Below are 72,089 nucleotides of genomic sequence, written 5' to 3'. Positions count from 1 at the left end.
GTCGTTCCAGGATCCGCGATCTGCAGTCACGTCGATGGCCGGAGTGTCATCTGGACCCACGGTCAGCTTATCGATCATCACCATGGCCTTTTCTGGTGTCGTCTTCAGTGTCCATCCTGTGGTAAACTTTCTCACACACGCAAGGACTAAAGCCTTGATTAGTACACAACAGACCACGATTCCAAGGACTATTGCCAAGGCGGTCAATATCCACTTTACTATCGTACCTGTCCATCCTTTGAACCAGTCAGTAAGCCACTGGTGGGAGGTTTCCCGATCCATTCGATCCTTTGTCAATATATGAGCACTTTCTCTTAACCTTATAATAGCAGCACTGACCCCTTGTGAAGGACCAGGAATAAAAGTACAACATCTACCCTTAATTATCCCACATACCCCTCCTCGTTCTGCCAGTAGCATATCTAACGCAACCCTATTTTGCATAACCATTGTACGCAGGTGGACAACCGTGTCCAACATTTCGTCATGTGCTGTAGCGGTGTCGTTGGCCACCCTTTCTAAGATTAACGCAATTTTGTCAATGCGGTAACTGTTCATGACTGTCCCAGCCCATGGGAAGAAGAAACTAACGGCTTTCTCCCAATCAGCGCCGTGTAAGGTGGTGGTGTCGTCGTCATGCCAATAGGTGCTTCGTTGTGTCCTTATGAGTGCAGGGGTATTATGCAAGTGTTGTCGCATTTCCATTTCTGGAAAAACTGATCCTAAATAGCAAATTCCTCCCCAATTATCAGGTAAATACGGGTAAGCTTTGTTCCCGCATACAAACATGGTCCCGTGCGGGGCCACTAAATGGGTGGTCATGCAAGTGCGAAGGCCTGGGATAGTGTTTGTCCCGTTTTCCCCTTCCCATGCCAACTGGAGGTGTGTGAGGTTATGTAAGGGCGAACTTGTAACATTCACTAACAGCCTGTGTTTCCCTTCCCTAGGGTCCGCGGGGAGGGTATCTCTACACACGGATTTGCCTACCATTACTTGGCCCTTTCCTTCTAAGCAGAGGGCCCCCCTCACCGGCTTGACCCAAACCGGCGCCGGACGTTCCTCAAAGTGTCGGGACTGGATGGGGGGGGGGGGGAGTACTGAAAAACTCGTTTACACGCGGTTCCGTCAGAACCTTGGCTTGTCAGGGTTGTACTAATGCATTTGGTGTCTAGTGGCTTCGAGCACAAATCATTGAGTGATAGGGGTAACACTACCATTGGTATTCCTGCTGTGCTGGTGCGGGGAAGGTGCATACACATCCAACACCGTGACCTATTCTGTACTGTGGCCATATGCCGTGCGACCTTCCAGTATGTGTTCTCCTCTGGCTTCCTTCTTACTTCCTGGGCAGGCGGGGTTTTAATGACGTAGGCGGCACAACTAGGTCGGAAGTAGGGTTCAGTTCCATTTGGGATTAGCGTGCGAGGGGGCCATATTCCACATTCAAGTATCATTGTTGTATCCGGGCCAATGGGGGTATAATGCAATAAGAGGGTAGTATTCTCGATGCCCTTGCCCCATCGATATCCTGGGGCATATCGACTGCTTATGTCCCCAGAGTATGTTCCATTTTCCACTTTCCTAACCTTAGTCAGGACTAGGCGTGGTCTTGTCATGCGTGCCTGTGGTGTCTTATTGTGTACCACTATAGCTTCCACCCATCTTACAGATAACCACTTAAAGCGTGTTTCCAAGTTACAGCAATTCACCGCTACTTTGTCTCCCCAGCGAGCCGTTATATACTTGACGGGGTAGAGGGGAAATGCTGGATAGGTGTCGTGTCCTGGGTACTTGGGGAGGTCCTTTCTCGATAGCTCAAAGTGCAAGAGCCTATCTTTGGCAGGGGGTTTGAGGCAGCTACCCAGAATTCCCATCACCATGACCGTCATCGCCGCCCTTAGGAGACTGTAGTGCCCTAGACGGTGCATTGTCTTCAGCAGTGTGAGGTGCGGTGTCTTGTGTGGCTTGTGGTGCGGGAATGGACAACTTACAATGGGTGGCGTGGATCCACGAAGGTTTACCCTCGCAGAAGACTGCCGTCGGTGTGACCAGTAGCACCTGGAATGGTCCCTTCCACCGTGGCTCCAATGCAGTTTTGCGGGTGAAGTGCTTTACGAGCACCCAGTCGCCGGCTTGGAAGTCGTGGATGGCGTGGCCTATTGGTTCAGGCAGCGCCTCTCGTACTCGAGCATGGATGCTGCGTGCCACATTGGACAAGCCTATGCAAAATCTCAAAAGCATGTCATCCATTACCGGCAAAGCAAGGGTGGACATGTCCGTTGGTGCTGAAACGGGCAAGCTCATAGGTCGTCCCATTAATATTTTGTGGGGGGAAAGGCCCGTAGTGCGACCCGGGGTGGAACGGATGCTCATCAATGCAAGTGGGAGAGCCTCCGGCCACCTCAAGCCTGTGTCTGCGCAAAGTTTCGCTAGTTTATTCTTTAAAGTCTTATTCGTTCGTTCCACAAGTCCTGATGACTGTGGGTGGTAAACGCAATGGAAGGACTGTTTAATGCCCAACGCCTTCAGGATGCCCTTGACCACCTGCGCCGTGAAATGGCCCCCTTGATCTGACGAAATTATCTGGGGGATGCCAAATCTGCACATAAAATCCCGCACGAGGCGCTTCGCTACTGTCGGGGCATCGGACTTGACGCATGGGTAGGCTTCGACCCATTTGGTGAACGTATCTACGATTACCAACACATAGCGAAACGACATGCTTGGTTCCAATTCTGTAAAATCGAACTCGATAGTTGCGAACGGCCCACTTGGCGGGGGCCGTCCCCCGTCATGTGCATGTCTCGGCGGCGCCCCTCTATTGTGTTGCTGGCAGACCACGCACGATCGGCACACTTCGGATACAATCCGTGACAGTCCTGGCGCTGCCCAAGTGTAGTTTATCTGTCCCATCACCCCCCTCTGGCACACATGACCATTTTGATGTGCCATGCGTGCCAGCCAAGGCAGTAAGGCCTGGGGTGCTATAGGTTTCTCGTCAAGGGTCCATATTTCTCCTGGCCCAAGGCATATCGCCCCTCATTTGAGCCAGTCCTCGTGTTCGGCCGTTGGTGCAGCGTTCTGCAAGTTTATGATATCGTCCTTAGTTGGTGTGGCGGGTGGTCCCACAGTCGGTATGTCAGCAATCTGTGCAGATATCGCCTTTGCTCGTTTCACCATCGGCATGTTGCGTTCTATCTGTTGGTTGGCGGCCTTTCCTGCCGCCTCGTCCGCCCTTGCATTGCCCCGGGCAACGTCGGTGTCCGCCCTTTGGTGGCCACGACATTTAATTACCGCGATAGCGCGGGGAAGTAAAATACTTCGGAGGAGCCCTTCTACCAACGCGCCATTCTTTATCACTGAACCGGCAGATGTGAGAAAACCTCTCATCTTCCAGATGGCCCCTTTATCGTGGACTACGCCGTGAGCGTAGGCCGAATCAGTGTAAATGTTGACGGCAAGGCCTTCCGCTAAGCTGCATGCTCTGGTCAAGGCGCACAGCTCCGCCTGCTGTGCGGAAAATGTAGGTGGAAGACGCCCGCTTATTACCGTCTCGCTATCCGAGCACACGGCGTACCCGGACAACAGGGACCCGTCCCATGCGCGCCTAGCTGATCCATCGACATAATATGTACAGTCGGGGTATTCTAGGGGATTGTCCTTTAAATCCGATCGCACCGTGGAGACTAGCTGTACAACGTCGGCGCACACGTGGGGTTCGCCCTCCTCAGGGGTGGGCATCAGTGAGGCTGGGTTGAGTGTCGTGCAACGTTCAATCGTGATGTTGGCTGCAGTGATCAGTGCAGATTCGTATTGCATTAATCTAGTGTTAGACAAATGCTGTGTGCTTCGCTGTAACAACAGCGAAGTGACGCAATGCGGTACCCGTAGCGTTACTGGGTGTCCCATAACGATGTCCGCTGTTCTTTCTACTGCGTACCTGGCCGCTGCCACGGCTTGCAGGCACACCGGAAACCCTCGTTCGACCGGGTCTAACTTTTTACTAAAGTAGGCCACCGGCCGCTCCTTATCCCCATGGGTCTGTGTCAAAACTGACTGGGCGAAACCTCCCACGGCGTGAGTGTAAAGGGTAAATGGTTTCGCATAATCCGGGAGTCCTAATGACGGTGCCGTGACCAACGCCTTTTTCAGCCCTACGAAACATCGCTTCAATTCATCCGTCCATACCAAGTCGTCCGGGGCGTTTGATTTGGTCGCCTCGTACAGTGGCTTAGCCAGCAGCGCAAAATCAAGTATCCAAGTGCGGCAGTATCCCGTCATACCTAGGAAGCGCAGCATTTGCCGTTGCGAGCGTGGGCGAGGCATCTCCATGATAGCGGTCACCCGTCCAGCATCCAATTCTCGTTTCCCGTGCGAAATGGCATGTCCCAAGTAAGTTACAACCTTCCGCACAAATTGAAGTTTTGGTCTGCCTACTTTGTGGCCTTTGGCCGCCAAGGCCTTTAATAGGGCCATGGAATCCATTTCGCACGCCTCCTTAGAAGGGGAGCAAATCAACAAATCGTCAACGTATTGCAACAACACTGACCCTCCCGTCAATTCCACATCCGCCAGGTCGCGGTGCAGCACCCGGGAAAACAGAGTGGGGCTATCTGAAAACCCCTGAGGTAGTACTGTCCAAGTATACTGGCGCCCCCTATGGGTGAAAGCGAACAAGTATTGTGACTCAGCCGCGATGGGCACAGAGAAAAACGCAGAACAAAGGTCGATAACTGTGAAGTATGTTGCGTCCGGCGGGATTGACATCATAAGGGTTTCTCCATTTGGAACTAGTGGGTGTATGCCCTGTATCACCTTGTTCGTTCACCTCCCTTAAATCCTGTACAAACCTCCATTTGTCTTTCGTCGGCTTTTTTACTGGCAAAATTGGTGTATTACATGGGCTGTTAGTTTCCACGATAATTTTCTGTTCCACCAGGGATTGAATTACTGGTGCTATGCCTACGTCGGCCTCGGGTCGTAGCTTATACTGTTTTACGTTTGGCAAGCGCATCCCCGGCTGCACTGATATCACTAGAGGTTCGGCGTCTCGCATCCGTCCAACCTCATCATCGCTCTGAGGCCATAAATTGTCTGGCACCTCCGCTAGGAGGTAATCTGACTCACCCGGGTCCGTTAGCACTGCCCTCATGGCATAGGTGCCCTTAGGGGGCAACTCTGCTTCTTCGAACACTCCATCCCTCCGTTGTGTCTTAATGTCAATTGAGAACCCTTCACCATTTTTGAGCCGTTTCACAGTCCAGCGGCCCCTTTTACACTGATAACCTTGTAAGGGAACTTCTCGTAACCGCCCCACCATCCAACCTACACTTTCCGGTGGCCACCCCTTGGCAGTATTGAGGGTAACATGGGCGGCCGCTCCTTCGGGGTATTGGGTCAACGCACGCTGACTCGAGGTTAGGATTACCTCGATACCTATCCCCTCACGGCCGATCCATATCCGTGATAAGTGTAGAGGCGTGCGCTCGCCCAGCTTTTCCTTAACCTTCTCTCGATAATTCTCGTCCTCGCCCTTTGCATCGTAATACGCCGTGCAATGGGGTGGATTATCCCTTAAGTGTTTTATCGAAATTTGGTGCAGTTGTAGCCAATCTCGCAGAACTGGACTGTCCAAACACACATTATCTATGATATGCGTCCAAGTAGCCAGAGCCCCTTTATCCAAGCGCCACCAATACGCGGTGGGGCCGGGCCGAGACAATGCCATCATCAACGAGTCGTGTTTAGATTCCGCGACATCTACGAAAACTCCCTGCTCTGTACATGAGATTTGACAGCCCAATCGGCACAGTAAGTCCCGTCCCAACAAATTTGTTGGGGCGGTAGTGGTCATCAAGAAAGCATGTTTAGCCTCCAGCGGGCCGCATGTTACTCGCACTTCCTCCGAAATAGGAAGCGCTTGGGGTAAGCCCGAAACGCCCATTATTTGAACGTTCCTCGCCGTGGGGCGCAAAGATGGCAATTGCCCCTTGTTAATTGTACTGCGAGTCGCGCCTGTATCGACAAGAAACTCTAATTGTCGTCCCTCCACGTCCAACGTCAAGGTCGGTTCCTCTGCCGGTGTCATGGTCAAAAGAGGACACTCCTTGGGCGACCCGCCAGCGTCCCGTCAATAGGCCCCTCTATTGTGTTGGGGCGGAAACCCCTTACGAGCACTTGGGCAATCACGTCTCCAGTGTCCCATTTGCTTGCAATAAAAGCACGGTTCCTGCGGAACCGGTGGTGCGGAGGGCATAGGTCGTCCCTCTACAGCGCCCCTTCCGCCCAGCCGTCGGTCTGGCGGCCCCCACTGTGACTGGTTTACTGGTTGCCATTGCGGCAGACCCCGAGGCGGGGCCCAGTTCCCCCTTGGTCCATTCTGCATCCCACTATTGGGGGGTGGTCCAGGGGTTTTGAGAAGGGGTCTTGGTGGGTACCAAATTTGGGGAGGGGGCCCTGGTACGGTCCAAGTTTGAGGGTTTTGAGGAGGAGGGGGAAGAGGGGGTGGTATCGTCCATTGTTGTCTTATCTCGTCCATATTAATTCGTCCAAGGTCTTGGTCAGTACAACCTTCGCAGTCGTTGCCTTCGTGGTGGATCCACTCTCCGTTGGGGAATTGGCCCCTATAGAAAGGCCAACTCCCCCTCCCGTGGTCCTCATAACCCCGGACAGGCCCCCACTTCTGGCACTGATCGCGTATGTGGCTCTGACTCTGATCCCCCTTTTTATTTTGATTAAGTTGAGCCCGTTTCTCCTGGACAAACATTTGCAATACTTCCTCCTTAATATCCTTCTTCTCCTCTAAGGAGGAGCCCGGGGTTTGTTCCAGCTTGTCGCATAACTCGTTGGTTGTCATTCCTTTCCAGCCGAAGAGGACGGACTGTACCTGTTTCTTTAATGCCGGCCGAAGCCCCTCGATTAGATATTGGTTTACCAATGGTTGGGGTAGCCCTATCAGCTGCATCGGACCCAGTCCTCCCCAGCGTGCGATGGCCTTTTCCAACCTTTCCCGGTAATCTCCAATTGATTCTCCTGTCTTTTGTTTTATGGCCCCGATTTTTCCCCAGTCCGGACCTCCTGCTGGCAACAGCGCCAGCTCGATGGCATCTAGCAGCCGGACCTTCAGGTCCTCCCATTGTACTTGTGTTATCTGGCCCGCTCCTGCTGCCCTTGGATCGTCCATCGGCCACTGTGCTCTTTGTCTAGCCCTTTCCCATACCATGGGTGGGAGCACGGATACTCCCATATGGGTTATGTCTCGATAGTCGCACTCACCAACTAAAAACCAATTCGACATGGTTGGCACTATCTGTCGTGGGTCCTCGATAAGCAAATGTTGAATCCTTTCCCGCATTACTGTTAAAGCGGATTCTTTCCATGGTACCCTTTCTCGAACCCCCTGACCTTGAGCATTAACTCCAATAACTTGTAAGGGGCACAATGTTTTCCTTCCTGTTATTTCCTGACATTCCAATGGGGTAGTTTGTGAGGTCTCTTTCCCATTACAGCCTACCAGTGAGGGGTATAACCCATCCTGTCCTATCGGTAGTGGGAACCCTGCGATGTCGGTCCCGTTATCTATCCCGTTAGCTCCAAGCTGTGCAAACAGATTTCCCTGGCTCGGATGGTTCTGGGGGGTAACGACCTTCGTGCCATGGGGTATCGGCCCCTGGGGTAACTGGGGCGCGATGGTAGCGGGGTTGCAGGGAGGTGGTGGCGGGAGCGCAGAAAGGATAGGTGGTGCCTGAAACCCCGGGACAGGGCTTAGGTCTGGGGCTGGGGAGGGTAGATTGGTTACTACCTCCCCTACCGCGGGGTCTGGTTTTTCAACGAGCGGCATCAGTCGCGCGTTGGCCTGCCTCTCTAATTCTTTAACCGCTTCATCCTGCATTTTATTCGCCTGTTTCCTCAGGCCCTTGAGTTTTGATACCTCACCGGCCAAACTGGCCTGTATCGACCTTGCGTGTCGCTTCATCGCTTCTTCCTTCCACCAACCAAAGACTTTCCAATAGTCAGGCGGGAAGTGTTTCGTGTCCTGTTCTAACTTTTCTAATGCCCCATACAACGCGTCCAATTTTTCCAGCGCAAAAGACCCTCCTTCGGGCCACGGTTCACCTAGATCCTTAGTCAGCGCAACCCATGACTTCCCTGGTCTCGCAGCGTCATAGCCATACCTCCGAAACATAAAAAATGCTGGGGTATTTCTGAGAGGTTCACCTGCCTTTACAGTCTTATTACCCATCCTAGGAAAATTTAGTTTACCGACGTAGCCTTGTACCCGTGAGGTTCGCCCGCCTCGCGAGGTACGGCCGTCTACCTAACTCTTGAGAGGCTCGTAGCCTTGTACCCATGAGGTTCGCCCGCCTCGCGAGGTACGGCCGTCTACCTACTCTCCTGAGAGGCTCGCCCGCCTACACAGCTGTCTAACCTACCCTTACTGTACTCTCCTGGCGTCCTACGCCCTTATAATACTTCTAACCTTACTTATAATTCCAATGTCTCCCGGGTAGGCCTCGGATTGGGACGCCGCCCTTATCCTTACCCTCACAACCCAGAGATCTATTACTCCTTATCCTCAGGCGCCCAACATGGGGCACTTCCCCTTACCTAACGTTACCCTGACGAGTCCATAAACAGTCAGTTGCTCCGGGACCCAAGCGGTCCGTATTTAAATTTAGGTTCGTGGATCAGGTTCGAGCAGGGAATGGAACAAATGGCACCCGAGCAAGAGAGTGGGTTACAATTTGGACTGACCCCCAGGCTATAAAGGAAAAAACAAAAGAAAACCCACAGCTCACCTGACCCGGATCAATTGCCAGCTGGTCTCACCACTCACTTGCCTGGGACCGCGTCCCAGACTGCACAGACTGATCCCACCACTGCCACCATTTGTCGGAATGGGACTTAGAACTTGGGACTCAGAAGACTCAGAGAAAGGAGCAACGGATATATTTATTAGAACTCGTTTACACAAGCTTGTGGAAAACAGGATGTCGCAGGAAGCTCACACAAAATGACCAACACTACAACAAGGTGCTCTGAAATAATTCGATTTAAACTTGCTTTATATAAAGAATATAGGGTGTGGCTTTAGCTCACAAGATACAGAGAAAGAATGGGCTCATTGGTCCTCCCACCATTAGTCCCATCCTGTTGTTCAGTTAGTTAAAGGAAGTTCATCCAAGGCCACTCATGGGTTAGCTCAGATAAGGAGATGGTCAGCAATATGTGGCAACATGTTTACAACTTTCTGTATAGAGACCTGGGTTGGGGAAGTACAAAGGGAGTGGACACTCATAAATGTGTCAGCCTACAGGATATTGGCAAAGTCATGTGGGAGGCTGAGAGATAGCAGCTGCAAACAAGGCCAAAAGGGGAACAAGGGATTATGCCAACACGGGGCAAGAGCTCACAAGCACAGAACTCCTTATTAGGGTATTACACATCCTCAATGCACAAGAAAGGACTAAGTATTTTAAAAGAATACAGCAATCAGTCAAAACAAAACATATAATTGGTTATACTTGGTAATTGGTAGAGCAGCAAGAATTAACAAAGGGGGAGGGGAATAACAGCTCTCCACATATATATATATATATATATATATATACAGACGGCATTTAATATGGATTTTTTTTTTTTCTTGACTTGGGTTTACTTTCTGAACTCAGTTTATCAATCTGGTGAGTTTCTTTTACACGTCGGTGATTTCTTTGTTAAAAGAACCATGTCACTGATTGTCTGTCACAGCAAGAAGTCAATAACAGGATTATATCACATGTTGCGTGACAAAATGTACGGACAGGTACATTTGACGATTGGCTTCACAATAGGGTATATAAGGGTTGTTGCGTTCTGTATTAGTGGAAAACAACTGCTGCATGTCTACAAAAGTTATTGCCGCTTCCTCTGGAGATGGTCCGTCAACTCGACAATGCTGTTTGTCATGGAGTGGTGGCTTTACGAAATTCCGGCATGAAACAGCATGCTATTGTTCGGCAGTATGGCATCACTCAAGTTCAGGTTTCAAAGATCCTGAAACGAAATGCTCAGAGGGGTGTCCCTACTCCAATACCGAGGTCAGGACGTCCCCACAGAATCACAGGGAGGGATGATCGCCAGCTGCACTGGTTAGTCCGCAATGGCCGTACCAAGTCAGCTAATCGGCTTAGGGCTGAGTGGCAGTAACTGACAAATGTGCCTGTACCCAGAAGGCTAATCAACCAATGACTGCTTCAAGCAGGCTATCAGGCCAAGTGTACCCGGAGAAAGCCACGCCTGACCAGACAACACCGCCAGCGCCAATTGCAGTGGGCCAGAGAGCACCGTCAATGGCAGCCAGGACACTGGAATCACGTGGTCTTCAGTGACGAGTCTAGATTTCTGGTCTATTGTCAAGATGGCCGCATCCGAGTTCGCAGACAAGTGCATGAAGCCTACAATGAAGATTGTATAGTGCCAAGAGTCCAAGCTGGAGGTGGTTGGGTGACCGTTTGGGCTGCTTTTCATGCAGGTGGCATAACTGACCTGGTTGTTCTGAATGGAAACCTGAACCAGTTCAAATACAGGGCCATTCTGGAAGAAACATTGCTTCCATTTGCTTGTGCAGCCTTTCGAGGAAACTTTGTCTTCCAAGATGACAATGCACGGCCTCATCGTGCTCGCATGATCCAACACTTTCTTGCTGACCGTGGTGTAGAGCATATGGAGTGGCCTGCCATGTCCCCGGATATGAATCCGATAGAGAACTTGTGGGCAGAATTAATGCGTCAAATCGACAACTTGGACCAGCAGCCCACCTCTGTGCGTGAATTACAGCAGGCTATTGTCACTGCATGGCAAGCGATTCCTGTCCAAACCTTGGCAATTCTTGTGAACAGCATGCCTCAACGTGTACGTGCTCTCCTGAATGCTCGTGGGGGTTACACGAAGTACTGAACTGTCATTTTACTGTCCGTAATCCCAGTCGTAATTTAACTTTTGTTTTTGTTTAAAAAAATTTTTGGCTAATGTGCAAAATAAAGAGATACTTCTGGAAAACGTACAGAAGTTTAACACAGTACTGTCCGTGAATTGATTTTGATATCAGTTTGCATCACTTTCAAGGATCAATTTATTTGCTTCGAAATGTCAAATGTGGTTTTTGTTTCTTTTAAAGGTCACATTAACAAAATCGAGAATAATTTCAACATAATTCCAATGAACTTTTGGTTCTAAGTCATCTTGAAAAGTAAGTTCACCCCTACAAAGAAAATATTCCATATTAAATGCCAAGTCTGTATATATAATTATCTGTGCAGTGTCTGTGTTATGTTGTCACTGAACTACTCCCTCAAACTTTTGTGAAATCATACCAAACTTCTGGTATGCACCAATCTCTCCCGTTGGTATGTCCTAAGGGTATTTTTTTTGAAAAAATTCCCAAATGTTTTTTTTTTCGAGGGGAATTTTTTTGGAAAATTGTTTTGTTTTTTTTAACTTAAGTGTCCAACTTCAATAATTGTTTATAAAATGTAACAAGTCAGGAGACTACGAAGGTTCACGAGCGAGCGGTATTCAATGACAAAGGACGGACTGTAAACGAAACAGGCCCGGACAGGCCAGACCCGGAAATGTCAAAACGAAAGTTACTAACCTTAAAATGAGATAGAAAATAATGTATAATCAGTTATGAGGTTAGTTAGCTACACAATACCGAAAATTCGGTCTAAAATGAAAAGAAAGAAAAAAAGAAAATAATGAAAAAAAAAATGAAAATGAAAAATCGAGCTCCGTGGGGCTAGACACATGACATTGGCCAAACCAAATATCGAAACCCCTGTCAGATTCTACCAAACCCCTCGGAGAAGATGTAGCTTGAACTCGATTACCCCCTAAAAACACATCTTTTTCGGGTGTGGCTCCGCCAACAATGGGCGCAATTCTCCCTCTCGTGGCAGGACACAACTAGATCATGATATCAACCTCCCACTCAAGTTTCATCAAGATCGGATGATATCATCGGGTAGTTATGCTGCGGACAGACCGACACACAGACACACACACACAGACAGACGCACACACATGACGAATATAGTGGTCACTTGATAACTCGTGAACCAATATCATGTATGAAATAAATACATTCGTGAAAAATAATTGTTTGTATTATGATTGGTGTAAACCATGACAAAACAGCAACTCAGTTACAGTCATCTATCAAAATATATGCCTATCTGGGCAGTGTCTGTGTTGTCACCGAACTACTTACTCCCTCAAACTTTTGTTTCCGTGGTTGTGAAGTGTTTTTAATAACGTGGTGGTGAGGTGTTTTGAATCACGTGGTGCTGAGGTGTTTTGAATAACGTGGTGGTGAGGTGTTTTGAATTACGTGGTGGTGAGGTGTTTTGAATGATGTGGTGGTGAGGTGTTTTGAATTACGTGGTGGTGAGGTGTTTTGAATTATGTGGTGGTGAGGTGTTTTTCATTATGTGGTGGTGAGCTGTTTTTCATTACGTGGTGGTGAGGTGTTTTTCATTACGTGGTGGTGAGGTGTAATCATCCCAAACTTCCAGGCTGCACCTACCCCTCCCATATGTATGTGCTGACGGGTTATTTTTTGAATTGTTTTTTTTTTTCAACCTAAATCTTCAACGTAAATTGCTTATAAAAATGTAATATCACAAACACGACAAATAATTTTGTGCAAAATAATTGTTTGTATTATGATTGTTGTAAATCATGACAACAAAGCAACTCAAGTACAGTCATTATTCTCAGCTAAAATAAGCCCGTTCCTCAGTAACGACGCTTGGTGAGGCGAGCACAGCGAGCCGAGCCAATATATTGTTATGGTTTTTAGAACCTTCACTTTGTAAATTTAGCATTAAAATTTCCTATGTACATTTCCCCTTTAATTGGCTGTTAATTGAAATGAGTGCACCGTAGCTAGTCCATGTACAAGCACGTAGGCCACCATAGAACCTTTCTATAGTTATTTCCTTATTCTATGTAGTTTAAGGCTCTGTTTCCCACTAGTTGACCCTGCATTGCACCAAATGACATAAGATAGATCCCTCCGACACCCCCATGCCATCTTCGAAGTGCCAGTAACTTTGGGTGGGATTATTGGCACCACCTTCACCCCAAGACTCCATTACGCACGCGGTCAAGCCCACGAACAAGGGCGTTGCCTGCCCCTCGTCATCGGAAGGTGGAGCCAGCGAGCCCCCACCAGCCAATCAGGGCTGGTGAGATACCATCACGGGCGTGGCACGGATTGATCTCGGAGCGCGTTATAAAAGCGCCCGAGATGAGTCAGATGCAGGAGATGCGGGAGATGCGGCAGATGAAACACACATGAGCTTTGAGACCACCGCAGCTTTGAGACCACCGCAGCTTTGAGACCACCGCAGCTTTGAGACCACTGCAGCTTTGAGTCCACCGCAGCTTTGAGCTTTGACGGCAGTTGCGGCCGCGAAGCAACGCCGCCGTGCGAACACGCTTGAGGAGGGTCGGCGGCTGCTCACCTCGAGCCGCGCGATCACACCAACCAGACCCGCATCCTTCCCGCCCTGTGATCCCACCTCCTCGTCCGTCCAGCCATCCACCTCCTGCCATTCATTCCTGCTTCATTCCCCATGTAAGTCTGATTGTCGTCTGTCCTTTATGTTGTCCCTGGGAATAAGTAAGACTGTATAGGTAAGCTAGAAATTGCTCTGTGTCCTTCTGATCCTTCCATTTCCCTGTAAATTGCATTTCATTTCTTTTCTGCTTTGGTTGTGTGTAAATAATTAATAAATCCTGTTCTTCCTTACTCTGCCTTCTTTCCTTCACATCCGTTCGTCCTTGTCTTTTCCATCATTGAATACCTGTGGCACGATTTGGCCAACGACTAAGGATCGGGTCTAGTTCTTGTTAATGGTTCGAGCCACGGCTGCTAATCCGCTCGGCAAATTAACATCTTGTCCGCGGTCTCGAACGAGGTTGCTCACCACCCTCTCTGGAGGGAGCTGGGCAGCTTCAGGACTCACGTGGGTCAGTCACAGACAAGGGGATTAATCCCCCCTTGGTAAGGGGAAAAAGGGCTGACAGTGAGATCCGCAACAATTGGTAGTCAGGAGTTGGGATTCGAACCTGGGACTAAATTTATTTAGCCCAAATTTTGGACACCAATTGTGCTATTGGCCGCGACAATTGGTGCCAGGAGTGACATTCGGACCTGAAGTGCACTTAGCGCACTCAAATTACGAGTGGTAAAAATTTTTATTAAAACATCCAAATTTTAAAAATCGTGCCATGGATAGTCAAGGCGACCGGATGCCGGTGGGTGAGTTAGAAGGGGGGGGGGGGGGTAGAGTCGACCCAGGACCCCAGGGAAATGTATATGGGGGAGAGGGGAGGAGGATAGCAATGAGGATGTGGTTGCAGGGGTATCAGGTGCACAAGATGGCGCCCTCACGCACGAGGTTTCAGGTGCACAAAATGGCGGCGCTTCGCACGTGGTCGCGGCAGCCGAGCCTGAGATGCCGGAGTACATGAGAGTATTTATGATGCAAATAATGGCCAAATTAGACACCCAAAAAGAAGAGATGAGGGCTCAGGGTGAGCAATTGGGAGGCCAAATGGGGGCAATGAGGGACGAAGCAAGGGGTACTAGTGCCCAAATTGGGGAATTGAGGAATGACATGGGAAACCAAATTGTAGGATTGGAAAACAGAATGGGGGAGCGATTAGAAAACCAAATCGGGGATTGAGAGATGGGTTAAGTAATATGGGAAATCAAATCAGGGGGCTAGAAGCCAAATTTGAGGGTTTAGACAGTAAATTTGAGGGTTTAGACAACAAATTTGAGGGGTTAGACAATGGGATGAAAGGGGTGAAGAATGGGTTAACGGGGTTAGAAAACACAATGGAAGGCAAATTGAGGGAAATAGGGGAGCAATCCGCCCGGGAAATTAAACAAATGGGAGATCAGATAGAGGAGGTGAAAATCGGGTTGGAAACTAAATTGGATGCCCAGAGGAATGATTTGGAACAGACGAGGGCAGCATCTACCAAGGAGATGGGAGAAATGGGGGAGGAGATCAGACGAGGTGTGGGCGAGGAGGGGGCGGGGGTATGCGAAGAGGTAAAGCGAGGTGAGGAGCGTATGGAGAAAGAGGTGAGAAATAGTACGGCTAGGTTACAGGGGGGAATAGAGGATCTGACGAGGGGAGTAGAGCAGCTGACGGTGGGACAAAAGGAATTAGGGGAGCAAGTGGAGAAGAACACTGCGGTATTCGTGGGGTTGAAGGCGACACAGAAAGAGATAAAAAAAAGAACTCGTAGCGACGAAGAGGGAATGTCAGATGGTACATGAGGGGTTGACAAAGAGGTTGGACGAGGTGACAGAGGCAATGGAGACGAAAGAACGGGAAGTAAGGACGCACATAGAAACAACCAAGGTGGCATTGGAGGAAGAAATTGAGGGAGCGCACCGGGAAATGAAAGAGGTAAAACAAAAATTAGAGGAAGTGGAAGAGGGGGTGAGTGAAATTAAGAAGAGACGGAGGGAAACTAAGAGGGAGATAAAGGAGGAGGTGATGGAGTATGTACAAGGTCTGTGCTCAAATCGTGATGATGTTCTTACTGACCAAATAAAGAGTTTGCAGGTGGCGGAGGAGGAGCAAAGACGAGGTGCCGAGGTGAGTGGCGATATACTCGGAAATGTATATGGTGTGAGGGGAGATTCCGTCAGCTTGGGTGTTGGTGTAGACCCGGGTGTTCGTGAGAGGCCGCTGGTGAAGTGTGCGACAGGTACAGAGTGTGAAGGAGGAGGTGTGCGAGGCTGTCCAACTATGGGGTGTGTGAGGAAAAAGTGCACGCCGAGGAGTGAGTGTGCTGTCGAGAGTAAGTTGGTCGTGGCGCAGGTGCGAGAGGGCACATGGACGCGCGTGATGGGGAGTGTTACAGGGGATGTAACGGAAGAGTGCACACCTGTGGTGAGTGTTACGGAGGGCGTAACTGGAGAGTGTGCGCAAGAGGATGCATGAGAAAGGTGTGTAACAGAGGAGTGCATGATTACAGAGTGCGCTGTCGAGAGTAAGGGTGAATGCGCGACCGAGTGTGGTGGTGAGAGTAGTGAGAGTGACACGGAGCACGAGTTGGTTGTGGCAGGTGAGGGAGAATGTACACCTGGAATGAAAGGATGCACACCTGGAATGGTCGTGTGCGTGTGGGAATGCACACTTGAGTTGGTAGTGAAGCACGTGATTGGGTGTGCAGATGAGTGCACACTGCACACCCGTGGTTGTCACAGAGGATGTGACCAAGGAGTGGGCGCGAAGAGATGTGTTGATGAGGTGTGCGAACGACGAGTGTGTGCCAAGGTGTGTGGTGGTCAGGTGTGTGACGAAGTCTGTGAGCGTAATGAGTGTACCTGGGGTGTGTGTAAGAGAAGGTGCAATGACGGAGTGTATGCAGACACCTGGATGTGTGAATAAGGGGCGGAACCCATGGTGTGAGCATGCAAGTGAAGCATCGACGTTAAACGGAGCAGCGGTTAGGTCGACTTTTAGCCGAAGCGAGCCCTCGGTTCGTGCCGGGCTTTGTGTGCAGCGGGAACCAGCGGGGATCATAACCACGGCGGTTTCGAAAGAACCGCCATGCGCGATCCACGCCTCGCCTCGCTCTGAACGGTCGCGTCCCTGCTCCACTAAGCGGAGCGGGCGGCCCGGTTCAAGGGCCGGTAGGAAGGGTCGGCACGGCGACCCCTTGTGGTTGAGGCGTTCTGGCAGGGCGAGATCGGGCCATCGGGCGGGAGACCGGACGGCTCTGCACCGAGGTGGACCTTGGGATCTCGGCCGGAGCAAACCTCCTTCCCTGAAACGAGTGCCGGATGGATCCAACTGCCGGCAACGAACCACCCGCATTCATTGCTCGGCTTTGCGAAGCCGAGCTTTGGAAATGAATTGACGCACCGAGAGGCTCAAGTGAGTAGACGTGTGAGGGTGGTAGCAGTAGTGAATTTGAAAAGCAAAATTGATGATTGGCAAATGATTGGTAGAAGGATTGGCAGGGATTGGCAAATTTTTGATTGGCTGGAATTGGATGGGCCAAATTGATAGTGGGAGATGCCCGATGTGGTGGGATGGCAACTCTGCCATCCCTCACACAACGGGGCACATGAGCTATAGTTTTATGGGGTTTTTGGCAGTGTAAGCTCGCCGAGGGAGGGTTAGGATAAAATGATAGGGATCTAGAGAAGATGACCATAGGTAACTGTAGATTTAAGTAGCGACATTGGACAGGTAGTCGGGGACATAGAGAGGTTAGAATGGTTGTTAATGACGTGGGATGTGCTTAGTTTAAAGGGAAGACGGGGAGCACTAAGTTAGAAGGAAACCAGGTGGACCAGATGATGCCGTGTGTTTGAGGATCGAAAATGTATGGAGCAGTGTATGAGTGAGTAATGGTGATTGTGGATTGTATTGAGCGTGGAAGTGTATGGAGCACTGCATGAGGAACAATTGTGGTTGTGCATTGTATTGAATGATTGAAGAAGCCTGGGAGGAAGGAGGGTGCAGGAAGCACCAGGTGTGATGGCACAGGTGTGCAAATACAGGTGTATGGAGAATGGTTGTGTGGAATACATGGAGTATGGAATGGATGGTGTGGAGGGAGTATGGTGGAAACTGTGGAGTGGAGTGGATGGTGCGAAGGTGTGAATGGGGGAAAAGTGGACCCCTATCACGAATACCCGGGGAGGGTAGTTTAAGAGTTAGGTAGAGGGAGTAGGTAAATTGTGGTTGGATATTGGCATCTGTGGTGCGTGTGGAAGAATGGTGTTTGGATGGGTGCATTAGTGTCGGGGAAATGGCTGGGCGTGTGGCCTGTTAGTGTGTGTAGTTAAATGGCCACTCCGCCACTGTTAGGATGTCGGCCAGGTGAGGCCGCAGGTGGGCTCTGGGAGCCGGTAGAGTTGTGGATTGGGCCCGAGGATCTGGAGGACGGACCTGGGTAGCCCAGTGCCAGAGAGGGCACCGAGTGGGGAGAGCACCAGAGGGCCTTCCCCAGGTAGATAGGTTAGGGTAAGGAGCAGGTAAGCTCAGAGGCAACTGCAGTGGTGGAGGTGTGCAGGTGGGTAGACCTGCTGGGAGAGCCACACGACCCAGTCCTGAAATTGTGCAAAGGCACAGGGGGTTGAATCGGGGGAGTGAGACCCCAAAATTGATGAAGCACCACAGTTTGGTCAATGGGAATTTGGTTCTTAAAACCGCATAGAGTAAGATGGTCAATGGATTGGCAGGGAAAGACCCCGGGTAGTGTAAAGTGTGTTAATGTCATTTAGGAAGTAGTTAGGATTGAAATCTCCTCGCACCATCTACATCCACTCACCTGGGGTGACAAAACTCCACACCATGCTATGTTTTTATTATTTTTTTGTGCAAATGTTTTGGATTGTGAGACGCATCATGACGTGGGTGTGACATTGTGCTGATGTTCCATCTCTCCCTCCTTATGAGGATTGTTGATGAATTGGTGATGGCAAATTTTGGATTAGTGGGATTGCGACGAATTTGGTATTGGGGAAATATGGGGAAGACGTGACAGTAGCGACGAATTGGTAATGTGTAGGTTTTTTGTGTACATATGGGGTAAGGGCAAGGGTAGAGTAGGTAACAGGAGGGGTGACATACGGTAGGGACGAGCTTTTCTCCGCTCAGTCTCCAGACGCACCTCATTCTGCATTACCTTGTTTGATGTGTACCCTTGTGACCTTACCCCTCACTCACCTGCCTTCTCTGTCTTCCTTCCCCGACCCATGGATCGTGCTCTCTGGGCGCTGAGGGGAGCGTGTGAAGGGCCGCGTCGGTGTGCCTGAACCCCCGCCACCAGCTGCCTGCATCGATGCACCACTTATGGACCACATGTCTGTGGCTGAGCACCGCTCATGGACCCCACAGGTTGGGGCATGGCCCCTCTGCTGGAACCGGCCACGATGGCACAAGATCTTGCTTGCAGACCTCGGTGACGTGGCACCTATGCCACACAGGTGAACCACCCATAGTCGGCCCCTGTGGGCCATAAATAAAAAACAGTGGACACGGGTGTGCTTTTGTTTTATGTCCAAATAGGCCGCCAGCAAGAAGAACAAGTTAACAACATCAAGAATGACAACGGCCAACAGAGGGAGCAGAAGAGCAAGACCACCAGCAGGGGTTGTTTTTTTTTTAAACTATGGTGACTGTGCACTCCAGTGCGTTTTGGTGCTTTATGGTGCTCTTTATTGGTGCTGGTGCATCGATGCAGCGCAGGCTGTCTCCCCCCCCCCCCCCCCAAAAAGAACAATCGCAGGTCCTGGGTTGCAGTTTAAATACAATCAGCGTCACTTGTAAATAATGCTCCCCACCGTTCATGTTTAGTTTGAAAACAATTCCGCAATTCGGTTATCCAGTGGGTGTGAATCTGCTAGGTAGGGTGCAATGCAGCAGAGGGGCATATTTATTTGTGTTTTAAAACTGTCACACTCAGGGTCAGGTTAATTGTAGAGGGAACTACACCTACGTGCCACACTAAGTTAAAGTTTTGGCGGCCCGAGCCGTGCCGTGAGGAATGAGGGTGCTGTGTTACGGTTTTTAGAACCTTCACTTTGTAAATTTAGTATTAAAATTTCCTATGTACATTTCCCCTTTAATTGGCTGTTAATTGAAATGAGTGCACTGTAGCTAGTCCATGTACAAGCACATAGGCCACCATAGAACCTTTCTATAGTTATTTCCTTATTCTATGTAGTTTAAGGCTCTGTTTCCCACAAGTTGCCCTGCATTGCACCAAATGACATAAGATAGATCCCTCCGACACCGCCATGGCATCTTCGAATTGCCAGTAACTTTGGGTGGGGTTATTGGCACCACCTTTACCCCAAGACTCCATTACGCACGTGGCCAAGCCCACGAACAAGGGCGTTGCCCGCCCCTCGTCATCGGAAGGTGGAGCCAGCGAGCCCCCACCAGCCAATCAGGGCTGGTGAGATACCATCACGGGCGTGGCGCGGATTGATCTCGGAGCGTGTTATAAAAGCGCCCGAGATGAGTCAGATGCGGGAGATGCGGGAGATGCGGCAGATGAAACACACATGAGCTTTGAGACCACCGCAGCTTTGAGACCACCGCAGCTTTGAGACCACCGCAGCTTTGAGACCACCGCAGATTTGAGTCCACCACAGATTTGAGCTTTGACGGCAGTTGCGGCCGCGAAGCAATGCCGCCGTGCGAACACGCTTGAGGAGGGTCGGCGGCTGCTCACCTCGAGCCGCGCGATCACACCAACCGGACCCGCATCCTTCCCGCCCTGTGATCCCCCTCCTCGTCCGTCCAGCCATCCACCTCCTGCCATTCATTCCTGCTTCATTCCCCGTGTAAGTATGATTGTCGTCTGTCCTTTATGTTGTCCCTGGGAACAAGTAAGACTGTATAGGTAAGCTAGAAATTGCTCTGTGTCCTTCTGATCCTTCCATTTCCCTGTAAATTGCATTTCATTTCTTTTCTGCTTTGGTTGTGTGTAAATAATTAATAAATCCTGTTCTTCCTTACTCTGCCTTCTTTCCTTCACATCCATTCGTCCTTGTCTTTTCCATCATTGAATACCTATGGCACGATTTGGCCAACGACTAAGGATCGGGTCTAGTTCTTGTTAATGGTTCGAGCCGCGGCTGCTAATCCGCTCGGCAAATTAACATCTTGTCCGCGGCCTCGAACGAGGTTTCTCACCTGCCTCTCTGGAGGGAGCTGGGCAGCTTCAGGACTCACGTCGGTCAGTCGCAGACAAGGGGATTAATCCCCCATTGGTAAGGGGAAAAGGGGCCGACGTTGAGATCCGCAACAATATATATACATACATATATATATATATATATATATATATATATATATATATATATATATATATATATATATATATATAAATATATATATATATATATATATATATATATATATATAGTTACGGTTTTCACTGCCCTTCCTGCCCTTACCAAGGGGAGATTAAGCCCCCTGGTTCTTTTTGGGTCGACGTAACCGAGAGACTTGAATCGCCCCTCCCGGGCAAACGCAAGGTAGGGTTTCGGGACAATTCTCACACGTACCTAAATATCTGCACCACTGCGGAAGCAGGGAATCAAGCCTCGCATGAGCCACGCATAATTTGAGTACACCGAGATGATTGTGTTCCACGTGGTCCGTGCAGTTACCTTTGGTATTGGAACCTGATTAGAGCGGTTTTATTCGTACCACGCTTTGTCAATGATGGAAAACACAAAAGCGGTAGTATTAAAGGAAGAACACAGGTTTAATTATTATTATGTACAATGATCGGTAGAAGCACAGAGACACAGAGCAGTCTTATACAGTCTTAAGTTAAGCCCAGACACGGGCCCGATCACACTCACAGGGGGAAATGAAGGTAGGATGATGTTCACGTGCTGACTTGGTCGTCCAGGAACGGCTCCGCCCGGCGTGGCTCTCCCCGGTCACAGCACGGTCCTTGTGAAATGGCCACGGCATCAATCCCCGCCGGTCCCTGCTGCACACAACTCACCGGGGGCTGATGTCGGCTATCCGTCGCGCTAAACGCTACCCTGGTCGGTGTCGATGCTTGAGCCGCGTTCTCACCACTCGTGACCCACTCCACACTTGCACATCCAGGCATCCCCACACCTCCCATACACTTGGTTACCGCACACCTAGGTGCACTCACGCCCCTCACACACTTCAGTACGCACTCTTCTTCTATGCACTCTTCTACCACACAACCAGGTGCACATGCGCCTTCCACACACTTCATTATCGCACACCCTCGTGCACACTCTTCCGTTACACACTCCGTAACACCATCGGGTGTGCATGCTCCTGTTACACACTCTGCAACATGCCCTGGTGTGCACTCCTGCACACACTCTGTAACACGCTCGGGTGTGCACTCCTGCACACACTCTGTAACACACTCTCCTGTTACACACTCTTCCCACACACAGTCTGTAACACCCACGGATGTGCACTCTCCTGTTACACACCCAATCATCGCACACCCTGTCACACACTTTTTTCTCACGTGCTTCGGCGCACACTTTTCTCTCACACGCGCACCAGTCACCCTCGTACACTGCACAATGGACCTTCCGCGACCGCCCGGGTTTCGTCTCTTTCCCAATCGCGCCAAAAACCCATTCGCGCCAAACACATTCGCGCCATAATTTCTACTCACATTGGGGACCTCCTTTTCTGCCAGGACCTGTAAACCTGTATTGGGGTCAGCAAGCACGGCATCACGGTGCAAATACAAACTTTGGGTGCATTCCATTTCTTACTCCCGTGATTTATTTCCTATCTCTCCCGTCTTTTCGACCCCAAGCATTTCTTTAATTTCAATTATTCCTTCGACGACCGCCGGCGCGCATGGAATTTCTCTGTCCAATTCGGCAACCGTCGGCTCTTTTACACCCCATGTCAATTCCTCTAGACCCCCAGTCAACTTGGCTGTGCCTTGCTCAAGCTCGCTCCCCACGCGCTCCTCACACCGCGTCACCTCGTCGCGCCCCAATGCGACCTCCTCGCTCAACCTGCGCCTATTGTCCTCCCCCGCTTTGTTCGTGTCCCTCTTCGATGCTGCCATCATTTTTTCCAATTCCCGGGTGGATTTGTCCCCCATTTCCTTCAATTCCCGGGTGGATTTGTCCCCCATTTCTTTCATTTGACCACCAATTTTGTTTTCCAACTCATTTAACCCATCTTTCATTTCTCCCATCTGTTTTCCCAATCGCTCACCCTGAGCCTTCATATCGTCCTTTTGGGCATCCATTTTTGCATTCATTTCACCCTTCATTTTATTTATTTCTTCGCTCACTTTATTCTTTTCACCTCTTGACTCTGCCATGTATGTGCTGAATTGTGCCATGAATAGCTGCAAGTCCCAACACGCTGGAACAGCGGGCTCGGTTTCCGCCGCCACGTGCGAGGTGCCGCCATTTTCTACCCCTGCTGCCGCCCCTTCTTCAATTTCCTCCTCTTCTACCAACCCTTCTTGTTGGTCCTGGGTCATTGATTATACCTCATCCTCCTTATCATCTACCCCCACCGGCATTTGACCGCCTTGGCTAGCCATGGTACGAATATAAAATTTTGGATTTAAATACTAAATTTCGTCCGCTCATAATTTTGAGTGCGTGAAGCGCACTCCCGGTCCAATTCCACTCCCGGACACCAAATGTTACGGTTTTCACCGCCCTTCCTTACTTTACCAAGGGAAGATTAAGCCCCCTGGTTCTTTTTGGGTCGGCGCAACCGAGAGACTTGAATCACCCCTCCCGGGCAAATGCAAGGTAGGGTTTCGGGACAATTCTCGCACGTACCTAAATACCTGCACCGCCGCAGAAGCGGGAAATCAAGCCTTGCACGAGCCACGCATAATTTGAGTACACCGAGCGGATTGCGTACCACGTGTTCCATGCAGTTACCGTTGGTAATGGAACCCGATTAGAGCGGTTTCATTCGTACCACGCTTAGTCGATGATGGAAAACACAAAAGCGGTGGAGTCAAAGGAAGAACACAGGTTTAATTCTTATTATGTACAATGATCGGTAGAAGCACAGAGACACAGAGCAGTCTTATACAGTCTTAAGTTAAGCCCAGACACGGGCCCGATCACACTCACAGGGGGAAATGAAGGTAGGATGATGTTCACGTGCTGACTTGGTCGTCCAGGAACGGCTCCGCCCGGCGTGGCTCTCCCCGGTCACAGCACGTCCCGCGATTAAGACAAGCAGGTGGTGGGAGGGATCCTTGCAGCGCGTCTCTCAAAAAAGGGGCACAGCAGGCAGGCGGGAGGGAAATGTGCATGTCTCTCGCCAGGCTTGGCAGTTTTCCACAGCGCGATTAATTACCGGCGCGCTCTCACTCGCGTAACCCAATAGAGGCTCTGCCTCAAGCTCAACCAAGCGTTTAATTGGTAAGAGCGCTTATAGCTTGGTTCATGCGCGTCTTCTCTCAGAACTCAACTCTCACAAGCGCCTCTCCCACCAGAACTCTCAGAACTCCGAACTTGTTCAAGCGCCTCCCTCCACAGAACTGCGGTGGGGGCTTCGCGCAACCGGTTTTATTGCCAACCCCCTTAGCTCTCTCGACTGTTCTAACCACGCCTTGTGACGTAGTGCCGCAGCCACTCCCTTCGAGCCATGATTGGCGGCTCGCTCTTACCGTCGGCTTTTCCTCCGCCTTCCTTTGGTCTTGCCTCGATTTGCCAGGCCTGCCTCGTGTTAATTTGCACCAAAAAGCCAAAGGCGGCATAAGGCGGCATAAGGCAATGAAAGGACCTAACTCTCATTATTCTACTCAACGCAAGACTAACACAGGAAAAGGACTATGCTTACACACACTAAGAAATAACTGAAGTATCGCGAGACTACATGTTGTAATGTGACTAACTATGAGGGGGAAATTAACCATTTTATTGTACAAACTCAAAACCGCAACAATATATATATATATATATATGTGTGTGTGTGTGTGTGTGTGTGTGTGTGTGTGTGTGTGTGTGTGTGTGTGTGTGTGTATGCGTTTATATATGTATGTGTATATATGTGTGTGTGTGTGTGTGTGTGTGTGTCTATATATATGTGTGTGTCTATATATATTGTTACGGTTTTCCACCGCCCTTCTTACCCTTACCCAGGGGGGATTAAGCCCCTTGTTCTTTCTGGGTCTGGCGTAACCGAGAGACTTGAAACACCTCTTCCGGGCAAACGTAAGGTAGGGTTTCGGGACCAAGTCTCGCTCGTACCTAAATACCTGCGCCACCACGGAAGCGGGTACCCAAGCCTCGCACGAGCCACATGTAATTTGAGTACACCGAGCGGATTGCATACCACGTGGTCCGTGCAGTCACCGTTAATATTGGACCCCGATTAGAGCGGTTTTACTCGTACCATGCTTAGTCAATGATGGAAATCACAAGAACAATCGAATGGAAGGAAGAACACAGGTTTAATTATTATTTACACATGTACAATTTGGTAGAAAGCAGACCCAGAGCAGAACTTAAGCAGTCTTATTCTAAAAACCAGACACTGGCCCGTTCGCACTCACACAGGGAAATTTCAGACAGGATGATGTTCAGGCCAAACGCGCCGACTTGCTCGTCCAGGAACGGCCCCGTCCGGCTCTCCTCGGTCACAGCACGTCCCGCGATGATGGCAAGCAGGCGGTGGAAGGATCCTCGTAGCGCATCTCCCGAACAAAAGGCAGCCGATGAGGTAGGAAGGAAAACGTACGCATCTCTCAGCGCGGCTGGCGGTTCCACAGCGCGTTTAGCAACCAGCGCGCTATTACTTGCATAACCCAATGCATGATAGCGGCTCGGCTTCAAGCTCAACTGAGCATCACTTTAATATGAGCGCGAATCTTCGTTCATGCGTGTCTTTCTCCGATCTCGTATCTCTCAAACTCCACTGCTGACCACGCTCCTTCAACTCCTCTTCTCTCCTCAACTCACCACACTGCTTCAACTCGAGAGTCCTTACTCAACTGCTGGCTTTGCGCAACGGTTATATCGACACGTCCTGAGCCTGCTCGAACCTTCCAACCACGCCCTATGATGCAGTGCTGCAGCTACACCCTGTGAGCCCTGATTGGCGGCTCGCGCTTACCATCAGCTTCTTCGCCGCCCTCATTCGGTACCGACCCGACCTGCTAGGCCTGCCTCGTGTTAATTCGCGCCAAAAAGCGATAGGCAGCACAAAGAGGCGTAAGAGGTATAAGGCAATGGAGGCGGCATAAGGCAATGGAAGTATGAAAAGGCCCTAACTCTCATTATTCTACTCAATGCAAAACTAACACAGGAAAAGGACTATTCTCACACATACTATGAAATAACTGAACTACCGCGAGGCCACGTGTTGTTTGTGTGACTAACTATGAGGGGGAAATTTAACCTTTATTGTACAATACTCAAAACCGCAACACTACCCCTCTCCCTCATCAGACTCGTCCCCGAGTCGAACCTAACAAAGTTGGAACGACCGGTTTTGAGAAAGATCTGGAAATTAACTTTTACTTTTACATGTGACATAATATATATGTGGTTCCCTCTAACATTTACTCTAACCCGTGGGTGCGACAGTTTTAAAACACTAAATATGTCCCAACTATTGCGTTGAGTAGCTACTCTAACAGAATCACGCCCACAATTAACCGAAACCGGAATTTGTCAAACTAAACATATAGACGGTGGGCAGCATTTTATATACAAGCACAAAAAAAACAACCTTATTTGCAGTTCTATGACCCAGGACCTGTCCTTTTTGGAAAGAAGCTTGGAGGGGAGATAAAGCACAGCAAAATACACAAAAGCACACTCAAAAATTCACATTTGCTGCTTGCTTCTTGCATCTTGCTTCTTCTTGCATCTTCTGTGTGCATATATCAAACCGGCTAGCCCCCGGACCGGCATACAAGCCATTCCTGCTCTTCAGGGCTAACTAAACTTACAAATCTTCTCGTCCCTAGCACACCATAATCAAAAAAAATGCACAACAAAATGCGTTTATTGTATGTGTGACATTAATGCCACTCAAAACAAGTGGTCCAAAGATGCAAGGTGAATTTGCAGCAAGGTGATACACAGCAGAGGTGCAAGGCCACAAAACTTGTGGTCCATAGCGTGTGTACTGTGCAGCAAAGTGTTTGTGGCAGCAAAGTGCTGCACATGTGCAGCAAAGATATAACAAAAGGATACGGCAGCAAAGTGCCGTGCAGTTTGCCTGCACTGGTGTAACAAGGGTGCAGAATGGATGCTGCACAGGTCGCTGGTGCTGCACAGTTCCACCTCCAAAATGGTCCTGGGGTGGGGGGAGAGACAAAGCACGACCAGCAAAGCGGAAAGGGCGCAAAGGTACACAGCAAAACAAGGTAATGCAGCGCAAGGGGCGCGGAAGAGCGAGCGGAGCAGACTCGTCCCTAACCGTCCGTACCCCCCCCATCGTCGGCTGACACTAACCTAGCCCTTTCTTGGATTTACAAATTCGTCTCTACGTCTTGTCTCCCATATCCCCCTCTACTTCCGAATTCGTCTCCCAATCCCTCCCAGGAAGGAAGGAATGTAAAAAACACAATGTCCCATTACGTCATGATGCGTCTTACACTCAATCAGTCTACAAAGCCTTGGTGTGGAGCCTCGTCCTCCTTGGTGAATGGCTGTGGATGATGCGAAGGGGATTTCTCTTCCTAACTACACCACTGACATTAACTCATTTAAACTACCCGGGGTTGTACCCTGCCAATCGGCCATCTTTAAACTATGTGGTTCTAAAAACCGAATTCCCATTGCCCACTCTGCGGTGCCCCTGAAATTTGGGTCTCACTCCCACAAATTTTCACACGGTGCCTTTGCACAATTTCGGGGCTGGGTCATGTGGCCCCACTAGCAGGTCCAACTACCTGCGCACCTCCGCCACTGAAGTCGCCACCCGAGCTTACCTGCTCCTGCGACTACCTAAACTGGGGAAGGCCCCTCCTGGCTCTTTACCCACTGATGCCCACCTTGATGCCCAACCCGGGTCCTTCCCTTGGATCCTCGGGCCCCACTGAACAACTCACAACTACTCTAACTGGCTCCCAGAGCCTACCTGCAGCCTTACCTAGCCGACAAACTACCAGTGGCGGAGTGCCCCAATAACCATACGAACCAATTAAACCACACGCCCAGCCATTTCACTGACTCATGCACCCTCCAAAGCACTACCTGCACCACAGGTGTCAATATCCATACAAATTTTACCTAAGCCCTCTACCTGGCATTACACTACCCACCCCGGGCTTTCACGAATGGGTTCCACTCTTCCCCCATTCAGTCCTTCGCACCATGCATTCCACACCTTTTATTCCACACCAAGCATTCCACACCACTTATTTGCACACCATTTATCTCACACACTTTTTGTCTCACACACCAAATTCCTCACACACCTTTTGTGGTCACACCTATTTCCATACACCTCAACACAATTCCATTTGTCTCACTCACAATTCCTCACACAATTCCTCACCCATACAGCATTATCTATCTAACTGCTTTTCCCCTAAAACTCGTGCTTCCCCGTCATCCCATTAAACTATGCACTCCCTCGTCATTATCATCCATCCAATCTCTCTACGTCCCCACTATAGGTACAAATGTCTCTACTTAAATCTTGGTCTCCTATGGTCATCTTTCTGAATCCCTATCAATAACCTAGCCCGCCCTCGGCTAGCTTTCACTGCCATCCCCATAACCTAAAGCTCATGTGCCCCAAAAATGTGAGGTGAATGGTAAAGCTACCATTCGCCATCACTACTGCCATTACTAATCGTCCACTACTCTCGAGCCTCGTCGGGTGGGAATACATTCTCGCAGCTCGCTTCGAAAAGCCGAGCAATGCATGCAGGTGGTTGGTCTCCTGTTGGTTGGGTCCGTCCGGCATTTTCGATTCTGGGGAGGAGGCATACTTGGGCCGAGGTTCCAGGCGCCATCCCGGCGTGGAGCCTTCCGGGCTCCAGCACGATGACCCAACCTCCCCCGGTCGGAGCACCGCGCCCGCCAGGGGGCAAAGGTCTGACCTGGCCTAACCCGCAAACCGTGCCGTTTGCCCCTTGGGCCACGTCACGGCACCGACCATACAGGGCAGGGCCCGGCCCGAATCGTGCACGCCGCCATGGCAATGATCCTCGCCGGCCCCCACAGCACACAAATAACACCATGCCCCGAGAGCTCGCGTCGGCTGTACGTCACCCTAAACACTGCCCCGGTCTGCGTCGATGCCCGAATCGCATTCTCACACCACGCGACCCTTCCCATACTCACATATCCCATACACTCCCTTAATTCTGTGATTGCACTTTCTCGTGCACACCACCCAGGCGCACTCTCACAGCTCACACACTCCATTAGTACACATCCTCATGCACACCCTGGCACACACTCTCCCGCGGGTGTGTAGTCTCCTGTTGCACACCCAATCACACGCTCTGGTGTGCATCCCCGCACACGCTCTACAACACGCTTCGGTGTGCATTCTCGCACACTCTCCCCAGCCAACTCACACTCTGTGTCGCACTCTTCACACATACACTCCGTTGTGCACTCACTCTCACTCTCAGTTTCATACTCGCGCTCCGGCACCGTTTGCACACGCGCGCCATTCACTTCCGTACACCTCACCACGGACCTTCCACGAGCGCCCGGGTGACGTCGCGATCCCAAGCACGCGAAAAGTCTTTTCGCGCCAAACACTTTCGCGCCAAACCTTTTTGCGCCATACACAACCCTACTTACCTTCGGGACCCTTTTCCGCAGCAGCGCCTGCAAATTCTCATTGGGGTTAGACAGCATGACATCACAATGTGAATGCAGACTTTGAGTACATTCCATTTCTTTCTTCAATTCATGTACTACCTCTGCCGTCTCCTGAACCCCAATTTCCACTACGATTATTTCTTTTTCTTTTTCCTTGACGACCGCTGGTGCTAATAAAATTAAATTTTCCAATTCGGCGGCCGTCGGCTTTTCTATACCTCGTGTCGCGATCTCTACCTCAGTCCACCCAACCGTGCTTTGCTCCACCTCGCTTTCCCCGCGCTTCTCAAATCGCATTACCTCGTCGCATACCAAGGCGACCTTCCCACTTGACCTGCGCTCTATTTCTTTCCCCATCTCTTTCATTTGGCCTCCTATTCTGTTACCACACCCTTTTAACCCATCTTTCAGCCCTTTCATTCGATTCCCTTGGGTGCCCATCCTGTTTTCCAACCCCACTAACCCCTCGTTCATTTTTTTTTTTTTTTTTTTTTTTTTGTATACAAGATCGAGGCTCGTGAAAGAGCGAACATTAATCACACAGAAAGACAAACAGACACATAAAACAAATAACATCGGGAGCGGTAGACAAGATGGGGAGAGAGGGGGAAGGACACAAACACAACATTTGAGAGCAGGGACCGAGAGACATGGAGACATCGAGAGATCTGTGGGAGGGAGAGGGCTTTGGGGGGGAGGCATGTGAAGGGGGGGAGGCATGTGAAGGGGGGGGGGGTGGGAGAGGTATAAACATATGGACACTGCCAGGATTTCCAGGAAAGAAGTTGGAATTTCAAACAAGGTGGATCTGGGGTGAATTAGTGGGGGTAGAAAAGATCAAGGTTATGAATGGGGGAAGATAAGAGATGGTGGTGAACAGCTGTTTTAAAGACCTGGAGGGAGGAGAGGGATTGAAGGGAGTGTGGGAGTTTGTTCCACAGGCGGGAGAAAAGAGGAATGAAAGAGTGAAGGTGAGCAGAGAGCCGAGATTTCGGCAGTTTAACCATCAGAGGGTTGCTGGCAGATCTTGTGCGACCTGTAGGAATATTTGGGGGACAGAGCACAGAGAGAGCTGGGGGAGCAAGGCCGGAGAGGAGTCGGTAGAAGACAGAAAGGCCACCTACCTGCCTGCGGTGAGTGAGTGAAAGGCCCTCAGAGATAGCTTCATCGCGGGAGATTCCAATGATTTTGAAAGCTTTGGATTCAACAGCGTGAAGCCGAGCCAGGTGTGAGGCAGGAGCACCAGCCCATAGGGGAGAACAGTATTCCATTGAGCTGCGGATGAAAGCCTTGTATGTGGTGAGGAGCTCAGGTGTGCCGAGGAAGGACTTCGCACGACGGAGGATGCCCAGTCGGCGACTGGCTTTGGAGGCCAGCTTGGAAATGTGGTTTTCCCAAGAAAGATCATGGCAGATAGTGAGACCCAAAAGCTTGAGTGACAGAACTTCTTGGAGAGGATTGTTGAGAAAGTAGATGGGAGGGTTGTCCAGTCGATCTTTTCGGAGAGACATAGTAAGAGAGTGAGATTTGTCAGGATTGAAAGACATGTTCCACTTGTTTGACCAGTCTGTGATTTTGTCCAAGTCTTCAGAGAGTGAGGAGGCTGCAGACTGCCGATCTGAGGGAAGAGGAATGGAGCGGCAGAGAGTGGAGTCATCAGCAAAGAGATAGAGAGGATTTTCCAGAGAGTCAGAGAGATCATTGATAAAGACCAGAAAAAGCACAGGGCCCAGCACACTTCCTTGGGGAACTCCAGCCTGAACAGGAAGGGGAGATGAGAGAAATCCATTCAGGGCCACACGTTGACTACGACCAGAGAGGAAGTCCGCAAGCCATGCATGGAGATTTCCATGGATACCATAGGAGGAGAGTTTGGTGAGCAGAGCTGGGTGCCAGACCGTATCAAAGGCCCTTGATATGTCAAGGGAGACAGCTCTGATTTCCTGTTTGGCATTGAGGACCTCCATCCATTGTTGAGACAGCAGAAGCAGCATGTCCAGAGTAGAGTGACCTGGTCTGAAACCAAATTGATGATCAGAGATCAAGCCATTGGAGAAGAGGAAAGATTTCATATCCGAAGCAATGATGGATTCCATGACTTTGCTGATAATTGGGAGCAGGCTGATTGGTCTGTAGTTGCAAGGATCTGTTTTTGCACCTTTTTTGTGTAAAGCGGTAATGTTAGCTGATTTCCAGGATGCTGGCAGATGACCTTGAGCAAAAGATAGGGTGAAAAGAACAGAGAGAGGGTGAGATAGAGCGGCAGAGCAGGATTTTAGGACCCGTGGGCTGATGCCGTCTGGTCCAGTTGCAGAATCAGAGTCGAGGTTTGACAAAAACTCCTCCACCTTGTCAGGAGAGAAGGACACAGAGTCCAGGAGCAGTTGGGTTCGACTGGGAAAGGTGGGAACAGAGAGAGATGGGTTTGGGACTAAGGATTTTGAGGCGAACACAGAGTTGAGGCATTCGGCTTTGTCACGTGCGATGTCAACTGTGTGGCCATTTGAGGTAAGGGAGGGGATGGAGGGGGAACAAACACCAGAAACGGATTTGACCAGACGCCACCAGGATTTGGAGGAAGGAGACAGGTTTGAGAGTTCATTCTTGAGTGAGGAGAGATAGTGCTTCCTGGCACTCCTGAGGGTAGGCACACACTTGTTCCGAGCTTGGTTGAAGGAACTGAGATTTCCTTCAGTTGGATTAGCCTTCCAAGAGGCAAAGGCAAGTTGTTTCAGGGCAACTGCCTCACCACAAGATTCAGTGTACCATGGATGGGAGGAAGGGTAAGACAATTGAAGGCGAGATGGGATAAATCTGTGCATGAGAGAGATCAGTTTGCTTTGGAAGAATTCCCAGGAAGAATTGATGTCAGAGGCAGTGGAGATGGGAGACCAATCCAGACGATTGATGGCTGCTTGAAGACCGTCCCAGTCGGCCTGAGTGAAATGCCAGACTCGTCGACGCTGAGGAGGCTCTCTGAGAATGGCCAGAGAGATGTCCACTTTGACAAGCACATGATCAGAAGAACCGATTGGAGCAGAAGAAGAGCAGCAGACATTAGCAGGGAAGTTTGTCATAACCAAGTCTAGAAGAGAAGATACTCCATTGGCTGAGATCCGGGTCGGGAAATTGACAGATTGTGTCAATCCCAGTGAGTCACAGAAGTCCTTTGCTGAGGTGCCATGACTAGTGAGAGAGGAACCCACACCCAACCAGGTGGCATGATGACAGTTGAAGTCACCACATATGAGGAAGAGAGAGTTGGGATGAGTGGATAGAAGTTGGTCCATGTTGTCAGACATGTCAGATTTCTCCCATTTGGCCACCCACGTCCTTCAATTGGCCCCCCATTTCCTTCATTTGGCCCCCCATCTTGTTTTCCAACCCCGTTAACCCATCCTTCATTCCTTTCATTAGATTCTCTCGGGTGGCCATCCTGTTTTCCAACCCCACTAGCCCCTCTTTCATTTCTCCCATTTGGCCACCCATGGTATCCATTTTTACATTCATTTTATGGTCCGATTTTACCATATAGGCCCATATTTGTGCCATAAATAGGTCCTTGTCCATTGGCACCGTGGGCTCGGCTACTGTGGCCATGTGCGAGGCGCCGCCATTTTCTTCGCCTGCTACCTCTGCTGCTGCACCCTCATCAATTGTATCCTCCATTTCTCCCAATTCTTCCCGTGGGTCCTGGGTTGACTCTAATTCCTTTACCTCCTCATCTGCTACCCCCACCGGCATCCGACCGTCTTGACTAGCCATGGCACGATTTTAATTTGGATGTTAATAAAATTTCGGCCGCTCGTATCGGCTCTTTACCCCTCTGATGCCCTCCTTGGCATTGGGCTACCCGGGACCTTCCCTTGGATCCTCGGGCCCCACTGAACAACTCACCACTACTCTGACTGGCTCCCAGAGCCTACCTGCGGCCTCACCTGGCTAACAAACTACCAGTGACGGAGTGCCCCAATAACCATATGCACCAATTAAGCCACACGCCCAGCCATGTCATTGACTCATGCACCCAACCAAAGCACTACTTGCCACTTCCCGCACCACAGGTGTCAATATCCAAACAATTTACCTAAGCCCTTTACCTGACTTTACTCTACTATACGCCCCCCCCCCCCGGGTATTCGTGAATGGGTCCATCTCCCCCCATTCACTCCTTCGCACCATGCATTCCACACCTTTTATTCCACACCAAGCATTCCACACCATTTATTCGCACACCAATTATTTCACAAACCTTTCGTCTCGCACACCTTTTGTGCTCTCATACCAAATCTCTTGCACACCTTTTGTGCTTTCACACCTTTTTCCACGCACACCTCAAACACAGTTGCTTTTATCTCAACACAATTCCTCATACACACAGCATCATCTAACTACCTGCTTCTCCCCTAAGACTCGTGCTTCCCCCTCATCCCATTAAACTAAGCACACCCTTCGTCATTAACATCCACCTAATCTCTCTACATCCCCTCTACAGTACAAATGTCGCTACTTCATTCTCATGTTCTCTACTGTCATCTAATTTCCCTATCAATTATCCGAGCCCGCCCTCGGCTAGCTTCGGTGCCCCATGGAGGTAACCATCGCTGGTCCCTCCATGTGCATGTCACTGCCATCCCCCTAATCTAATGCTCATGAGCCCGGTATGAGGAATGGTAAAACTACCCTTCCTCCATGTACCAATCCCCAACACTATTGCTATTCGTCCACTACACTTGAACCTCTCCGTGCGGGAATACATCGTCATCACAGCTCGGCTTCGCAAAGCCGAGCGATCCGAGCGGGTGGTTAGTCTACTGTTGGTTGGGTCCGTCCGGCATTTTCGATTCAGGGGAGGAGGCATTGATGGGCCAAGGTGCAGAGGCCCATCCCTGCGCGGGGCCTCGCGGTCCCATGCATGATGGCCCAACCGCCCATGGTCGGAGTACCACACCCGCCAGGGGGCACGGCTCCGAACTCTCCTACCTCCCCTTGAACCTTGCCGATCACCCTTCCCGCCACGACGTGGCACCAGCCATACAGGGCGGGGCCCGGCACGAATCGTGCACGGCGGTCCTAGTGAAACCGCCGTGGCATCGATCCCCGCCGGTCCCCGCAGCACACCACTCACCGAGGGCTCACGTCGGCTATCCATCATGCTAAACGCTACCCCGGTCTGCGTCGATGCTTGAGCCGCGTTCTCACCACTCGCGACCCACTCCACACTCGCACACCGCAGCGCTCCAGCGCCTCCCATACACTCCCTGCATTCTGTTACAGCACTCTCCTGTGCACACTCTTCCCTTACACACTCAGGTGCACATCACGCAGGCGTACTCACGCCCCTCACACACTCCATTACACACGCTCTCGTTACGTACTCCGTAACGTCCACGGGTGTGCACTCTCCTGGTACACACCCAATAACACGCTCTGGTGTGCACTCCTGCACACTCCGTCTTACACTCGCGCTCCGGTGCACACTTCTTTCTCACACGCACGCCATTCGCTCTTGTACACCGTACACTGGACCTCCCACGACCCCCCGGGTTTCGGCTTGATCCAAAGCGCGCCAAAAATCTTTTCCCGCCAAACACTTTCGCACCATACACACCCCTACTCAAATTGGGGACCTTCTTCTCCAGCAACACCTGCAAACCTTTATTGGGGTTAGCAAGTCCGGCATCACGGTGCAAATGCAGACTTTGTGCAAATCCCATTTCTTTCCTCTGTGCTATATCCTCTATTTCTGCCGTCTCTACGGCCCCAATCATTTCTTCTTCAATTTACATTATTTCTTTTTCTAGCTCGATGACCGCCGGCGCGCATAGAATATTCCTTTTCCAATTCGGTGGCCGACGGCTCTTCTACACCCCGAGTCGCGATTTCTATTCCCTCGGTCCACTTAGCTGTGCTCTCCTCTACCTCGCTCTCCCCGCGTTCCTCGCACCGCATTACCTCGTTGCTTCCCTTTGCGACCTCCTCGCTCAACCTGCGCCTTACGTCCCTCCCCGCTTTTTTTATCTATTTTTCCGACGCCACCCTCATCTTCTACAATTCCCGAGTGGTATTTTTTAACTTTGGGCGTCCATTTTGTTTTCCAGCCCTAATAACCCCTCCTTCATCTCCTTGGTGGATTTGTCCCCGTTACGCCTTGCTTCGTCCCTCATTTCTTTCATTTCTTTGGTGGATTTGTCCCTGTTACACCTTGCTTCGTCCCTCATTTCTTTCATTTCTTTGGTGGATTTGTCCCTGTTACACCTTGCTTCGTCCCTCTGCATTTCTATGGATGCTCGTAGTTGCTCTACGAGTAAATACAGGTCCCAACCCGCTGGCACAGTGGGCTCGGCTCTCGCCGCCGCGTGCGAGGCGCCGCCATTTTCTACCCCTACTGCTGGCCCCTCATCATTGTCCTCCCCTTCTCCCAATTCTTCCAGTGGGTCCTGGGTCATTAATTCCTCCTCATATACCTCATTTTCTACCCCCACCGGCATTCGACCATCTTGGCTAGCCATGGCACGAGTTTAAAATTTTGAATTTTAAAACTAAATTTCGGTCGCTCGTGATTTTGGGCCGAATTCGTCCAACAAAATTTAGTTAGGGTTCCAAATCCCACTCCCCGACACCAATTGTTATGGTTCTACGCCGCCCTCCTTTACCCCCTACCAAGGGGGGATTAGGCCCCTTGGTCTTGCTGGGATTGGCAGAACCGAGACTTGAAATGCCCTTCCCGGGCGAGCGCAAAGTAGGGTTTTGGGACCAATTCTCGCTCGTACCTAAGTACCCGTGCCACCATGGAAACGAGGTAGCAAACCTCGCACGAACCACGTGTGATGTGAGTACGCCGAGCGGATTGCGTACACATGGTCCGCGCAGTTACCTAGATGTTGGAACCCGATTAGAGTGGTTGTACTCGTACCACGCTTAGTCAATGAGGAAATCACAGGAACGATCGAATCAGGAAAAGGAAGAACACAGGTTTAATTAATCCCACACATATTTACAATGATCAGGGACGCAGAGACACAGCGCAGCCTTAGACAATCGTAACTAAATTCCCAGACAACGGGCCAGGCTCACACTCACACAGGGAATTGCAGATGAGCAGATGTTCCCCAACGCGTCGCCGTGGTCGTCCAGAGATGGTCCTCGCACGTCCCACGAAGATGGTGGCAGGCGACGGCAGGAACTCGTAGCGCGTCTCACGAACAAGGCAGATAATCAGGTGGAACGGCAAAGGGTGGAACTTTCAGCGCGGCTGGCGATTACTCATCCGCTTTCACTCGCGAGACTTAAAATGCACTGTATATCGGTTCATGCCTGTCTGGCTGCGCCCACGTGTCTGTACAGCTCGCTGATGCTGCCAACTCCTCTTCTTTGATCATCTGAGCTGGTAGTGCACGCGAGTTCTTTGACGCTCTAAACTTGCGAGCCCTTTGCTCCTCGATTTTCCCGCGCTAGTGCTTTTGTTGTAAGTCCTTCTGCGAGAGTCCTCCACATCAGTCCTTTTATCAACCCTTTTCAACGCGAGTCCTTTTGAGGGCTTTGCGCAGCGGGTTTTATAGCTACGCCCCCCGAACCTTCGGGATCCCTCTCGTACCCTCTCACCACGCCCTGTGATGCCACGCCGCCGCCACCACCTCTGAGATCTGATTGGCGGCTCGTGCTTACCGTCAGTGCTTCTGCCGCTCCGCCTCGGTCCTCCTGAACTTCCTAGCCTGCCTCGTGTTAACTCGCCCAAAATGAACCAACGTTAGCGCAAAAGGGCATGAGGCTACAGACGCTGGATTGTCGGTGACAGTAGGGCCTATTCTCTTGGCTCTACTCAACGCAGAACTAACAATGGAAAAGGAACTAAGCTCACAAATACTAAGACATAACTATACTATCACGAGGCTACATGTTGCTTGTGTGACTAACTACGAGGGGCAAATTTTAACCTTTATTAGACTCACTGTACAAACTCAAAACCGCAACAATATATATATATATAGTCGTGTTCCTGACGATAAAAATCTCTCCAAGGAACGGATAGCAAAGAGCGAGTTTTTAACTCTGAGGCGAAGATCAAATGAGGAGTTTTCTATATGCGCCGGGGGAAGAAAGAGAAGGGGAAAACTGAAGCGCTTACGTGTGGTCCCGCCGGCAGTTTCCGAACCTGCAGAAAATAAACTCAAATGAACCGGATTTAAAATGTACAAAAATAAACAGGTTTATTGAAATGGAATGCCGGGACAAAGAAAAACGCGACGATAAATATATTTCCTACATGGAGCGCTCCCGCACACATAACCAAACACAGACAAAAGGGATGGAAGAACTGGAAAAGAATGGTGTGATTTACATTCACGTGAAAAAGTAAGTACACCACATGTAAAGTTTTGACTTTTTCAACATATTTCAACATACAGCTATTTGATCTTCATTTCAACAATATTGATAGACAAAGGTGATATAATATAACAAGTATCATGAAACATTTACATTTTGTAGTCCATTGTAATTTAAATAAACATAAATGCAAATTTTGCATGGGGAAAAAGTAAGAACACCATTGGTCTAATAGGTGGTATTGCCCCCTTTGGCAGAAACAACCTCAAGTAGGCGTTTCTTATAACTGTCTACCAGTCTCTGACATCGACTGAGAGAAATTTTTGCCCACTCCTCCATGCAGAATTATTTCAGCTGTGCGATGTTTGAGGGGTTTCTTGCATGCACATCTCGTTTCAAATCCCCCCACAACATCTCGATGGGATTTACATCCAGGCTTTGACTTGGCCATTCCAGAACCCTCCATTTCTTTCTTTTCAGCCATTCCTTGGTGGATTTACTGGTATGTTTAGGGTCATTGTCATGTTGCAAGGTCCACCCTCGGTTGAGCTTCAACTTTCCGACAGATGGCCTCACATTATCCTCAAGCATGCTCTGGTACAATGAAGAATTCATCGTGGATTCTATGATGGTGAGCTGCCCAGGCCCTGATGCAGCAAAGCTGCCCCAAACCATAATATTTCCACCACCATACTTTACAGTTGGTATCAGGTTCTTGTGGTCAAATGCTGTCTTTGGTTTTCGCCAAACATGTCTTCTGGTACTGTGGCCAAATAGCTCTACCTTTGACTCATCTGTCCAGAGCACATTGTTCCAGAAGTGCTGGTCTTTGCCTAGGTGTCCATTGGCAAACTTTAGTCTTGCCCTGATGTTCTTTCTGGACAGCAAAGGTTTCCTCCTGGCACACCTCCCATGTAGATCAAATTTGTGCAGCCTCTTTCTAATGGTAGACTCGTGCACTTTGACAACAGTGGCAAGAGCTACCTGTAGGTCACATGATGACATTCTGGGGTCCTTAGAGACTTCTTTCAGCATCTTGCGGTCTGCTCTCGGGCTGAACTTGCTGGGGCGGCCTGGCCTGAACAAGTTGGCAGTTGTTTGGAATCTTCTCCACTTGCAGATGATGTTCCGGACAGTCGAATGATTGATTTCAAATTGTTTGGAGATCTTTTTAAACCCCTTCCCAGACTCGTAGGCATCTATAATCTTCTTTCTGAAGGCCTCAGAGAGCTCTTTTGATCTAGGCATGGTGACGCCACACACTTTTTTTTTCTTTTTTTTTAAAAACAGAGTCGAGGCTCGTGAAAAAGCTAACATTTATCAAAGAACCAAATCAAACAAACAAGCAAACAAAGTATATAAAAAGGGGAGCGGTCGACAAGATGGGGAGAGAAGGGGAGGAAGCACACAAACACAACATTTGAGAGCAGGGACATCGGGAGATGTGTGGGAGGGAGAGGGCCTGGCGGAGGCAGGATAGGTATAAAACGCAAGGACACGAAGGACTTCCAGGAAAGAGGACAAAAGTCACCTCAAAAAAGTGGATTTGGGGTGAAATTAGCGGGGGTAGAAAAGAACAAGGTTTTGGATTGGGGAAGATAAGAGATGGTGGTGAACAGCCGTTTTAAAGACCTGGAGGGAGGAGTGGGATTGAAGAGAGTGAGGGAGTTTGTTCCAGAGGCGGGAGAAAAGAGGAATGAAGGAGTGAAGGTGAGCAGAGAGTCTTGATTTTGGCAGATTAACCATAAGAGGGTTGCAGGCAGATCTTGTGCGACCTGTAGGAATATTTGGGGGACAGAGCCCAGAGAGAGCTGGGGGAGCAAGGCCGAAGAGGAGTCGGTAGAAGACGGAAAGACCACCAACCTGCCTGCGGTGAGTAAGTGAAAGGCCCTCAGAGATAGCGTCATCGCGGGAGATTCCAATGATTCTGAACGCTTTGGTTTCAACAGCGTGAAGACGAGCTATGTGTGAGGCAGGAACACCAGCCCAGAGGGGAGAGCAGTATTCCATTGAGCTGCGGATGAAAGCCTTGTATGTGGTGAGGAGCTCAGGTGTGCCAAGGAAGGACTTCGCACGACGGAGGATGCCCAGTCGGCGACTGGCTTTGGAGGCCAACTTGGAAATGTGGTTTTCCCAGGAAAGATCATGGCAGATAGTGAGACCCAAAAGCTTGAGTGACAGAACTTCTTGGAGAGGATTATTCAGAAAGTAGATGGGAGGGTTGTCCAGTCGGTCGTTACGGAGAGACATCGTAAGAGTGTGAGATTTGTCAGGTTTGAAAGACATGTTCCACTTGTTTGCCCAGTCTGTGATTTTGTCCAGGTCTGAAGAGAGTGAGGAGGCTGCAGACTGCCGATCTGAGGGATGAGGAATGGAGCGGCAGAGAGTGGAGTCATCAGCAAAGAGATAGAGAGGATTTTCAAGAGAGTCAGAGAGATCATTGATGAAGACCAGAAAAAGCACAGGGCCCAGAACAATGCCTTGGGGAACTCCAGCCTGAACAGGAAGAGGAGATGAGAGAAACCCATTCAGGGCCACACGTTGACTACGACGAGAGAGGAAATCCGCCAGCCATGCGTGGAGATTTCCATGGATACCAAAGGAGGAGAGTTTGGTGAGCAGAGCAGGGTGCCAGACCGTATCGAAGGCATGTGATATGTCGAGGGAGACAGCTCTAATTTCCTGTTTGGCATTGAGGACCTCCATCCTTTGTTGAGACAGCAGAAGCAGCATGTCCAGAATAGAGTGACCTGGTCTGAAACCAAATTGATGATCAAAGATCAAGCCATTGGAGAAGAGGAAAGATTTCATATCCGAAGCAATGATGGATTCCATGACTTTGCTGATAATTGGGAGAAGGCTGATTGGTCTGTAGTTGCTAGGATCTGATTTTGCACCTTTTTGTGCAAAGCGGTGATGTTGGCTGATTTCCATGCAGTTGGCAGTTGACCTTGGGCAAAAGAGAGGGTGAAGAGAACAGAGAGAAGGAGGGAAAGAGCGGAAGAACAGGATTTTAGGACCCATGGGCTGATGCCGTCAGGTCCAGTTGCAGAATCAGAGTCGATGGTTGACAGAAACTTTTCCACCTTGTCAGGAGGAAAGGACACAGAGTCCAGGAGCAGCTGGGTACGACTGGGTACGATGGGTACAGAGAGCGATGGGTTGGGACACAAGATTTTGAGGAGTTGAGGCATTCAGCTTTTTCACGTGCGGAGTCAGCTGTGTAGCTATTTGAGGTAAGGGAGGGGATGGAGGGGGAACAAACACCAGAAACAGATTTGACCAGACGCCACCAGGATTTGGAAGAGGGAGACAGGTAAGAGAGTTCGGTCTTGAGAACGGAGAGATATTGTTTCCTGGCTCTCCTGAGGGTGGACACACACTTTTTTCGGGCTTTGTGAAAGGAAATGAGATTTCCTTCCGTTGGATTTGCTTTCCAGGAGATGAAGGCAAGTTGTTTCTGGGCATCAGCCTCACCACAAGATTCCATGTACCATGACGGGAGGAAGGGTATGACAACTGAAGACAAGATGGGATAAATCTGTGCATGAGAGAGAGCAATTTACTTTGGAATAATTCCCAGGATGAGTTGATGTCAGAGGTGGTAGAGATGGGAGACCAGTCCAGATGATTGATGGCTGCTTGAAGACCATGCCAGTTGGCCTGAGTGAAATGCCAGACTCGTCGACGCTGAGCAGGCTCCCTGAGAATGGTCAGAGAGATGTCCACTTTAACAAGCACATGATCAGATGAGCTGATTGGAGCAGAAGAAGAGCAGCAGACATTTTCAGGGAAGTTAGTCATAACCAAGTCCAGAAGAGAACATGCTCCGTTGACTGAGATCCGGGTCGGGAAATTGACAGATTGTGTCAGCCCCAGTGAGTCGCAGAAGTCCTTTGCTGAGGAGCCATGGCTGGTGAGAGGTACCCACACCCAGCCAACTGGCATGGTGACAATTGAAATCACCACATATGAGGAAGAGAGAGTTGGGATGAGTAGACAGAAGTTGGTCCATATTATCAGACAGCGAGATGTAGATGGAGTCATCACTGTTTGGTGGCCGGTACAACACACATATGAACAAGAGGTGGGAGCGAAGGGGAAGCCGTAGCCAGAGGTATTCCTGGGGGTGAGGTGGAGAGAGTGCAGTGCAGGGCGAGTGAGGAAGAGAGTTTTTGATAAAGATAGCACCCCCACCTCCAGGTCGAGGCTCAGGTCTATCATACCGGAGGAGGGAGTAACCCGGGAGAGATACTAAGGAATCAGAGGCATCATGAAGGAGGAAAGTTTCTGTTAAGCAGATCACGTCTGGTTTGACAGAAGCAACCTGTATGGAGAGATCAGTTGAGTTTGAACGAAGGCCCCGGATGTTTGAGGTCCATACCTTTAATGAAGAGGAAGGGGGAGCATCGGATACAGAACAGGGGGGAGGAGGGGTAGGGTAAGATGTGGAAGAGGTGGAAGAGGTAGGGAGAGCTGTTGAAGGTGTGTCAGAGATTTCAGAATAGCTCGGAGAAAGGGAAGGATGGGGCGGACAAAAGGTTTGATGGTGATTGGGTGAGGCACAATGAGGTGTTATTTGAGGAGGGGGAAGAGCGAGGCAGAAGGTTGGGGGAGATGGAGATGAGAGTTTGAAGGGGGAAGAAGCAGGGAGGACGCTTTGAGGAGGGGGAGTGAGAGGGGGGAAACTGAGAAGAAATTAGGGTGGGGAGATTTGAAGGGGAGGGGATTTGAAGGGATTTGAAGGGGAGGGGCGAGGGGGGAGTTTAGGAGGGAAGGGACAAGGGGAGGGATTTGAAATGGATGGGATATGGGGGAGATTTGGAGGGGAGGGGTGAGGGGGGAGTCTAGGAGGGGAGGGGCGAGGGGGAGTCTTGGAGGGGAGGGGTGTGGGGGGAGTTTAGGAGAGAAGGGGCAAGGGGGGAGATTTGAAAGGGATGGGTGATGGGGAGGATTAGGAGGGGAGTGGCAAGGGGGAAGATTTGGAGGGGAGGGGTGATGGGGATGATTTGGATGGGAGGGGTTATGGGGAAGATTTGGAGGGGAGGGGTGAGATTGGATTTTAGAAAGTGTACGATTAATGGGAAACGAACATTTATTGCAAAATGAGTTTCTTGTGATCTTCGAGTCAAAAATACGTTTAAGGACGCTGGAGGGAGGATGGAGTGCAGGAGAGTTTAGGGAATGTAGAAAAGAGGCACTGAAAGAGATGGAATTTTTTTTTGAGATGAATAGGTTTGGTGAGCAAGTCGAAAGCAGCCTTTTAAAGAAGAAGAAAAAGGTGTTATAAAATACGACGGAATACAGAACTTGAGGGGAAAGTGTAAACATTTTTAAGGTTAATAACAGTCAAAACTATCTGGGGAAATGGGGGAGAAACACGTGGTCGAAGAACAAACGAACGAATAAGAACGAATAAACGAATGAGAACAAAGAACAAGAACAGAGAAGGAAATGTTTTTTTGTTTTTTTTTGAGTTGATTTTAAACAAGGAAGTAGGCTATGGGGTGAAAAGACTGGGAAAAGCAGAGAACGAAAGTTATTGGAGCACAAACGACGGACCGCTGAGTAAAACAAAGCCTCAAGGTTGGACACTGTACAAGGCCTAAAAAGACACGACACGAATTAACACGATTTTCTATACATGTATGAAAGATTTGCACTGAAAATCTTCCTTGGGACACACGATACGTACAACACCATAAAATAAATACAGTTATAACGAAAATACAAAGGGGAACAATTATTTAACTTCGATTTTGATGGAGAGCGTAGACAGCTGCGAATAAACGAAACCTCGCCGGCAAGACCGGAAGCGGCAGCGGAAGTCCAACCAACCGGAAGCGGCACTTCAACAACAAAGAGCAAACCAAATTAAATGTCTGAGGTTTAAATAAGACAGGTTCCTCCAAGATCCTCTCTAACGATGTTCTAATCATTTGCACCTGAGCTGGTGCACCTGATTCTAATTTTAGGTATTTGAAGTAGTGATAAATGTAGGGGTGTACTTACTTTTTCCACATTCGAAATTTGCATTTATGTTTATTTAAATTATACAATGGACTACAAAATGTAAATGTTTCATGATATTTGTTATATTATATCACCTTTATCTATCAATATTATTGAAATGAAGATCAAATTTCGTTCTCTGTATTCCCAGGCTTTTCACCCATAGCCTACTTCCTTGTGTAAATCTCAACTCAAAAAAAAAAAAAAAAAAAAAAAACATTTCCTTCTCTGTTCTCATTCGTTTATTCATTCTTATTCGTTCGTTCGTTCTTCGACCACGTGTTTCTCCCCCATTTCCCCAGATAGTTTTCACTCATTAACCTTCAATGTTTACACTTTCCCCTCAAGTTATGTATTCCGTCATATTTTATAACACCTTTTTCTTCTTCTTCTTTAAAAGGCTGCTTTCGACTTGCTCACCAAATCAATTCATCCCAAAAAAAATATCCATCTCCTATAGTGCCTTTTTTCTACATTCCCTAAACTCTCCTGCACTCCATCCTCCATCCAGCGTCCTTAAACGTATTTTTAACTCGAAGGTCACAAGAAACTCATTTTGCAATAAATGTTCGTTTCCCATAAATCGTACACTTTCAAAAATCCAATCTCACCCATCCCCTCCAAATCTTCCCCATAACCCCTCCCCTCCAAATCTTCCCCATCACCCCTCCCCTCCAAATCTTCCCCATCACCCATCCCTTTCAAATCTCCCCCCTTGCCCCCTCCCTCCTAAACTACCCCCTCACCCCTCCCCGCCAAGACGCCCCCTCGCCCCTCCCTTCCTAGACTCCTGCCTCACCCCTCCCCTCCAAATCTCCCCCATATCCCATCCCTTTCAAATCCCTCCCCTTGTCCCTTCCCTCCCAAACTCCCCCCTCACCCCTCCCCTTCAAATCTCCCCACCCTCATTGCTTCTCAATTTCCCCCCTCTCACTCCCCCTCCTCAAAGCGTCCTCCCCGCTTCTTCCCCCTTCAAACTCTCACCTCCATCTCCCCCAACCTTCTGCCTCGCTCTTCCCCCTCCTCAAATAACACCTCATTGTGGCTCACCCAATCACCATCAAACCTTTTGTCCGCCCCATCCTTCCCTTTCTCCGAGCTATTCTGAAATCTCTGACACACCTTCAACAGCTCTCCCTATCTCTTCCACCTCTTCCACATCTTACCCTACCCCTCCTCCCCCCTGTTCTGTATCTGATGCTCCCCCTTCCTCTTCATTAACGGTATGGACCTCAAACATCCGGGGCCTTCGTTCAAACTTAACTGATCTCTCCATACAGGTTGCTTCTGTCAAACCAGACGTGATCTGCTTAACAGAAACTTTCCTCCTTTATGATGTCTCTGATTCCATAGTATCTCTCCCGGGCTACTCCCTCCTCCGGTATGATAGACCTGAGCCTCGTCCTGGAGGCGGGGTTGCTATCTTTATCAAAAACTCTCTTCCTCACTCGCCCTGCACTGCACTCTCTCCACCTCACCCCCAGGAATACCTCTGGCTACGGCTTCCCCTTCGCTCCCACCTCTTGTTCATATGTGTGTTGTACCGTCCACCAAACAGTGATGACTCCATCTACATCTCGCTGTCTGATGATATGGACCAACTTCTATGTACTCATCCCAACTCTCTCTTCCTCATATGTGGTGATTTCAATTGTCACCATGCCAGTTGGCTGGGTGTGGGTACCTCTCTCACCAGCCATGGCTCTTCAGCAAAGGACTTCTGCGACTCACTGGGACTGACACAATCTGTCAATTTCCCGACCCGGATCTCAGTCAACGGAACATCTTCTCTTCTGGACTTGGTTATGACTAACTTCCCTGAAAATGTCTGCTGCTCTTCTTCTGCTCCGATCGGATCATCTGATCATGTCCTTGTTAAAGTGGACATCTCTCTGACCATCCTCAGGGAGCCTGCTCAGCGTCGACGAGTCTGGCATTTCACTCAGGCCAACTGGCACCGTCTTCAAGCAGCCATCAATCATCTGGACTGGTCTCCCATCTCTACCACCTCTGACATCAACTCATCCTGGGAATTCTTCCAAAGTAAATTGCTCTCTCTCATGCACAGATTTATCCCATCTCGTCTTCAGTTGTCATACCCTTCCTCCCGTCCATGGTACACGGAATCTTGTGGTGAGGCTGTTGCCCAGAAACAACTTGCCTTCGTCTCCTGGAAAGCAAATCCAACGGAAGGAAATCTCATTTCCTTTCACAAAGCCCGAAACAAGTGTGTGTCCACCCTCAGGAGAGCCAGGAAACAATATCTCTCCGTTCTCAAGACCGAACTCTCTTATCTGTCTCCCTCTTCCAAATCCTGGTGGCGTCTGGTCAAATCCGTTTCTGGTGTTTGTTCCCCCTCCATCCCCTCCCTTACCTCAAACGGCTACACAGCTGACTCCGCACGTGAAAAAGCTGAATGCCTCAACTCTGTGTTTGCCTCTAAATCTTGTGTCCCAAACCCATCCCTCTCTGTACCCACCATACCCAGTCGTACCCTGCAGCTCCTGGACTCCGTGTCCTTTCCTCCTGACAAGGTGGAAAAGTTTCTGTCAACCCTCGACTCTGATTCTGCAACTGGACCCGACGGCATCAGCCCACGGGTCCTAAAATCCTGCTCTGCTGCTCTATCTCACCCTCTCTCTGTTCTCTTCACCCTCTCTTTTGCTCAAGGTCAACTGCCATCTGCTTGGAAATCAGCCAACATCACCGCTTTGCACAAAAAAGGTGCAAAAACAGATCCTAGCAACTACAGACCAATCAGCCTTCTCCCAATTATCAGCAAAGTCATGGAATCCATCATTGCTTCGGATATGAAATCTTTCCTCTTCTCCAATGGCTTGATCTCTGATCATCAATTTGGTTTCAGACCAGGTCACTCTACTCTGGACATGCTGCTTCTGCTGTCTCAACAATGGATGGAGGTCCTCAATGCCAAACAGGAAATTAGAGCTGTCTCCCTCGACATATCACGTGCCTTCGACACGGTCTGGCACCCCGCTCTGCTCACCAAACTCTCCTCCTTTGGTATCCATGGAAATCTCCACGCATGGCTGGCGGACTTCCTCTCTAGTCGTCGTCAACGTGTGGCCCTGAATGGGTTTCTCTCATCTCCTCTTCCTGTTCAGGCTGGAGTTCCCCAAGGCAGTGTTCTGGGCCCCGTGCTTTTTCTGGTCTTCATCAATGATCTCTCTGACTCTCTCGAAAATCCTCTCTATCTCTTTGCTGATGACTCCACTCTCTGCCGCTCCATTCCTCTTCCCTCAGATCGGCAGTCTGCTGCCTCCTCACTCTCTGAAGACCTGGACAAAATCACAGACTGGTCAAACAAGTGGAACATGTCTTTCAATCCTGACAAATCTCACACTCTTACTATGTCTCTCCGAAAAGATCGACTGGACAACCCTCCCATCTACTTTCTCAACAATCCTCTCCAAGAAGTTCTGTCGCTCAAGATTTTGGGTCTCACTATCTGCCATGATCTTTCTTGGGAAAACCACATTTCCAAGCTGGCCTCCAAAGCCAGTCGCCGACTGGGCATCCTCCGTCGTGCGAAGTCCTTCCTCGGCACACCTGAGCTCCTCACCACATACAAGGCTTTCATCCGCAGCTCAATGGAATACTGTTCTCCCCTATGGGCCGGTGCTCCTGCCTCACACCTAGCTCGGCTTCACGCTGTTGAAACCAAAGCTTTCAGAATTATTGGAATCTCCCGCGATGAAGCTATCTCTGAGGGCCTTTCACTCACTCACCGCAGGCAGGTAGGTGGTCTTTCTGTCTTCTACCGACTCCTCTCCGGCCTTGCACCCCCAGCTCTCTCTGTGCTCTGTCCCCCAAATATTCCTACAGGTCGCACAAGATCTGCCAGCAACCCTCTGATGGTTAAACTGCCGAAATCTCGGCTCTCTGCTCACCTTCACTCTTTCATTCCTCTTTTCTCCCGCCTCTGGAACAAACTCCCTCACTCCCTTCAATCCCACTCCTCCCTCCAGGTCTTTAAAACAGCTGTTCACCACCATCTCTTATCTTCCCCCATCCAAAACCTTGTTCTTTTCTACCCCCGCTAATTCACCCCAGATCCACCTTGTTTGAAATTCCAACTTCTTTCCTGGAAGTCCTGGCAGTGTCCATATGTTTTATACCTCTCCCACCGCCCCCTTCCCATGCCCCCCCCGCCCCCAAAGCCCTCGCCCTCTCTCAGATCTCTCGATGTCTCCACGTCTCTCGGACCCTGCTCTCAAATGTTGTGTTTGTGTCGTTCCCCCTCTCTCCCCATCTTGTCTACCGCTCCCGATGTTATATGTTTTATGTGTCGGTTTGTCTTTCTGTGTGATTAATGTTCGCTCTTTCACGAGCCTCGATCTTGTATAAAAAAGAAAAAAAAAAAAGAAAAGCTGTATGTTGAAATATGCTGAAAAAGTCAAAACTTTCCATGGGGTGTACTTACTTTTTCACGTGACTGTAGATATTTGTTAATACTGTATTTATTTACTTTTCGACACATACTGTGATTTTAAAAGGTTGCTGCTGTGATTTTGCTTCATTTATGAGTTTGTTGCTGTTATAATTTCGGATCTTCATTAAATAAAGTTTTTTATTCAAGTTACAAAGAGAGAAAATTGGTGGGGCAGTGGGGGGCGGGGGTAGGGTTTGCCCTGGGGCCTGTGCTGGCTCTCGACGCCCCTGTGTATGTGTGTGTGTATGTGTGTGTGTATGTGTGTGTATGTGTTTGTGCATATGTGTGTGTTTTTTGTGCTAGCTCAACCTGGATCATCCTGCTGGGCTCTCATGTGTTTGTGCACGTTGTCCTGTCTCGCTATCTTGAACGAGACATTTGCTCTGAGTCGGGGAGTTGTTTGGCATATTTCACACATATCACTGTATTAATGCAACTGTCCCCTAACTGCCACATAAATATTTCATCCAAAAATAGAACACACATTTGTTGCTGCCGACGTCTTGTCTGTGTCGTACATCTGCACCCCTTCATCCACTCACCTGGCCCCTATTAATTTGACGTCGAGTTGGACTAGGTTTGCGTTTTGGGTGACGTTGTGCCTCGTGGATTGGGCGATCGGGTTTATGGATGGGGTCATGGGGATGTATCACAAACATGGATGGTCTATCGGTATCCTCCTGCATTGAGATCTCCTTGCATTTCCTTGTACATAACGTGGCAGGTGGTCTGGTGGCCAAAATTATTCTACCTGTATTTAGATGGACCAGTTCATGTCTTTTGGGTGGATTCCTGACATGTTTTCTCTGCGTCTGAGTTGTAGTTTGCTCTCAATGGTTGATACTGAAGCTGATAACTAGGATAGGATGAAAAAACCTTCACCCTTCACTTTATTTTTCTTATACCCCAAAAACTTTACATACTTGTTTTTCCATTAGACCCTCCAACATTCCTTCTCTTTCACATCTTCCCTCTCCCCCTTGCGTCCCCTCGTTCCGTTGGCCTCCAGATGCTTCCCATCTCCAGCAGTACTTTCCAAGAGACGTTGGTAGGGGCACAAAGTCGCGGCCCATCCCTCGTTCTTTACCTTTTTTCACTTTTTCATCTCAACCAACCCCATGGCCCCTTACTAGATTGGCTTTATGCCTTGTTTGGGTCGATTTTCATTAAAGAAAACCCTCCCACCTCCCAGCACCACATTGGAGCAATCCCATAGAGTGTGTATGCAAAGTAGCTTATCTTTCAACCAACCATTCCCTCCTCTCCTCCCTACCCGCTTCCCTCTCCTCCCTTCCCGCTTCCCTCTCCTCCCTACCCGCTTCCCTCTCCTCCCTACCCTCTTCGCTCTCCTCCCTACTCGCTTCCCTCTCCTCCCTACTCCCTTCCCTCTCCTCCCTACCCACTTCCCTCTCCTCACTACCCTCTTCGCTCTCCTCCCTACCCTCTTCAATCTTCTCCCTACCCTCTCCCCTCCCCCTCTCTCACCTCCCTACCCTCTTCCCTCTCCTCCCGCTCTCTCTCCTCCTGTAAGGTATCTCGACAAACTACGATCAATTGTCGTACGCGTTTATTCACCTGCCGATCAAGGCCCGATTCACAGCAGCGCCATCCGAGGTCTGGCGTAGGGTTAGGGATCCGACCCGGTCCCGGTGTAGGGATACAACGGTGAATATTTGCACTTCATACATGACATCCTCCCCTTTAAGTCCAAAATTACCACGAGCAATACGTGCTAGATTTCCAGAATTGACATTTCAAAAGCAACATTTCCAAAACATGTGAAAATATGTGTGCAAACGGTTATGAGAATAATGAAAATACATGAAAATAATGAATAATCAACGTGAATGAAAATAATGAAAAATCATCATCAACGAATTACCACGTACCTTACATGGCGACGAGGATAAACATCTAGACCATGACTTCTTTCGGCCATTCGATGAATTCGACCCTCATGAGGGGGATTTTGACACGTATTCTGAGCGGTTGTCTTTCTACTTCGAGGCGAACGGCATCGCGACCGAAGCCCGGATGAAGGCCGTCTTCCTGTCCGTTTGCGGAGGTGAGACGTTCACACTTGTCAAAAACCTGATTCGGCCTCGGACAATCCAGAAGCTCACGTATGCAGAGCTCAAGGCCGCTTTGAAGGAACATTGCAACCCATCTCCTTCAGTCATCCTGTGTCGGTTTAATTTTTACATGTGCAGACAGCAGCAAGGTCAGTCGATCGCAGACTTCATTGCACACCTCAAAAAACTGTCACATCTGTGTGAGTTTGGGGACACGATTGATGACATGCTCCGTGATTTGCTGGTGGTTGGCATGTCCGATGACCGCACTCGTAGACGCCTGCTTGCTGAGAGAAGACTAATAAAAAAAATAACCACATTTAGAGGCCATTTTTCCCCACAAAGCGGGGGTTGGCCTTTTTCGGGAACCGTGGTTGTTGTTGTTTTTTGGTCCCCTTTTTGAAGCAATGTTTTACGGCCGGATGCCCTTCGTGACGCCAACCCTTTTTGCCGCCTTTAACGACAAGCAGGGAATTACCAGTGAACTAGTACTCAATTGTGCCGACCTTGGAAGGATGACAGGCTGAGTCAACCCCCCTGGCGTTGGTTCAGCGATCGACCGGGATTTGAACCCAGGATCCGAGGATCCTAAGCCGGCACCCTAGCCGCTAGCCCAACACCAGGGTCTGCTGAGAGAAGACTGACGTTCCAAAATGCCAGAGACACCGCCATTTCCATGGAAAGTGCTGAACGCAACGCTACAAGCATCGGTGCCACTCGCTCGTCTGGTTACCAGCCCTGCTGTGAATCGGTTGGATCATGTTCAGCCAAAACGTTGGAACAAGGCTCCTCGTCAGAAGCCAGTGCAGTCTCAAACCCACAACAACTGTTTTCGGTGCAACGGAAAGCACCCTCCGGAGACGTGTCGGTTCAAAGATGCCACCTGCCATTTCTGTTCGAAAACTGGCCATATTGCTCCAGCTTGCATCACTCGCAAATCGGGAAAAGGAAAAGCTGCTGACAAGATTCATCAGTTTATCGGTTCGGAGGAACCCGAGCTTGACCAGGTGAGGTCTGTTTCCGACAACTCAGAATCGTATGACCTGCTTCATATTGATTCTCACCATAGGCGGGACCCTCTTCTTGCCAATGTTGTCGTCAACAATCGACCATTGCAAATGGAGGTCGACACTGGTGCGGCCGTCTCGCTCATCAGCCATGCTGTTTTCACAAACCTGTGGAGTGATGCTGACCGACCCCATCTGAAACCTACTACCTATGGACTCTCCACCTATACAGGTGAGAAGATTGTTCCCTGCGGTACATGTGATGTCACGGTGGGCTACGATAACCGTGAGTTTCACCTAACCCTGATCGTCATTCCTGGAAAGGGCCCTTCCTTACTCGGCAGGAGCTGGTTGAGCATAATTCGACTGAAGTGGGAAAGCATTCATCAACTCCGGGCAGCCAACGTTTCTCCTACCGCAGCATACACACTCAAAAATGTGCTGGATACGTACCCGGATGTCTTCAAGGATGAGCTTGGAACCTTGAAAGGACATACGGCTAAACTCAGGGTTGACCGGGATGCCAATCCTATATTTTGCAGAGCTCGCCCAGTCCCTTTCGCCCTGCGTGAGCGGATTGACAAGGAACTGGATCATCTTGAAAATCTGGGGATCATCGAGCAAATCCAGTATGCCGAATGGGCGGCGCCCATCGTTCCGGTCATAAAATCGGACCAGTCCATCCGCATATGTGGAGATTATAAAATGACCGTGAACAGGTGTTCTTCATTGGATAAATATCCAATCCCGAGGATTGAAGACCTCTATGCTCGTCTCACGGGAGGAAAGACTTTTACGAAACTCGATCTCAAATCCGCCTATCTACAGCTCTGCTTGGACGAGAATTCGAAACAGTATCTTACCATCAACACGCATCGTGGGTTGTATAGGTACCACCGACTTAGTTTTGGAGTGAAATCTGCACCTGGAATTTATCAGCGTGTCATGGACAGTTTGTTTGCCGACGAACGCAACGTCGTTTGTTACCAGGATGATATTCTGGTTACTGGTCGTACGGACGCGGAACATCTACAAAACCTGGATAGAGTTCTGAAGAAGATTTCGGACTCCGGCCTACGTTTGCGTCGAGACAAGTGCAAGTTTATGGTGCCATCAGTCACGTACCTGGGTCATACGATTGATGCCGAGGGTCTACACCCGACAGATGAGAAAGTCCGAGCTATCAGGATGCTCCTGCTCCACGAGATGTGACCGAATTGAAGTCATACCTCGGTTTGCTTCAGTTCTATGGTCGTTACATCCCGAATGTGACCGACGTTTTGGGCCCCCTTTATCGGCTTTTGAGGAAAGGAGTCTCCTGGAGCTGGGGGTTTACTGAACAATCAGCATTCCAGACCTCTAAGGATCTGCTCAAATCGTCCAATGTTCTCGTTCATTTTGATCCAGAGAAGGATCTTGTGGTGACATGCGATGCCTGTCGGTATGGAGTGGGGAGTGTATTATCACACGTGATGCCTGACGGTATGGAAAGACCGGTTTGCATTTGCATCCAGAACGTTGTCCCCGGCAGAGAAAAACTATTCCCAACTTGACAAGGAAGGATTGGGAATCGTTTTCGGCGTCGGCAAATTTCGCCAGTACCTTCTTGGACATCATTTCACGATTCGCACTGATCACAAGCCGCTGATCAGTCTGTTTGGTCCAACTAAGGCGACATCTGACACACTACCGCCCAGGATCATCCGCTGGTCCCTGTTTCTCGCTGCTTATGACTACACCATATGTTATACGCCCGGTTCGTCTATCACAAATGCAGATGCCATGAGTCGGTTACCCCTTCCAGAATCCGTTGATGATTCGCCTACACCAGGATCCATTATCGCACTGATGGATCATCTGGAAGATTGTGCTGTCGATTCCGGCCAGATCCGCACTGCATACATGACACCTCCCTACCCTCTCCCCTCTCCTCCCCTCTCTCTCCTCCCTACCCTCTTCCCTCTCCTCCCCCTCTCTCCCCTCCCTACCCTCTTCCCTCTCCTCCCTACCCTCTTCCATCTCCTCCCTACCCTCTTCCCTCTCCTCCTTGCCCTCTTCCATCTCCTCCCTATCTTCTTCCCTCTCCTCCCTGCCCTCTTCCATATCCTCCCTATCCTCTTTCCTCTCCCCCCTACCCTCTTCTCTCCCCTCCCTACCCTCTTCCCTCTCCTCCCTACCCTCTTCCATCTCCTCCCTACCCTCTTCCCTCTCCTCCTTGCCCTCTTCCATCTCCTCCCTATCTTCTTCCCTCTCCTTCCTACCCTCTTCCCTCTCCTCCCTACCCTCTTCCATCTCCTCCCTATCCTCTTCAATCTCCTCCCTACCCTCTTCCCTCTCCTCCCCCTCTCTCTCCCCCCTACCCTCTTCCCTCTCCTCCCTGCCCTCTTCCATCTCCTCCCTATCTTCTTCCCTCTCCTCCCTACCCTCTTCCATCTCCTCCCTATCCTCTTTCCTCTCCTCCCTGCCCTCTTCCATATCCTCCCTATCTTCTTCCCTCTCCTCCCTGCCCTCTTCCATCTCCTCCCTATCTTCTTCCCTCTCCTCCCTACCCTCTTCCATCTCCTCCCTATCCTCTTTCCTCTCCTCCCTATCCTCTTCCCTCTCCTCCCTGCCCTCTTCCATATCCTCCCTATCCTCTTCCCTCTCCTCCCTGCCCTCTTCCATATCCTCCCTATCTTCTTCCCTCTCCTCCCTGCCCTCTTCCATCTCCTCCCTATCTTCTTCCCTCTCCTCCCTACCCTCTTCCATCTCCTCCCTATCCTCTTTCCTCTCCTCCCTATCCTCTTCCCTCTCCTCCCTGCCCTCTTCCATATCCTCCCTATCTTCTTCCCTCTCCTCCCTGCCCTCTTCCATCTCCTCCCTATCCTCTTTCCTCTCCCCCCTACCCTCTTCTCTCCCCTCCCTACCCTCTTCCCTCTCCTCCCTACCCTCTTCCATCTCCTCCCTACCCTCTTCCCTCTCCTCCTTGCCCTCTTCCATCTCCTCCCTATCTTCTTCCCTCTCCTCCCTGCCCTCTTCCATATCCTCCCTATCATCTTCCCTCTCCTCCCTGCCCTCTTCCATCTCCTCCCTATCCTCTTTCCTCTCCCCCCTACCCTCTTCTCTCCCCTCCCTACCCTCTTCCCTCTCCTCCCTACCCTCTTCCATCTCCTCCCTACCCTCTTCCCTCTCCTCCTTGCCCTCTTCCATCTCCTCCCTATCTTCTTCCCTCTCCTCCCTACCCTCTTCCATCTCCTCCCTAACCTCTTCCCTCTGCTCCCTACCCTCTTCCCTCTCCTCCCTAAACACTTCCCTCTCCTTCCCCCCCCCCCTCTCTCTCCTCCCTATACTCTCTTCCCCCTCCCCACTCTATATGTTCCTCTCTATATGTTATATACCTCTCTTTCCTCCCTCCCCTCGTAGGTCTCCTCTTCTTCTCTCTTCTCTCTCTCCCCCCACCACTCCGCTCTCCTCCTATCTCCTCCCTATTAACATTCCCGTCAGAAAACGACACCACGTTGCCCGGCAATTCAGACTGTCATCCTTCCGAGATCGGCAAAACGAGTACCAGTCTATGGTCCCATAGCCATAGCCGCGGTCCCATAGAGCCTGCGTTGGTATACGATGGGCTACGATGGCCCACGATCACTCTGAACAAGTCGGCATGAACTGATGATGATGAAGTGATGGCTGATGGCTGGGGTTTATATACCCCCAAAGTAGTGTTACGTGGTCCTCCCGGTAACTACCTGGTCTTGGTGACCCCCGGACCGTGGGAGGGACCCCGCCAGAAAGATATATGGTTTATACGCTTTCGTAACGCAATCAATATGAATTCCGGTCAAGAAGAAACCCCACACCAAGGATCCGGAATAATCAATAATATATTCACTGAGCAATCAACAACCATCAACAATGCACAATCAATATTACAACCATGTGCACTCATCTACACAAACTCTAAGATGGCCATCTTAATCTTATACATTCCTCACGTGAGCCCCACTCCTGACTCCCTCCGTGGTCAATGTCTCTCCTCTCCGCACACGGGCGGTTGAACGAGCCCCGGGCGGACGTGCTCTAAACGTGCCGTCTCGGACTGGGGCCGCGGCTGCAGCGCACCTCCTTGCCAAGCCACGGGGCAAACCCAGCGCGGCGTCCAACGTGCGCGAGGCCCCACGTGCGACCCTTACGCGTCCTTGTAGATGGGCAAAAACCCAGCGCGGCTTCCGACGCGAGCGAGGCCCAACGTGCGGACCCGTACGCGTCTTTGTAGACGGGGCAAAACCCAGCGCGGCTTCCGACGCGAGCGAGGCCCAACGTGCGGACCCGTACGCGTCTTTGTAGACGGGGCAAACTGTCCCGGACGCTTGGTTTCGTGCACGAACTCACGGTGACTGGACGTGTCAAAAGGTATTTACCGCCCAGGTAACTCCTCTCGCCAGACGTTTCGCAACGGCGCGTTTTCCGCGCAGCGTAAGGTCGATTCCACCTTCTCGTCGTCGCGGGGCGAGGAAGAAGAAACCTTCCTTCCCCTCGTGTCTTTCTCCTCCCGTTTCCGGCCACTTCCGTTTCCGGCCACTGGTTCCGAAGGGCTCCTGACCCTCCCATCACAACAACCCTTAGTATAATACACACGGATAAGCAACCTGAATGGTAATTTACATACATTCACATAAATATGTAACACTCCCCCCCTTCAAGAAAGAAAGTTTGAACCCAGCGAAAACTTTCTTTGCCGGCCAATTTGGAGAAACAAACCAGATCACTCAACCCTCCAGATTACTCCCTCTGGACTAAGTACCAACAACGACATTGTCCCTGCCAAATCAAACTCCCTCTCATGACCCTCTGACTTTGACCGTCAGTTTCTTGGGAATGAAGGTTAAGGGGTTGATCCAAGATCCAAAGTTAGGCAACTCGATAGCACTTTTTCCGGGAGGCCAAGCCGAGTATTCACTACATGGATGCCTTTAGGAACGCGGAGTTCACGGTTAGTCCGTGCAGGAAAGTTCTCTACATGGGCGCCTTGAGGAACATGGAGTTCACGGTTAGTCCGTGCATAAAAGTTCCCTGCCTGGACGCCTTTAGGAACGGCGTTCACGGTTAATTCGTGTAGGAATCTTGGCTCGGCGGCTCCGCCGCCTTCAGTGCTTCAACTTTTCAGAACTTCCCTAATAATTATGGTGGGACCACTGGTCCCTGTAGTCCCATGAATAGCGGTCTCCTTCTCGGCCACCACCAAAACTACCGCCCAGTTGTCCTCTCCTGTAGACCTCTCGACGCCTACGAAATGCCTTCCCTACTGTTATGGTCCGACCCTCCAAATCCTTGCCATTCCAATTCTTCTCTGCCTCTCTGGCGTCTTTTGTGCTGGCAAACGTGACAAAGCCGAACCCTCTTGACTGTTGCGTTTCCCAGTCTCTTACCAACCGCACTTCCACCAGCGGCCCATATCTGTTGAAGACAGAGGTCAGAACTTCTTCCTCTGTTTTGAAGTTCAGTCCCCCTACAAATAACTTGGCACTTTTGTCGCCATCCCGAGCTGGTGTGGCGTTATTTTCCCTGCTGGGCTCTTTACCAACCCTCAGGTTACCATAAACTTGACCCCCGGCCAAATCATTCCCAATAACCACAGATACACCCTCTACAGGAAGCGTGGCTTGTAAACCGACGGTGACCGGTCCTGACACCAAATCGGACTCCAAATGGATGACATGAAGGGGAGCACTAACACCGCCCCCGATCCCCTGTAAACGAACACTATCCCCCGTTGCCGTCTCCTCGGACCATGGCAAAATGCCTTCAAGCATTAAAGATTGATGTGCCCCTGTGTCCCTCAATATCCTAACCGGTTTCCGGTTAGTCGAGGCTCCATCCCGTGACACAAACCCCTCTGAAATAAAGGGTTGGTAACCCTTTTGATGGCGATTTCTCACAATGGCCATTGCGTTTGGAGTCGTAGTAGTCGGACTCCGCTCTGGGTCTTCGCTTTTCCTGCGGTAACAACTGGACATCAAGTGTCCAGGTTTCTTGCAAAAAGCGCAAGTAGGCCCGGAGGAAAAACTCGTGGTCTGCCTCGGGCCCCCCGAACTATAAGTTGGTCTTGGGCCCTCATCCCTCCGATTTCGAACCGGTGGGGTATCATAGTTGTCCCCATAATCCTCTCGAGGCCGCCGCCATGTATGGTCGTTCTCCGCACCTGCTGTTCCCCACCTCCCCTGCGGAGATCTAGGCGAGGAGTTAGGTTCGTGGACCCCTATTCGGTGGGTTAAGGCATAATCATCTGCCATGGTGGCTGCGTCCCACAACTTCGGTACTTTCTTTTCCTGCAGGTACACTTTGATGTCCTCGTGGACACACTGCTGGAATTCCTCCACCAGGATCAAGTCCCGCAATGTCTCGAAGTCTTTCCCGACTCCTTTTGACTCACACCACCGATCAAACATGTTTTCTTTCACTCTGGCAAACTCCACATGGGTCTCACTCTCCCTCTTCCTGGCATTCCTGAATTTTTGCCTGTAAGCTTCCGGAACCAACTCATAGGCCTTGAGGATGTGCTTCTTCAGTACCTCATAATCTGCACATTGGTCCATTGGTAGCGCCGAATAAATTTCCTGAGCTTTCCCCACCAGCACACTTTGTACGAGTATGGTCCAGGCCTCCTCCGGCCAGTTTAATTGTCGAGCCACTTTCTCAAAGTGTGGGAAGAATTTCGCGACTTCCTTTTCACTGAACGGTGGAACCAGCCTCACATGTCTGCCCACATCCCAGGTTTTCTGGTGAGGTGTCGACCCCGTCAGCAAGGGTGGTGCCTCTCCCCGTTCTCTCATTAACTCCAGCTCCTTGAATTTGATTTCTTGCTGAAGCTGCATGTCACGTTCCTTTAATTCCCTTTCCGCTTTTCTCTCCTCTGCTTCGAGGTCCCTTGCAGCTCTCCTTTCCTCTGCTTGTTCCTTTTCTCTTCTTTCCTGGAGTTCTCGTTCCACTCTCCTTTCCTCTGCTTGCTTCTCTTCTCTCCTCTCTTCTGCTTTCCTTTCTTCTTCTGCTCTTTCCTTTTCTGCTTTCCTTTCTTCTTCTGCTCTTTCTTTTTCTGCTTTCCTTTCTTCTTCTGCTCTTTCCTTTTCTGCTTTCCTTTCTTCTTCTGCTAACCTTTCCTGGAGTTCTCGTTCCACTCTCCTTTCTTGTGCTTGTTTCTCTTCTCTTCTCTCTTCTGCTTTCCTTTCTTCTTCTGCTCTTTCCTTTTCTGCTTTCCTTTCCTCTTCTTTTATCCGTTCCTGGCTCCGTAATTGCAACTCCAGTTTCCGGAGCTCAACGTCTTCTGGTTCTTCGGGTAGCCACTCCCAGGCTAACTCGTCCCATGTTCCTAATCCCACCATAGATTGTATCACCGTGGCCTGCAACTCTGCCTTCCTCAAATTAGTTCGGACCTCCAAGTTAAAATGTTTGGCCAATTTCAAGAGATCCGACTTTAGCAACGCTCGGAACTGTGCCTCACTCGGGGTTACCCCAAAGTTCTGTGCCACAAACGCCATGGTGCCTATCGTTAACACCTGTTAACCTTCACCCCAAGACTTTCCCCAATTTCTCAAAAAAAAATATTACCAATTAATAATTAATTAATAAATTTTAATTACCAAAAATATTATTATTTTATTATTTTATACACTTTTAGATCCCGGACGTAGACCCAATTGCGAAACCGCAAATCGTAATTTGGACGAGCCCCCAATTCTGTTACGTGGTCCTCCCGGTAACTACCTGGTCTTGGTGACCCCCGGACCGTGGGAGGGACCCCGCCAGAAAGATATATGGTTTATACGCTTTCGTAACGCAATCAATATGAATTCCGGTCAAGAAGAAACCCCACACCAAGGATCCGGAATAATCAATAATATATTCACTGAGCAATCAACAACCATCAACAATGCACAATCAATATTACAACCATGTGCACTCATCTACACAAACTCTAAGATGGCCATCTTAATCTTATACATTCCTCACGTGAGCCCCACTCCTGACTCCCTCCGTGGTCAATGTCTCTCCTCTCCGCACACGGGCGGTTGAACGAGCCCCGGGCGGACGTGCTCTAAACGTGCCGTCTCGGACTGGGGCCGCGGCTGCAGCGCACCTCCTTGCCAAGCCACGGGGCAAACCCAGCGCGGCGTCCAACGTGCGCGAGGCCCCACGTGCGACCCTTACGCGTCCTTGTAGATGGGCAAAAACCCAGCGCGGCTTCCGACGCGAGCGAGGCCCAACGTGCGGACCCGTACGCGTCTTTGTAGACGGGGCAAAACCCAGCGCGGCTTCCGACGCGAGCGAGGCCCAACGTGCGGACCCGTACGCGTCTTTGTAGACGGGGCAAACTGTCCCGGACGCTTGGTTTCGTGCACGAACTCACGGTGACTGGACGTGTCAAAAGGTATTTACCGCCCAGGTAACTCCTCTCGCCAGACGTTTCGCAACGGCGCGTTTTCCGCGCAGCGTAAGGTCGATTCCACCTTCTCGTCGTCGCGGGGCGAGGAAGAAGAAACCTTCCTTCCCCTCGTGTCTTTCTCCTCCCGTTTCCGGCCACTTCCGTTTCCGGCCACTGGTTCCGAAGGGCTCCTGACCCTCCCATCACAACAACCCTTAGTATAATACACACGGATAAGCAACCTGAATGGTAATTTACATACATTCACATAAATATGTAACAGTAGCTACGAGGACGCACGAGGACTCAGGATGATCCTGTGTCCTCGCAGGATTGTCGTACGTTGTCGTACGATATCGTACGTGTCGTGCGACGGTCGTACGTGTCGTGCGACGGTCGCACGATGGTCTACGATTGGAGGATCGTGGACCATCGTAGACCATCTTTTGAACATTTCAAAAGGTGATTTTCCAACCTACGATGGCCACAAAATCGTACGTCGACGCAGGATGGGCTCCACGATCCTCCACGATCCTACCATCGTAGACCATCGTATACCAACGCAGGCTCTATGGGACCATGGCTTAACAAGGGGCACTGCATCAGCGGCACAACGGCGCTTCCAGAAAATGATGCAACCAGCAGCTGCAGGCTGCATACAAACCAACAACAACAATTTAGTAAGTACGTCCCATTCACACAATGTTAATGTCGAGTGACTAATGCATTACACATGAAAACAGGTAAACATCAAACAGGTAGTGCGTGAACCCTAAGGAACCAGCAACTTATTGTGCAGCAAAGGATGTTTATATCTGAAGGAACTCTCTGTATTCGTTATACTTGATTTGATGATTTCCTACGTTCACTCATCCAGTGCGTTTTCTTCTTTGACATAATCTCACTTTCTCTGCCCTTGAAATCTGTTGTCTCTGAAAAATGATTTCTAAGACCAATGTTGCCACTTGTGCAGTTCATTAATCTTCCGCCAATACAATCCAATGTTCCACTCTTCCCAGGGTAACAGTGCTGTTTAAGCAGTTTCCAGGCAGAGGATACACCTAGTCGTTTGCAATTGCCTTTCCCAGTAGTAGTCAGAGCAAGGTTGCCGAATACAATGGCCCACTTTCGCGAAAGACAACGTGGGATGTTTAATTTCCACCAACGGATGCTAGCAGATGTGATGTGACACCTGCCCTAACGTCCCCCCCCCCCCCCCCCGACCCCCCAAGGTATGGCACACTCATTGATGAATCAACGAACCTGCCCGCGAAGCACCGGTGTTACAGTCTATAGTCGCGGAGTTGGGAAGCAAACTCAAGCTCAACTGCTCAAAAGCAACATGCACTACATCCGAGTAATACGTCAAACTTGGTGCAGGTATGTATAGAGGTAAATTTGAACTGATTAGATTTTGGGGTCAAAGGTCAAAGGTCAGAGGCCGTGACAGGTTAAGATCCTGTTACCACGATAACTTGTTAACCAGTGATGGCATTTTGACCAAAGTTGGTAGAAGTATGTATTATGATGCAAAGATAAACTTATTTGATTCTGGGGTCAAGAGGTAAAACATCAAAGGTCAGAGTCTGTAATAGGTTTATAACTCGAGAACAGCTGAAGGGATCTAAGTCAAACTTGGTACTGTTATGTATAATGATATAAAGTTGAACTGATTAGATTTTGGGGTCAAAGGTCAAAGGTCTAACAGAAAATGTCCCATTAGGTAACTTATGAACTAGTGATGGATTTTTTTTTTACCAAACTTGGTATAATTGTATTTTATGATGCAAAGATGAACTGATTTGATTTTATGTCAAGAGGTCAGAGGTCATGTTAAGTTACAAATATTTTGTTACCGCAATAACTTAAGAACGGCTGAAGGGATATAAATCAAATTTGCTACAGATATGTATACTGATTTAAAGATTAACTGATTAGATTTTGTGGACAAGAGGTCAAAGGTCAAAGGTCATTGTCTGTAATAGGTTTTCATTAATACAATAACTTAAGAATGGCTGAAGGGATATAAATCAAATTTGCTACAGATATGTATACTGATTTAAAGATTAACTGATTAGATTTTGTGGTCAAGAGGTCAAAGGTCAAAGGTCATAGTCTGTAATAGGTTTTCATTAATACAATAACTTAAGAATGGCTGAAGGGATATAAATCAAATTTGCTACAGATATGTATACTGATTTAAAGATTAACTGATTAGATTTTGTGGTCAAGAGGTCAAAGGTCATAGTCTGTAATAGGTTTTCATTAATACAATAACTTAAGAATGGCTGAAGGGATATAAATCAAATTTGCTACAGATATGTATACTGATTTAAAGATTAACTGATTAGATTTTGTGGTCAAGAGGTCAAAGGTCATAGTCTGTAATAGGTTTTAATTAATACAATAACTTAAGAATGGCTGAAGGGATATAAATCAAATTTGCTACAGATATGTATACTGATTTAAAGATTAACTGATTAGATTTTGTGGTCAAGAGGTCAAAGGTCATAGTCTGTAATAGGTTTTCATTAATACAATAACTTAAGAATGGCTGAAGGGATATAAATCAAATTTGCTACAGATATGTATACTGATTTAAAGATTAACTGATTAGATTTTGTGGTCAAGAGGTCAAAGGTCATAGTCTGTAATAGGTTTTCATTAATACAATAACTTAAGAATGGCTGAAGGGATATAAATCAAATTTGCTACAGATATGTATACTGATTTAAAGATTAACTGATTAGATTTTGTGGTCAAGAGGTCAAAGGTCATAGTCTGTAATAGGTTTTAATTAATACAATAACTTAAGAATGGCTGAAGGGATATAAATCAAATTTGCTACAGATATGTATACTGATTTAAAGATTAACTGATTAGATTTTGTGGTCAAGAGGTCAAAGGTCATAGTCTGTAATAGGTTTTCATTAATACAATAACTTAAGAATGACTGAAGGGATATAACTCAAACTTGGTTCAGATATGTATACTGATTTAAAGATTTACTGATTAGATTTTGTGGTCAAGAGGTCAAAGGTCAATGGCCATAGTCTGTAATCGGTTTTCATTAATACAATAACTTAAGAATGGCTGAAGGAAATTAAGTCAAACTTGGTACAAGTACGTATTATGACGCAAAGATGAAAAGATTAGATTATGGGGGTAAAGAGGTCAAAGGTCAGAGGTCCCTTTAGGTAAAAATTATTTTACTGGGCTAACTTGATGACCAGTGATGGGATTTTGACCAAACTTGACACAAGTACGTATTATGATGCAAAGATGATCTGATTAGATATTGGCATCAAAGGTCAGAGGTAATGACAGGTAAAAATGTGATACTTGAGAACAGCTAAAGGGATTTAAATCAATCTTGGTACAAGTGTGTATAATGATGGAATAATGTAGGCGGAGGCATATCGGATGTCGAAGAGTGCCTTTATAGTTTGTGCAAGACCAAGGCTCATGGAGGGATGAGATCTTCATGGATCTTCATGGATCTTCTTGAGGGATCTTCATGGAAGAGATCCCCATATAGATCCCCTCTTTACCCAATATTTCCTCACCCCTGCAATAGAAACATTGATGCTGCGGTAATCCTCTGCCGATCTAGAGAGCAAAGGAAATTGGTCAGCAGCTTGGGACATGTCAATATCTCGAAAGGGACACGCAAATCCTCATGTTCACCGTTAATAGTTAATCAAAACATTCTCTCGAGCCAATCGTGTTTCCCACCCAATGCCAAGTGTGGTGTACATCTCCCACATACGATAATCAATACACCTGGTGAACTGTATATTGATACAAATAATATATTTCAGTGACATACTGCCTCGTAATTAATCAGAGAAAGATAAAGTAGCCCAAAAGCACAGCAATTGTGAACCATGTCCTTTTATTTGAAGCTCAGTTCTTCAAAACATGCAAGCGATTGGGCGAGGGTGTGTGGGGTGCGGCTAAATTGGGAAAAGAAAGATGGATAAGAGGAAAGAAAGGGGTGAAAACTATCTAATTTTATTTGGTCATATGGTGTACATAACTACAATTACGCGTGTTTGTCATAAGATGGACTAGAAGAGTTATGACCCAATTATCCTGCTCTCCATGACTTACAAATGGTTCACAAAAGTAATCAATCACTGACTCATTATTGAACTGGAAAACTACCAACAATGGGTGCAACTAGGCTTTTACAATGGGATACTTAACACTGGATCACCTTCGTATTATAAATTGGTTTCTGGAAAATATCAGAATAACATAAGTTGCCCTTGTGCCTCATATATATCTATAACGAAGAAAATCCTTGACAATATGGAAACAAATTTTGTCCTTCAAGCCCTATGTCAACAAAATGTCGACTCCAGGTATATAAACATATTAAGAGTATGAAGCATACATCCAATTGCCTTCCTCTTCTTTACTCCTATCCTCTCAAACTTCTTCCCAGCCTTTCCCTAAGTATCATACATACTCGTAACTCTCCTCTATTCATTTTATTATTATGTCCCCCACCCATCCTACACCAGGTGTATCCATAATTATAAAAGAGAGTGTGTGTCCATCATTCAGTCCGTCAGTCTCCTCCATATCTCCAAAACCATGAATCCTAGTGCCCCCAAACTTTGCAAGCATACTTCTCGAAATCCAAGGGAGTGCATGAATGAAAACTGAGTGTTAGGGTGCGTTAAAACGCCCCTTTTGAATATCATTTTGGGGGTGCTCCTCACAAGAAAGTGATAAAACAATATCTGGAGTGTTGAAAGTTCCCAAGAGTTCTATCATTAGGAAATGGAAAGAATAACTACCCAGACTCTTCCTAGGGCTGGTCATCTGACCAAACTGAGCAACCGGGCAAGAAGGACCTTGGGCTTTGCAAGCATGTACAGGTGACCAATAACTCACTCTGACAGAACTACCGAGTTCCTTGGCTAAGATGGGAGAACCTGCCGGAAGGACAACAGTCTCTGCAGCACTTCAGAAATCTAGGCTTTATGGGAAAGTGGCCAGACGGAAGCAAGCCATTCCTGAGAAAAAGGCACATGACAGCATGCCTGGAGTTTGCAAAAGGACATGTAAAAGACCCTTGAGAGCAAGGTTTTATGGTCTTTATATATATATATATATATATATATATATATATATATATATATATATATATATATACATACATATATATATATATATATATATCTGTGCAGCGTCTGTCCTGTGTTGTCACTGAACTACTTTCTCAAACTTTTGTGAAATCGTACCAAACTTCTGGTATGCACATATCTCTCGCGTCGGTATGTCCTAAGGCTATGATTTTTTGAAAAATTTTCCAATTTTTTTTTTGGGGGAATTTTTTGGGAATGTTTTTTTTTTTCAACTTCAATTGTTTATAAAAAGTAATATCACGTATATTACAAATACATTTGTGCAAAATAATTGTTGGAATTATGATTGGTTTAAGCCATGCCAGAAACGGCAACTCAGGTACAGTCATTTATCTATATATCTACACATCTGGGCAGTGTCTGTGTTGTCACTTAACGACTCCCTCAAACTTTTGTTTCCGTGGTTGTGAAGTGTTTTTAATAACGTTGTGGTGGTTTTGAATCACGTGGTGGTGAGGTATTTTGAATTATGTGGTGGTGAGGTGTTTTTTTAATGACGTGGTGGTGAGGTGTTTTTAAATCACATGGTGGTGAGGTGTTTTGAATTACGTGGTGGTGAGGCATTTATAATTATGTGGTGGTGATGTGTTTTTAATTATGTGGTGGTGAGGTGTTTTGAATTAGTTGGTGATGAGGTGTTTTTAAATGACCTGGTGGTGGGTTGTTTATAATTTTGTGGCTGTGAGGTGTTTTTTTATTTCGTGGTGGTGAGGTGTTTTTATTACGTGTTTTATGGCCGTGAGGTGTTTTTATTACGTGTTTTATGGCTGTGAGGTGTTTTTATTACGTGTTTTATGGCTGTTCGGTGTTTTTATTACGTGTTTTATGGCTGTTCGGTGTTTTTATTACATGTTTTATGGCTGTGAGGTGTTTTTAATTTTGTGGTGGTGAGGTGTTTTTATTACGTGTTTTATGGCTGTGAGGTGTTTTTATTACATGTTTTATGGCTGTGAGGTGCTTTTAATTTTGTGGTGGTGAGGTGTTTTTATTACGTGTTTTATGGTTGTGAGGTGTTTTTATTACGTGTTTTATGGCTGTTCGGTGTTTTTATTACATGTTTTATGGCTGTGAGGTGTTTTTAATTTTGTGGTGGTGAGGTATTTTTATTACGTGTTTTATGGCTGTGAGGTGCTTTTAATTTCGTGGTGGTGAGGTGCTTTTAATTTCGTGGTGGTGAGGTGTTTTTATTACGTGTTTTATTGCTGTGAGGTGTTTTTATTATGTGTTTTATGGCTGTGAGGTGTTTTTTAATTTTGTGGTGGTGAAGTATTTTTATTACGTGTTTTATGGCTGTGAGGTGTTTTTATTACGTGTTTTATGGCTGTGAGGTGTTTTTATTACGTGTTTTATGGCTATGAGGTGTTTTTATTACGTGTTTTATGGCTGTGAGGTGTTTTTAATTTCGTGGTGGTGAGGTGTTTTTATTACGTGTTTGATGGCTGTGAGGTGTTTTCAATTTCGTGGTGGTGAGGTGTTTTTATTTCGTGTTTTATGGCTGTGAGGTGTTCTAAATTACTTGGTGGTGAGATGTTGTGAATTACGTGGTGGTGAGGTGTAATCGTCCCAAACTTCCAGTCTGCAACTACCCCCCCCCCCCCCCCCCTATGTGTGTGCTGAGGGGTTCTTTCTTGAAAAAAAAAACATTCAACCTAAATCTTCAACCTAAATTGCTTATTAAAATGTAATATCACAAACACAACAAATACATTTGTGCAAAATAATTGTTTGTATTATGATTGGTGTAAATCATGACAACACAGCAAATCAGGTACAGTGATTAGCCTCAGCTAAAATAATAGTCAGGTTCACTATGTTTTTTCGTTCAAAATCATGGTAGATTAGCAAACCTATACATTTTTGGAAACGTTATTACATGGAAAATCTGAAAATCAATGTTTACATTTGCCAATTCCGACCAATTCGATTCGACCAATTCGACCAATTCGACCAATCGACCAATTCGATTCGACCAATTCGACCATTCGACCATTCGACCAATCGCTTCGATCGACCATTCGACCATTCGACCATTCGACCAATTCGATCGATTCGATTCATCGAATTCGATTCGATCGACCATTCGACCAATTCGATTTGCCAATCAATTTGACCGACCTTTGCTTGTGTGGAACGGACTGTGAAAACGATGCGGACTATATTGTCGGATACGACACACAGGACAGTGATGACGAACTCTAAATGGCCTCCTTTTCTGTAATCGTGTATGTTTGATGCCATTGACTGCCTGTGTATATTTTGTCATTGACTGCCTGTGTAGATGTGAAGTTATACTGACTGCATGTGTATATATGATTTTGCTGACTGCCTGTGTATGTTTGGTGATATGAATTATTGTGACACATTTTGATGTTATTAACTGCCTGTACAAAATGATAACATGTATTTGATTATGCAACTTATCGCGAATATAAAGACAGTATTTTGCAATTCAAAACCTTTCATTCGTGTCTTACCATTCCCCATAGCACTAATTTGATACTTTCATTGGATTCCTTGTCCCTGAAAATATAGGTTTAGTATATTTTTAAAAGTTTTTAGGGTAATTAGAGGCAGAAATAGAACAAAATATGTATTTTACAGTGGCCATTTTGAAAATCCAAAATGGCCGCAATACAGGTATCTCTCCAAATGTAAACATTGATTTTTAGTTTCCTTATGCTATAACCTTTCCAAAAATGTATAGGTTTGCTAATCTACCATGATTTTGAACGAAATATAATTTATTGACATAGTGAACCTGACTATAAGCCCGTTCCTCAGTCACGACATTTGGTGAGGCGAGCGCAGCGAGCCGAGCCAAGCTAGTCTATATAGCTAGTATATATTAGCTAGTACATATAGCTAGTATATATAGCTAGAGCCAAGCTAGCTAGTATATATTATATATATATATATAATTGGGACCATAAAACCTTTGTTTGGACAGCGAATGTTTTACAGAAAGTCTGAGCCACACCTAAAGTAGCTTTTGGCCTTGTGAAGGGCAAGCTCAGTTTAAAAAAAAATTGTAAAGGAAATAGCCTAAGGGAAGGCATAGATAGCTTCGTTGATTACTTTGTTATCTCCTAATGTGAGTTTAAACTAACTGTCTCTCAATCTTATGATATATCATTTCGGAAGTGTCTGTGTGATTGTTTGTTTCTTTTACTTGCATTCATAAACTGCTAAATGGGTTGAAAACTGGTGGTTGTATTCTGGGTGTGTTCAGGATGGTTTGGGATAATAATAATAATAATAATAATAATAATAATAATAATAAAAATAAGAAGATGTCATGCAGAGCACAACACTTGCAAAATCCAACACTCTTCCCCCAAAAAAGTTGTAATGGATACATCTAATTATCCATTTCATTATGATTAAAATTGACGATCTAAATCAAAGCTCGGGTCAGTCGGATTAAAATTCATGGTTTTTCAGATGGAAATTGATGATATTAGAAGTTTGACTTTGAGTTGACCATTGACCTTTTGACCTCAACTTAGTTGGTTTCCCAAATCAGCGATAACTATGTAATTGCTGTTTAATTTACAAGGTAATAGGATGAAAATTGATGATTTTCAGATGCAAATTTATGATTTTAGGAGTTTGACCTTGAGTTGACCTTTGACCTATTGACCTTAAAATAGTTGGTTTCCCAATTCAGTGAGGCACGATGCAAATGCTCTTAAATTTTCAAGTCAATCGGATGAAAATTGATGGTTTTGGAAGTTTGACCTTGAGTTGACCTTTGCCCTTTTGACCTTAAAAGTAGTAGGTTTCCCTATTTAGTGACTCAATGTGCAAATCCTGTTCAATTTTCAAGTCAATCGGATGAAAAATGGAGATTTTAGAAAATTGACCTCAATATAACCTTTGACTTCAAAATCAATAGGCATCTCAATTGTGACGACCTCTACAACTTGGTGAAATTTCATGATAATCAGTTTAGAATTGTGACCTGTAGGCAAGTGACAAACAGACAAACAAACAGACAGACAGAATAAAAAAACGCAACCGACCAATATACTGTACTTGAAAAATCTTCGATTTTGCAAGTAATAACAAGAAAAAGAGCAATCAGAGGTTGCAAACCCTCGCCAGGATGTATTTTTCAGTGGTTTTTAAGGCTTTTGTGATAAAACAAATATGGCGGCTGAACCACGTGACCGATGACGTCATCTTTTTTTTCTCTAAACTAATTTATTCCGAGATTATGCTCAATAAATTTATTTTGATCGGATGAAGTTTTGTACTTGTCGAATTATGACGTCATAATGGAGGCACCTATGACATCATCATTAACATATATTATCACATATGGAGAGTTCTTTACAATGATCTATGTCTCAATTTTTTCCATATAGCGCTTTCGGAGATATCGAGGTGCAACGTTTTTCGGTTTTTCCAAGATAGTGGCCGAACCACGTGACCTATGACGTCATCAATATATATATTTTTTCTCCACAAATTTATGCCTACAGGACGCTCAAGAAATTTCATCTTGATCGGATGAAGTTTTGTACTTGTCGAATTATGATGTCATAATGGAGGCACCTATGACATCATCATTAACATATTTTATTCCCAATGAAAAGTGTTCTTTACAATGAGCCATGTCTCAATTTTTTCTATTCAGCGCTTTCGGAGATATAGAGTTGCAAAATTTTTCGGTTTTTCACAGATAGTGGCCGAACCACGTGACCTATGCCGTCATAATTATCATTAAATCATTCTACAGGTGGATATCACCTATGGTGAAAATTTCCTGTCGATCGGACCAACGGTTGCAGAGAAAATCATATTTATTCTTTGCGGACAAACAGACAAACAAACAGACAAACAGACAAATGAAAAATCGGTCAGAGACCGAGGACTTGCCGGAATGTACTTTTTTATTGGCCATTTTGGACAAATATGGCGGCGGAACCACGTGACCGATGACGTCATCATTATTTGTTTTCTAAACTAATTTATTCCGAAATGATGCTCAAGAAATTTCATTTTGATCGGATGAAGTTTTGTACTTGTCGAATTATGACGTCATAATGGAGGCACCTATGACATCATCATTAACATATCTTATTCCCCATGGGGAGTTCTTTACAATGAGCCATGTCTCAATTTTTTCTATTCAGCACTTTCGGAGATATAGAGGTGCAAAGTTTTTTGTTTTTTCCAAGATGGCGGCCGAACCATGTGACCGATGACGTCATCATTGTTTTTTTTTCTCCACCAGTTTATGCCTCGATGGCCCTCAAGAAACTTCATCTTATTTGGATGAAGTTTTGTACTTGTCGAATTATCGAATTATGACGTCATAATGGAGGCCTTGGGCCTGGAGAGTTAAAAATTGGGCACAGGCTATTCCAGGATAAGTCAAATATGTGTGTAAAGTATGGCAATTCTATGTGCTACGATGTAGATGTAGTACTGCGCACAAACAGACAAACAGACAGACAGACAGACAGACAAACAGACAGACAGACAAACCAACCAACCAACCAAAGTACTTGCCGGAATCTTTTCCGGCAAGTAATGAAAAATCGCTCATAGAGTGACACTTGGCAAAACAGAACAAAGTAGCATGGCACTCAGTGGAGCATCCTTTTGACCTCAAAAATAAATAGTGGTTGAATTCAGTGACCTGATATGCAAATCGTTTTCAAAGTTTAAGTTAATCGGATGAAAATTGACAATTTTAGAAATTTGGCCTATGTTGACCTTTTCGCCTATGTTGACCTCAAAAATAGTTGGTGGTTGGTTTCAGTAAAGTGATATGAAAATCATATTCAGATTTCAAGTCAATCGGATAAAAATTGAGGATTTTAGAAATTTGAAAAGGCTGTTGACCTTTTGGTCTATGTTGCCCTTTTGGCCTAGGTTGATCTCAAAAATAGTTGGTGGTTGAATTCAGTTAGCTGACATGAAAATCCTATTCAAATTTCGAGTCAATCGGATGAAAATGAGGATTTTAGAAATGTGAAAAAGTGGTTGACCTTTGGCCTACGTTGACCTTTTGGCCTATGCTGATCTCAAAAAATAGTTAGTGGTTGAATTCAGCTAGCCGATATGTAAATCCTATTCAAATTTCAAGTCAATCGGATGAAAATTGAGGATTTTAGAAATTTGAAAAAAGTGGTTGACCTTTGGCCTATGTTGACCTTTTAGCCAACGCTGATCTCAAAAATAGTTAGTGGTTGAATTCAGTTAGCCGATATGTAAATCCTATTCAAATTTCAAGTCAATCGGATGAAAATTGAGGATTGTAGAAATTTGCAAAAAGTAGTTGACCTTGAGCCTATGTTGACCTTTTGACCTAAAATACATATAGCATTTTGTCGGACCACGAACTCTACCATTTGGTGAAGTTTCTTGAAGATCGGTTTAAAATTGTGACCTGTCGGCAAGTATAAGTGAGCAGACAGACAAACGCACACACAAGTAAACACACACAAACCGGAGTGATCAACATTCTTGCAAAAAAAAAAAAATTTGCCAAGTAACAAACGGACTCAAATGCAATACCCTCTCCTCTGGTGGGGGTAATAATCAATATCCCCCATGGTTTAGAGTGGGAAGGACAAAAATTAATTATGTAAATATATACGGTATCCCTCCACTCCTGGTGTGAGGCGGTATTACAGGTCATGATAAAATCCGCCAATTCCGAGAGAATCCTTCTCCAAGCACTCGTTCTTGGTTCAGCCTTGCCAGAGACTGATTTCTCTTGCGTAGAGCATCGTTTTCCCATTAAACCCCCAAGGATTGACTATTAAATTTGCGATATTTTCTTTAATTACTTTCTCATCCCACTCCTCGTGCATTTTTATCCTCCTGTGTGTGTTTGTGATTAAAATATAGTTTAAAGTTCGACGAGTCAATTTGTGTTTTTGAGGTAATCACGTGTCTTTGCCCTTCTGCCACAATTCCTTCCCCATTCTTATTTATTAAGCGCCACTTATGGGATAGGGGGGCTTATAGCTGTTGTAGGGTATGTTTCCACAATTCGTGCCCCCAATTTTATTGTAACCCAGAGTTTATTGGACCCATCGGAGTACTAAACAACCATGTAGGTTTTTTTTTGGTTTTTTTATTCTTGCATTGCCAATTTCCACGCTGTATGTCGGAGTCAGCTGGAACTTTCAAAATGAAAATTTGTATCAATAATGTGAATAAAAAGTATGCAGGGTTAGCATAAATTTTTTTGACCTTGACCTAATTTTAAGGTCATGACCTCATTAAAGGCATTTACGACTTTTTAACCATAACTTGACGAAAGTTTATCCGATAAGAATCAAATTTCCCTCTCGAGA

The 72,089-nt window shown here is 47.9% G+C and overlaps 1 protein-coding gene across 1 annotated transcript; it reads right to left on the bottom strand.

Moving 5' to 3' along the window:
• Positions 1–29,315: 29,315 nt before the first annotated feature.
• LOC144891095 (uncharacterized) lies at positions 29,316–58,730 on the bottom strand. The gene is made up of 3 exons (XM_078773482.1): positions 57,762–58,730; positions 53,415–53,499; positions 29,316–29,350 (listed from the first exon to the last, which is right to left on the bottom strand). Exons 1-3 carry the CDS (start codon positions 58,728–58,730, stop codon positions 29,316–29,318), a joined length of 1,089 nt encoding a protein of 362 aa, XP_078629608.1.
• Between the last annotated feature and the right edge of the window lie 13,359 nt (positions 58,731–72,089).

Source organism: Myxine glutinosa, chromosome 3 (assembly GCF_964187855.1).
Source record: "Myxine glutinosa chromosome 3, kmMyxGlut1.1, whole genome shotgun sequence".
NCBI classification, from domain to species: domain Eukaryota; kingdom Metazoa; phylum Chordata; class Myxini; order Myxiniformes; family Myxinidae; genus Myxine; species Myxine glutinosa.
Note: the sequence above shows the minus strand (reverse complement) of the source record. Positions and strands in the feature narration are given on the sequence as shown.

What these genes read in the sequence shown, in the direction of transcription:
- LOC144891095 (XM_078773482.1), bottom strand. Translation starts at nt 58,730, where the DNA reads ATGGCGTTTGTGGCACAGAACTTTGGGGTAACCCCGAGTGAGGCACAG. An exon ending in GTGCAGATTATGAGGTACTG is followed by an intron (nt 53,500 to 57,761) that starts AAGAAGCACATC and finishes GAGATGGAAGAG; the next exon opens with GGTAGGGAGGAGAGGGAAGA. An exon ending in CAAGGAGGAGAGGGAAGAGG is followed by an intron (nt 29,351 to 53,414) that starts GTAGGGAGGAGA and finishes GAGAATTTGCAG; the next exon opens with GCGCTGCTGCGGAAAAGGGT.